This window comes from Pistacia vera, unplaced genomic scaffold (assembly GCF_008641045.1).
Source record: "Pistacia vera cultivar Batoury unplaced genomic scaffold, PisVer_v2 Contig605, whole genome shotgun sequence".
In the NCBI taxonomy this organism is placed as follows: Eukaryota; Viridiplantae; Streptophyta; class Magnoliopsida; order Sapindales; family Anacardiaceae; genus Pistacia; species Pistacia vera.
Window position 1 is genome coordinate 41688 of NW_022196452.1, and position 65035 is coordinate 106722.

The following is a 65035-nucleotide window of genomic DNA, read 5'->3' on the forward strand; positions in this document are numbered from 1 at the left end:
CAAAATTTAAATAAATTATTCTAAGATATGAAGGATTGTCTAACTGACAAATAAACCTTAAGTACCTGATTTTCCAAAGTTTTATAGTATATTATCATTATTATATATTTCATACCCAAAAATCACCCTATTTTTCTTAAATGTTCACCAAGTTCTAAAATTAGGGCCTACTTTTTTCGTGTTAGTTTTTTAAACTATGGTTCTGGAAAATTCATCCCTGGAAATACTACTGCACAATGTTCTTGTCCTTGGAATAGGTATAAGTATTTTGCGGCTCAAGAAATGATCAGCAATGTCTTGATAAGACAATGCATAGTTTTGGATCAATTGTTTTTTTGGTACATGTCGTGACTCGTGAGATGGTTTGTGTGGTAGAAGTTAAATGTTTAAACCTATGCTGAGTTTTTTCCTCCAAATTGACGTATGATAATCCTTGTTCTTGGAAGGTACATTTTTTTGAACTTGTTGCTGCTCTTTGATTTCATAGGAAGTTGTGGTGAAGAGGTTCCTAGACCAAGATATTTCTGGTGAATCACTTGTAGAATTCAAAAAAGAGGTATAAGCTCTCTCTTTCTCTTGCTGTCTTAGACATCAACTGATCTCATGCCATCTATAGCAAAATCTGAATAGATACTTCTTTCACACATGTCACAAAATATGCCTGAACTTTGTGATCTGCTTATTGTCTTGTGCCTGATTCAAAACTTTGCAAGCCATTATTAACAAGGCCACAATGGCAGCAAGCATAAAGGAGAGCAGAAAAGTAGATTCATCAGGTTTTAATCCTTCAGCTATTATCTCCTCAAACATTTTGAAGGCCCGTAATTACTGTATTGTAATTAACAATATTCCTTTCCGGCATAGTCTCAAAAACATAAATCCCCAAGTCCACAAACCCACATTTTGAATACATATCTGTGACAGCAGAAGAAACCACAATACTCAATTCGAAACCACACTGAATAACATAACCATGCACCACACTACCAGACCACACATTTGTTGATTAAGCAGCAGCAACCAGCACACTGGCAATCGAAACAGGATCTACCTTTTGCCTTCAATATGCATTTTCCTGAAATAGTACAATGCCTTTTCATAATCTCCATATTGAGAATAATCGGTAATCAAAGCAGACCATGTTTGCAAACTGCAGTCTGCATTTTTGCAAGCTACAGTTTGCAAACTGCAGTCTGCATTTTTGCAAGCTACAAGACTGCAGTTTGCAGTCTACAGTTTGCAAACTGCAGTCTGCATTTTTGCAAGCTGCAGTTTGTAATCTGTAGCTTGCAAAAATGTGGACTGCAGTTGACAAAAATTACATACAGCAATTTGCAAAAAGCGAAGTCTCAAACATTTTGCATGTACATATTTGAATATGAATTTGTTGTATTTGTCAAATTGTAATAGTGTTTCCGTTTGTGCAGATCAAAATTTGTCTCATATCAAGAGGGAATTAAAGATTATTGCGACAAGAAGGATTGGAGTTAATAAGCTACAACCATTAAGTATTCGGACAGTAAGCATTATTTTGTTGTTCAATGGAATTTGCATATTATGTTGGTTACATTCAACTTATGTTTTGTTGTTTTCATAATATTCTGCCATGTTTAACAGATGTACATTATGCATTTCTTTTCTTGTGGGTTTGGCATTTTCTCTCATTCAACATAATCATATAGGGTTCGATACCAGTTTAGTTGTTGATTAAAAAATTGAAAAGCAAGATTAGAGGTGGAATAATATTGATTAGGTGACTGTCATTTCAATAACTTAATCATAAAGATGATTCATAAAACTCTGTTTCATATGATTAGTAATGGATGAGCAAATAATCATGTTATAATTGTTGCAATGAGATTAGAGGTGGAATACAATTTTGCATACTGCAGTCTGCAATTCTCTTGCCACAATAATCTTTATGTTTCCTTGTATGTTTCTAACTTTGGTCATCTTGTAGTATGTAGTGAAGTAACCACAGTTTCCAAAGATGGAAAAGTTTTTTGCTTTATACTCTTTCATTGGCTAGGAATGATTTTGTGAAGACTTATTCTTTAGAACTAAAATTTGATGAGCCTTTGAATCTGGGGTTTGATAAATGAGACTTTGCTGGTGGAGAAACGTGATTAACTTTGTAATTTGTACCATTGTTTGTGCCAATGATGACAGTATATCATTAATGAGGCTTTAGGTTTGTTTCTTGTTTAATACAGTAAAATATGTATTTCTCATGACCATTTTTTGTGCCTATGTTGACAATATTTCATTAAAAGGCTTTAGGTTTTTCTGCTGGAACTATTATCATGGTATGTTTTGTTATCATAGTATGCTTGTGAAGTTGGAGATTTAAGCATGTTCTTTTCCTCTTTGTTTTGCATTAAATATTTGGGGTTCTTTTGTCTTGATCTTTTCTTGAATTTACAATATATATGTGTTGTTATCTTTGAGAATATACATGGGATTTGAAATTTTTTTTTGTATTAATGCTTTTGTAGGTTGTGAAAATGCAAGAGTACTTTTTTGGTAAAGCAAAATTTGGAATGGAAGATGGTTTGCATGATGGTTTTTGTTGTTAGAATTTTTTGAATGATTGGAAGGTATTAAGTATTAACTATTGCTCATAGTTAATTTTCCAATCATCTAGGTATTATAATGTAAAAATGATAGGTGCATATTTGTTAGGCATATATAAAACTTTTTGTATATGAAGGTTTATATGTTACAAAATGTGATATGATATATGATGCATATTAGATTTTATGGATGTAAGGATGTTAGGTGCCTATTTATTAGGCATATATGCAAACTTTTTGTATATGAAGGTTCACCATCAATGAAATGTTCTTTGGAAAATTAGTGTATTATTGTTTATAATTAGTATTATTTAAATTACAACTATAACAATTTTATATATGTTATAACAGACACATTGATAACACTTTCAAAATATTATGGAAAATAATTTTGTAACATTTACTAAATGCAATGAATGATACTTTGGTAGCACTTTTAACATGTTATTAAAAACTCTTCTGTAGCATTTTAACAATGTTACAGAAAACTAAACTGTAACCGGTTAAGAATGTTACAAAAAACTTATTTATAGCAATTTGAGATGTTACAGAAAACTAAACTGTAACATGTTAAGAAAGTTACAGAAAACTTATTATAGCATTTTGAGAATGTTATAGAAAACTAAACTGTAACAGGTTAAGAATGTTACAGAAAACTTATTTATAGCATTTTGAGAATATTACAGAAAACTGAACTGTAATAGGTTAAGAATGTTACAGAAAAAAAACTTATTTATAGCATTTTGAGAATGTTACAGAAAACTTATTTATAGCATTTTGAGAATGCTATAGAAAACTTATTTATAGCATTTATGTAGTATTACCAAAAATATTTGTAACTACGAATAAGTGCTACAATATACTTAACAACAACATTTTATGACAATTACTGAAATGATTAGTAACATGTAAAAAGTGTTACCAATGTCTGCTTTTTAGTAACATGGGTTGTCATAGCATCCTTATAAATGCTACGAATCACCTACGGTAACACTTTTTGCATGTTACCGTAAGCCATTTTTGTTGTAGTGTGTATGCAACATTTCATCCTCTCTGCAATTTCGGCCACTCTTGTTTTATTTTCCCCACCGTTTGCTATAAAAGGAAAGTGTAGATATCAAACAATTATAATAATGCACCAACGTAGGTATATATAAGGACATGAGAACATTAAGAAGATAGCAAATAACTTAAGAACACCATGTCTTTAAGATGTTCAGTAAGTTGATGCTGAAATTCTTCAAATGGATGGGTTTAAGGGGCCTGCACATTTGTTGCTTGTGAAGGTTGTAAAGTTAACGATCGGTAAACCTCCATTGGTCACCCTTATTAGAGGTCGAAATGAATTGAACTCAAGATCTTTTAAGTAATATACTCAAAAGTCTTAGTTAATCATTTGACCACGTAGTCGTGGTTTTTCTACGGCTGTTTCTATCTCCTTTCTACTTTTACAACACGCCTTTTAACTAAAGTTAACCAACTAATTAGACAAGTTAAAAATTTACTAGAGTTGCAATAAACTAAAGTAAAAATTAACAACACATTGACAGCATCATGTCCATCTGGGTGAGCTTTAGGAAGTCTTTAATTTATCAAATCTAAAGAGTTAACAGAGAAGGGAACATACAGTTGTAGAGTAGTGGTTGGGCGTGGCAAGACGAGAAATTAATAGATATAAAGCGAGGATATGAGACCTCTTCAAATGGTCATGTATACTCACTAGACGGGTGTTATTGAAATGACACGAAAAAGAGAATTATTCTATTTCTTCTAAGTTTGAAATGTTGTGTGCTCCATTAGAGAAACAGTTGTACAGTTTTCTATCCAGATATTTTGATTGTGCTGTTAAATTTCAATTCCATAATCACATGTATATATTCACATTTATCAATCATACACATGTTATAAACACTCATGGAATATTGCAAAAGTAAGTTTAACTTTAATACTAACCTCCCGCCATAACAACTTTGTTGTAGATCTTCACAAATCGGTCTGCTAATCAAGCCTTACAGATTCTTTCAATTAACTGTAATCTAGGAGCGATGGTTTGGGTATATCAGAAATGGAATTCCGTCAATGGGGGATCTGTAACCTCTCCCTTTTTAAATATGCATAAATCTTTCTATCAAAGACTACTATCTATTTACTAAAACTACAATTTAATAAAAGTGCATGACCAATTAACAAATAATGAATAATGAATTTGAATCAATGAAAATTCTAACACGTGCAAATACAGAAAGTAAAATCGAATGAATTTTCCTAATCAAAAGGATAAAAATGCTGACATGTTCACCAAGCATACATATTGGCATATCAGGTTTATTGATACAATATATTACTTTATTATAAAGTTAATATTACTGCCCTCTCTATACAGAATAAAAAAAAAATGACATTTGTACTTCATTCATTTCACCTCTATAATTTTAATAAAGTAAGCTTAAGTGAATCTATCAATCACTGGTATGTTTTCCCAAACTCTCTCATGTTAACATGAATAGTACATATATAGGTATCTATAAACGATAAATGATCAATTGATAGGTTTTACATTATTAATATAAATAATGTAAAACCTTTCCACACCAAACAATTATTTAGATAGAAAGATGCATCTATGTTTTGTGTATTCATATAATTAATTCTGTTGATGCTAGATTTTGGGCACCAACTAACCGATACATGTGCAGCGTTGATTGATCAAAAAGCACACGTGAAAATGAATATCAAAAGCGAAATAAATGCTATGAGAGTTTTTAAAGTGGTTTGGATGCTTAGGTAGCAAATCCTATGTCCACTGATTTGTATTGATATTGATAGTGTGGGTCAGGTCGCGACAGCGGACTGACTTACAAAAGGTTTGGGAAATAGATACAAAAGCGTGAGAGAGAGAGAGAGAGTTTTTTTGTGTAAAATTCTCGAATCCCCTTAATGAAGGGGTCTTCCTCTTCTTATACCCAGTTGTATGTCTGTAATCATCACTAAATCCTTGGGTTGGTGTGATTGTCAGGACCTAACCTGATTTTACGTCCCATTACCCATTTTTCAAGCCGATTTCACGCGATTTGGAGCAGGCTAGTGGACACGTGGGAGCACCAGGGCATTTGGCAGGCCTAACGTGCGCTTACCGTTCTAACGGGAGCAGCCACGTTTTGTCACGCAACTCCACGTCAGCCTTTGATCTTCTTAGTCATAACAGAAGCCCCCTAGTTTGTAAGGTTTGAGGGTCGAACCTTGGAAACTAAGTCATGCCATGATTGGAGGTTTTGTCGTTCCGACCTGAATAGAAGAAGCTCGGGACATGACCTTCGGCGAACACGACCTCGCACAGTTCTTGCCCAAGCGACCTGAGAATCGTCATTTTAACGACCTGGATTCGTTGGATGTTCCTTTCTATGCTGTGGAGAGATTCAATGAACCTGCATCCGCGCTGTCGGGCACTCTGCTCACACTGTAATGTGTCAGGTGCATTAAATGTGTGGTGTGCTGACTCGACGTCGTATTGACAGCTTTTGACTGCTCAACGCATTTGAAACGTCAGCCCTTATTATGGCATTTAATGTGACGTGGGGTGCATTAAATGTGGGGAGGAGAGAGAAGGCGGTCGCTTCGGTTCCGAGGGGCTGCAACCGTCGGTTCGTTGCCCATATAAGAACTGACATTTTTCAGATGAGGTCACGAAAATCCCTTTTGCTTCAAGTGACAAGCCTTTGCAAATCAGAAACCATTCTTTCCCGATCGGCGCTTCTCAGGCTACTGAAACGAGTTTCGGCCTCGGTTACTTATCCTAGAAGGTAAGATTCTCTTCTTCCTCTTTTTTTTTTTTTTTTTTGCATTTGTTTGGTTGGTGGGCAACGGCATTGAGTCTCTCGGTGTTCCACCAGAGACGCGCCACGGTTGCCGAACTCGAGCCGTGGGTGGCGGCCCAAGTTACTATTAGGGTTTTGGGAATTTCTCCCCTGTCGCCGCACGGGACAAAACACGAAGGCCTAAATGACCGTGTCTGTCGATGTTACAGACTCGAATGGATCCGTCAACGTCTAGACCCGAGGAAGGAACCAGCTCGTCCACGCGGGAAGTTCCCGCGGACGCGTCCCTTGAAGTCTTCTCGGTTCTCACCCGAGAAGAATTTGATAGGATTAAAAGACAGTATAACGTCCGAGCAGAGGTGTTCCTCGACCACACCAGGTCGTCGCGACATCCTGCCGACGGTCTTGCTGCGATCTCCGAAGAGATCTTCAAGGGTGGAGGGATGATTCCCTTCCATCCTTTCATCAGGTCGGTCCTGGATCACTTCGGGATCGCACCGATGCAGCTCACACCGAACGCGTATGTCATCGCCGTCGCGATGTACATCGCGTGCTGCAAGAGCAGCTTGGGCAAGCCAACGGCGGTGGAGCTCGGCGTCGCCTATTATCTCAAAAAGAGTAGGGACAAGGATTCGTATTACTTGTCCCGGTGACCTACCATTGTCGAGGGGATACATAGCTATCCCATCAACGCGGGAGCCTATGAGACCAAATTCTTCTTTTTCTGCTATGACGGCTACTGTCACTTTCAGACGCCAAGTAGGTTTTTCTTTGTTAGGTATATTATCTGTTCGCATGCTTTATGATAACGACCTGTTTCTTCCTTTGCAGTCAATAGAACGACCAGCCAAGACTTGCTCGACGACCCGGACAGACTTGTATCTTTCGGAGTGCTGCCCGAGGAAAGCCGAGACGCGAGGAAGCTAGTGACTACCGCGAACCTACGGAAGTACGGTCTTATCAATAGCAACGCGTCTTTAGAACCCCTTGAAGAAGGTAAGCTACATTAGTTTTCTTTCTGGTCGCCGAATAGTTTTGTTTACTAACGCACTTTCCTACAAAAGTTATGCCTCTGAAGGAGTCCGGGCAATCTCGTGGAGCACCGTTCGTCTTCCCTCGATCGAGGAGTGAGAGGGCGACCGAAGCTGCTCGTCCTATCCCGGCACAGCCGGTGCAAACTATCGCGCCCTCACAGTCCCAACCTGTGCAAGGAACGACCAGGGCGGAGCAGGTTGCTCAGGCACCACCGACTCCCCCAAAACGGAAGGCTCCGGCTCAAAAGTCGAAGAAGAGGAAACAGGTTCAGGTCGACGAATCTGAGACTGAATCCGAGGAGGAACCCTTGAGGTCGCGATAGGACTCAAAGAGGTCGGGCAAGGAGCCCGTGGGCGAGGCGATAGCAAAGGACGCACCAGTGCTCCACTCACTGGGGAGCCTGCCCGAGTATCTGCAACCGATAGTCTATTCTTTGCTCGAGTGTGGACTATCGAAATCGTATGATGAGTTCGCTGACACGGGCGACGACCTGATGACCACGTCGTTCCAGCATCTAAGCAAGGTAAGCGAGCTGCATCTAAGTAGGGTAAGCGAGCTACTCTTAAAACTTCATCTTGGTTAATTTCTAATCACTTTCTTGCTCGCAGGCTTTGCTTGAGATGAGGATGTCTATGGAGAAGACCCGGCTGGGGCCCGCGAAGGAGTCCAGCGAGCAAGAGGAGATCGCGCAGCTTAAGAAAAGCCTGGAGTCCGTCGAAGCTGAAAGAACAGAGGCATTCGATGCGGCGAACAGGTACCTGGTCCAAAAGGATGCCGCTTTGCGAACTATAGACTTCCAGAAGGTGGAGCTCGAGCGACGTGCAGAGGAAGTGAAGGAGCTTCAAAGGACAACCGCCAAGCTCACCAAGGAGGTCGGGAAGAAGGACCAGGAGATCCAAACGACCTCCATATGGGCTCAGAAGGCTGAACAGGAAAAGGAGACCTCCGAACAGGAGAAGCGAGCTCTTGAGGCTGAACTTCAGGAGAGTCGAGAAAAGGTCACTTCACTGACTGAGGAAATACGGATTCAGTCAGAGGAGACGGAGGAAAAGGCCGTCGACTAGGCGATCGGGGCTATTTACACGCTGCGATCAAAGAACCCGGATCTCGATGTGTCCGTCCTCCCACCGGGTTGGCAAGAGACTTTGCGGCTCTTGGCAGAGGAAGACGACGAAGCAGCAGCAGCAACAGCAGCCGCCAGGGGGCCCGACCAGGCAGAGGGTTCGGGTGCTGCTTCGAAGGATCCCCTCGACCAGCCGTAGTGTAACGAGCTTTGGCTCCATTGATAGTGGATCTAATTTTCACTTGTACATCAATGAAATACATTTTGTTTTTAATTACAATTCGTTTTTTCATACATGCGTGCTTGTTCGCAATTTTAGTTCAATTACATAGGCAATGTTATTCATGAATTACAAGCGAACAGGATAAACTTGACCCATTAAGCGAACAGGATAATACTTTACAATTACAGAACAAAATCGAACTAACTTAACAAGGATTGAGTTCGGGATTACTGATAGTATGGTCGAAGGTGCTCGACATTCCAAGCTCGGGGTACTTTGGAACCATTCAGCCTTTTGAGGTGGTAAGTCCCCGGTCTGATCACCTTATCGACCCGATATGGACCTTCCCAGTTAGGTCCTAATACCCCTGCACTTGGTTCCCTAGTTCCGAGGAGAACTTCCTTCAACACAAGGTCACCGACCTGGAAGTCTCTTCGCTTGACCTTTGAATCAAAAACCTCTTCGCTCACTGCTGGTAGGCTACTATCCTTAGCGAAGCCTTGCTGCGATGTTCTTCAACGAGGTCCAAACTTACCCTCATAAGTGCTTCGTTTTCAACCTCATCGTACAAGTCCCTCCGAAGTAAACCGGTTCCCACCTCCACAGGAATCATCGCTTCGCAGCCATATGCTAGCGAAAAAGGGGTCTCTGAGATGGAAGTTCTTAGAGTTATCCTGTACGCCTATAAGACTTCAGGGAGGTCGTCAACCCAATTCCCCTTGGCTGCCCCAAGTTTGACCTTTAGAGTGTGCTTGATGGTCTTGTTGACTGCTTCAACTTGGCCATTTGCTTGCGGTCTGGCGACTAAGGCGAATTTTTTATGGATGCCCAGCTCGTCGCAGAACTGTTTGAACTCCTCGTTGTCGAACTGCTTTCCGTTGTCCGAGATGAGGGTGTGGCGAATTCCGTAGCGGCACACTATGTTCTTGAAAACGAAGTCTTTAAGCTTTCTGGTAGTGATCGAGGCCAGAGGTTCAGCTTCAACCCATTTTGTGAAATAATCGACCGCGACCACGACATACTTGACCCCTCCCTTTCCAACTGGCATGGGACCGATAAGGTCGATCCCCCACATGGAAAATGGCCAGGGGCTAGACATTGTTGTCAGCTCGTGCGAGGGGGCTCGCGGAATGTTCGTCAACCGCTGGCACTTATCACATTTTTTAACGAAGTTGTGCGTATCTTCCTGAATCCGGGGCCAATAATATCCCTGACGAATAACCTTGTTCGCAAGAGATCGAGCAGCTGTGTGGTTACCGCAGATCCCTTCATGGATTTCCCTCATGATGTAGTCTGCTTCTTCACTGGTTACACATCGGAGGAGAGGGGCACTGAATCCTCTTCTGTACAGCTGGTCCCCGATGAGTGTGAAACGAGCAGATCTTACTCGCAGGACCCTTGCCTCGACCTTGTCACTTGGCAAGGTCCCATCCTTGAGGTACTGGGTAATGGGAGTCATCCAGGAATCTGGTTGAGCCATATTTACGGCCTGTTCGGTCGAGCTGATTGTTGGAGCACCGACGAAATGAACAGGAATATTGTCTGGAGCCTCTGAATCTAGCGAGGAGGCTATCTTTGCCAAGGCGTCCGCTATAGAATTGCTCTCTCTGGGGATCTGAGCGATTTCAAAGTGCTTAAACGACCATAGCGCGGTCTTAGCCTCTTTCAGGTAGTGGACCATGTTCTCTTCCTTGGCTTGGTATTCCCTTAGAATTTGGTTGACGACCAGCATAGAGTCGCTATAAATGTTGATCGTGGTTGCACCCATTTCTTTGGCAAGTCGCAACCCGGAGAGCAGGGCTTCGTACTCGGCCTCATTGTTGGTCGCTTTAAACCCGAACCGAAGAATACCATGAATTCGAGCCCTCTCGGGGCTCACAAGGAGAAGACCCGCACCGGCTCTTTTCCTGTTTGATGACTCGTCGACGTAGAGGTTCCAAGTCGACAGGTTCTGGACACTTTCTTGCACGGCTTCGCTAGGCTGTTGCTCGCTTGGGAGATAGGAAAATTCCGAGATGAAGTCGGCAACAGCCTGCCCTTTAATGGTCGACCTAGGCTTGTACTTTAGGTTGAACTGGCTCAATTCCATGGCCTATTTGAGCAGTTTGCCTGAGGCTTCTGGTTTCTGAAGAACCTGCCTGAGGGGGTAATTTGTCATCACATTGATTGTATGGGCATGGAAGTAAGGTCGCAGCTTTCTGGACGCGACCAGCAGAGCAAAAGCTAGTAGCTCAATTTATGGATACCACATCTCGACATACGATAGACGCTTACTTGCATAATATACTGGCCACTGAGCCTTTTCCTCTTCCCGTATTAAAGCTGCGCTGACCGCGAACTGGGAGACGGACAGGTAGATGAGCAGGATTTCCTGTGGAAGAGGTTTAGAGAGGAGAGGTGACTTCCCAAGGTGTTCTTTTATACTCTGGAATGCCTGCTCGCATTCGGGAGTCCATTCGAATTTCTTATTGGCCTTCAGAACATTGAAGAATGGTAAACAGCGGTCTGTTAGCCTTGATATGAAGCGACTAAGTGCCGCTACCCGCCCGTTCAGACTCATGACCTGATTTTTGCTGGTCGGGCTCTCCATATCGAGCAGAGCTTGAATCTTCTCAGGGTTCATTTCTATGCCCCGCTGATTGACCATATATCCCAGGAACTTTCCTGATGATACCCCGAATGAACATTTAAGAGGGTTCAGCTTCATTCTGTAGAGTCGGAGTATGTCAAACATCTTTGCAAGATGCGCAATATGTTTTGAGGCGACCTGGGATTTGACCAGCATGTCGTCCACATAGACCTCCATTGTCCTCCCGATCTGGTGGGAGAACATTCGATTGACCAACCTCTGATAGGTCGCACCTGCATTCTTGAGGCCGAAGGGCATGACTTTGTAACAGTATAGCCCTCGGTCCGTAATGAAGGTCGTATGCTCCTCATCTGGTCTATACATCGGGATTTGATTGTATCCCGAGTACGCATCCATGAAGCTCAACAGCTCGTACCCCGAGGTGGCATCAATGAGCTGGTCGATTCTCGGCAGGGGGAAGCTGTTTTTCGGGCAAGCTTTGTTGAGGTCGCTGAAGTCTACGCAGGTCCGCCACTTGCCATTCGGCTTCTTTACCAGGACCGGGTTGACAACCCAGGTCGGGTAGAGAGCCTCACGAATGGATCCACTTCGGAGAAGGCTCTCCACTTCTAATTTTAGTGCAGTGTACCGCTCCGGATCCATCGTCCTTCTTTTTTGGCGAACTGGCTTGGCTTCACTGCTGACATTCAATGAATGGCAAATAATGTTTGGGCTGATCCCGACCATATCTGCGTGCGACCAGGCAAACACGTCAATGTTCTCCTTTAAGAAGCTTACCAGCTTGGAAGCGAGCTGTGGGTTGAGACAGCTTCCAATCCTTAACACTCGGCTCGGCTCTTTCGGATCGACCGAAACCTCAGACAGATCCTTAACCGGGCCGCTGGGGGGGATTTCTTGGATTCACGGATCTATGTTATCCTCCGCTGGACCAGGCTGTGGCTCGATCCGGCTGATCGCCATAGCCTGGCGGGGCAAGCATTCTGCAGACATTATGACACCCTATCAGGGGCGTGATCACCAAAGCATCCTCATGAGGATGGTGCAAGCGTGCTGCCTCCTTCTCGCAAAAGGTGATTGGTTCCTCCTTTTTGGCTTTTTGAGGTCGCTGCGAAGTGTTCATTACCCTGATCGGGTCGTGATGCGCTTCGCGAGCATACCTTTCCTGCGCTCCTCGCGTGTTTCCAGCGAGATGCGGACCTCCGAAAATTATGTTCACATTGCTGTACCCGCTGCGATCACGACGCTTTTTCTTTTGCTCCCCTTGGTTTTCTTTTGGGGAGTCATCAATGTACTCCTTGAAGTGCCCCTTCTTGATGAGCTCTTCGATAGCCTGCTTTAGAGCTCGGCATTCATCAGTGTGATGCCCGTTATCTGTAAAACCTTTCACACCAAACAATTATTAGATAGAAGATGCATCTATGTTTGGGTATTTCATATAATTAATTCTGTTGATGCTAGATTTTGGGCACAACAACCGATACATGTGCAGCGTTGATTGATCAAAAAGCACACGTGAAAATGAATATCAAAGCGAAATAAATGCTATGGAGATTTTAAAGTGTTTGGAGCTTAGGTAGCAAATCCTATGTCCACTGATTTGTATTGTATTGATAGTGTGGGTCAGGTCGCGACAGCGGACTGACTTACAAAAGGTTTGGGAAATAGATACAAAAGCGTGAGAGAGAGAGAGAGAGTTTTTTGTGTAAAATTCTCGATCCCCTTAATGAAGGGGTCTTCCTCTTCTTATACCCAGTGTTATGTCTGTAATCATCACTAAATCCTTGGGTTGGTGTGATTGTCAGGACACTAACCTGATTTAAGCCCCTTACCCATTTTTCAAGCCGATTTCACGCGATTTGGAGCAGGTAGGACACGGGGGAGCCACAGGGCATTTGGCAGGCCTAACGTGCGCTTACCGTTCTAACGGGAGCAGCCACGTTTTGTCACGCAACTCCACGTCAGCCTTTGATCTTCTTAGTCATAACAGAAGCCCCCTAGTTTGTAAGGTTTGAGGGTCGAACCTGGAAACTAAGTCATGCCATGATTGGAGGGTTTTGTCGTTCCGACCTGAATGAAGAAGCTCGGGCATGACCTTCGGCGAACACGACCTCGCACAGTTCTTGCCCAGCGACTGAGAATCGTCATTTTAACGACCTGGATTCGTTGGATGTTCCTTTCTATGCTGTGGAGAGATTCAATGAACCTGCATCCGCGCTGTCGGGCACTCTGCTCACACTGTAATGTGTCAGGTGCATTAAATGTGTGGTGTGCTGACTCGACGTCGTATTGACAGCTTTTGACGCTCAACGCATTTGAAACGTCAGCCCATTATGGCATTTAATGTGACGTGGGGTGATTAAATGTGGGGAGGAGAGAGAAGGCGGTCGCTTCGGTTCCGAGGGGCTGCAACCGTCGGTTCGTTGCCCATATAAGAAATGACATTTTTCAGATGAGGTCACGAAATCCCTTTTGCTTCAAGTGACAAGCCTTTGCAAATCAGAAACCATTTTTCCCGATCGGCGCTTCTCAGGCTATGAACGAGTTTGGCCTCGGTTACTTATCCTAGAAGGTAAGATTCTCTTCTTCCTCTTTTTTTTTTTTTTTTTTTGCATTTGTTTGGTTGGTGGGCAAAGGCATTGAGTCTCTCGGTGTTCCACAGAGACGCGCACGGTTGCCGAACTCGAGCCGTGGGTGGCGGCCCAAGTTACTATTAGGGTTTTGGGAATTTCTCCCCTGTCGCGCACGGGACAAAACACGAAGGCCAAATGACCGTGTTGTCGATGTTACAGACTCGAATGGATCGTCAACGTCTAGACCGAGGAAGGAACCAGCTCGTCCAGCGGGAAGTTCCGCGGGACGCGTCCCTTGAAGTCTTCTCGGTTCTCACCCGAGAAGAATTGATAGGAAAAAGCAGTATAAACGTCCGAGCAGAGGTGTTCCTCGACCACACCAGGTCGTCGCGACATCCTGCCGACGGTCTTGCTGCGATCTCCGAAGAGATCTTCAAGGGTGGAGGGATGATTCCCTTCCTCCTTTCATCAGGTCGGTCCTGGATCATCGGGATCGACCGATGCAGCTCACACGACGAACGCGTATGTCATCGCCGTCGCGATGACTAGCGTGCTGCGAGAGCAGCTTGGGCAAGCCAACGGCGGTGGAGCTCGGCGTCGCCTTTATCTCAAAAAGATAGGGACAGGATTCGTTACTTGTCCCGGTGACCTACCATTGCGAGGGGATACATAGCTATCCCATAACGCGGGAGCCTATGAGACCAAATTCTTCTTTTCTGCTATGACGGCTACTGTCACTTTCAGACGCCAAGTAGGTTTTTCTTTGTTAGGTATATATCTGTTGCATGCTTTATGATAACGACCTGTTTCTTCCTTTGCAGTCAATAGAACGACCAGCCAAGACTTGCTCGACGACCCGGCAGACTTGTATCTTTCGGAGTGCTGCGAGGAAAGCCGGACGCGAGGAAGCTAGTGACTACCGCGAACCTACGGAAAGTACGGTCTATCAATAGCAACGCGTCTTTAGAACCCTTGAAGAAGGTAAGCTACATTAGTTTTCTTTCTGGTCGCCGAATAGTTTTGTTCTAACGCACTTTCCTACAAAAGTTATGTCTGAAGGAGTCCGGGCAATTCGTGGAGCACGTTCGTCTTCCTCGATCGAGGAGGTGAGAGGGACCGAAGCTGCTCGTCTATCCCGGCACAGCCGTGCAACGTGCAACTATCGCGCCCCACAGTCCCAACTGTGCAAGGAACGACCAGGGCGGAGCAGGTTGCTCAGGCACCACGACTCCCCCAAAACGGAAGGCTCCGCTCAAAAGTCGAAGAAGAGGAAACAGGTTCAGGTCGACGAATCTGAGACTGAATCCGAGGAGGAACCCTTGAGGTCGCGATAGGACTCAAGAGGTCGGGCAAGGAGCCCGTGGGCGGAGGCGATAGCAAAGGACGCACCAGTGCACTCACTGGGGAGCCTGCCGAGTATTGCAACGTGAGTCTATTCTTTGCTCGAGTGTGGACTATCGAAATCGTATGATGAGTTCGCTGACACGGGCGACGACCTGATGACCACGTCGTTTAGCATCTAAGCAAGGTAAGCGAGTGCATCTAAGTAGGGTAAGCGGTAGCTACTTTAAAACTTCATCTTGGTTAATTTCTAATCACTTTCTTGCTCGCAGGCTTTGCTTGAGATGAGGATGTCTATGGAGAAGACCGGCTGGGGCCCGCGAAGGAGTCCAGCGAGCAAGAGGAGATCGCGCAGCTTAAGAAAAGCCTGGAGTCGTCGAAGCTGAAAGAACAGAGGCTCGATGCGGGAACAGGTACCTGGTCAAAAGATGCCGCTTTGCGAACTATAGACTTCAGAAGGTGGAGCTCGAGCGACGTGCAGAGGAAGTGAAGGAGCTTCAAAGGACAACCGCCAAGCTCACCAAGGAGGTCGGGAAGAAGGACAGGAGATCCAAACGACCTCCATATGGGCTCAGAAGGCTGAACAGGAAAAGGAGACCTCCGAACAGGAGAAGCGAGCTCTTGGGCTGAACTTCAGGAGAGTCGAGAAAAGGTCACTTCACTGACTGAGGAAATACGGATTCAGTCGAGGAGACGGAGGAAAAGGCCGTCGACTAGGCGATCGGGGCTATTTACACGCTGGATCAAAGAACCCGGATCTCGATGTGTCCGTCCTCCCACCGGTTGGCAAGAGAACTTTGCGGCTCTTGGCGAGGAAGACGAAGAAGCAGCAGCCGCAACAGCAGCCGCCAGGGGGCCCGACCAGGCAGAGGGTTCGGGTGCTTGCTTCGAAGGATCCCCTCGACAGCCGTAGTGAACGAGCTTTGGCCTCATTGATGTGGATCTAATTTTCACTTGTACATCAATGAAAACATTTTGTTTTTATTACAATCTTCTTTTTTCATATAGCGTGCTTGTTCGAATTTAGTTCAATTACATAGGCAATGTATTCATGAATTACAAGCGAACAGGATAAACTTGACCATTAAGCGAACAGGATAATACTTTACAATTACAGAACAAAATCGAACTAACTTAACAAGGATTGAGTTCGGGATTACTGATAGTATGGTCGAAGGTGCTCGACATTCCAAGCTCGGGGTACTTTGGAACATTCAGCCTTTTGAGTGGTAAGTCCCCGGTCTGATCATTATCGACCCGATATGGACCTTCCAGTTAGGTCCTAATACCCCTGCACTTGGTTCCCTAGTTCCGAGGAGAACTTCCTTCAACACAAGGTCACCGACCTGGAAGTCTCTTCGCTTGACCTTTGAATCAAAAACCTCTTCGCTCCTGCTGGTAGGCTACTATCCTTAGCGAGCACTTGCTGCGATGTTCTCAACGGGTCCAAACTTACCCTCATAAGTGCTTCGTTTTCAACCTCATCGTACAAGTCCCTCCGAAGTAAACCGGTTCCCACCTCCACAGGAATCATCGCTTCGCAGCACATAGCTAGCGAAAAAGGGGTCTCTGAGATGGAAGTTCTTAGAGTTATCCGTAGCCTATAAGACTTCAGGGAGGTCGTCAACCACATTCCCCTGGCTGCCCCAAGGACCTTTAGAGTGTGCTTGATGGTCTTGTTGACTGCTTCAACTTGGCCATTTGCTTGCGGTCTGGCGACTAAGGCGAATTTTTTATGGATGCCCAGCTCGTCGCAGAACTGTTTGAACTCCTCGTTGTCGAACGCTTTCCGTTGTCGGATGAGGGTGTGGCGAATCCGTAGCGGCACACTATGTTCTTGAAAACGAAGTCTTTAAGCTTTCTGGTCGTGATCGCGGCCAGAGGTTCTGCTTCACCCATTTTGTGAAATAATCGACCGCGGCCACGACATACTGACCCCTCCCTTTCAAATGGCATGGACCGATAAGGTCGATCCCCCACAGGAAAATGGCCAGGGGCTAGACATTGTTGTCAGCTCGGCGAGGGGGGCTCGCGGAATGTTCGTCAACCGTGGCACTTATCACATTTTTTAACGAAGTTGTGCGTATCTTCCTGAATCCGGGCCATAATATCCCTGACATAACCTTGTTCGCAAGAGATCGAGCAGCTGTGTGGTTACCGCAGATCCTTCATGGATTTCCTCATGATGTAGTGCTTCTCACTGGTTACACATCGGAGGAGAGGGGCACTGAATCCCTTCTGTACGCGTGGTCCCCGATGAGTGTGTGAAACGAGCAGATCTTACTCGCAGGAATTGCCTGACCTTGTCACTTGGCAAGGTCCATCCTTGAGGTACTGGGTAATGGGAGTCATCCAGGAAAATCTTTCTATCAAAGACTACTATCTATTTACTAAAACTACAATTTAATAAAAGTGCATGACCAATTAACAAATAATGAATAATGAATTTGAATCAATGAAAATTCTAACACGTGCAAATACAGAAAGTAAAATCGAATGAATTTTCCTAATCAAAAGGATAAAAATGCTGACATGTTCACCAAGCATACATATTGGCATATCAGGTTTATTGATACAATATATTACTTTATTATAAAGTTAATATTACTGCCCTCTCTATACAGAATAAAAAAAAAAAAAATGACATTTGTACTTCATTCATTTCACCTCTATAATTTTAATAAAGTAAGCTTAAGTGAATCTATCAATCATTGGTATGTTTTCCCAAACTCTCTCATGTTAACATAAATAGTACATATATAGGTATCTATAAACGATAAATGATCAATTTATAGGTTTTACATTATTAATATAAATAAGACATAGGTAAATCATAACTATATAAATAATAAATGATCAATTGTCACATTTCTATTAAAAGAAGCATATATAGATCCTAATATAAATATAAACAATAACGGTTAAAGATTAAAGATTAAAGATTAAAGATTAAAGATTAAAGATTAAAGGTCAATTATTAGCTGTTATAATATAGTTATGCTAGATTATATAAATGAAGTTAGAACAAATAAACCAAGTTAATCACTATATCTCATAACGTCATACAAAACTTAAAAGTAATTAATTTGCTTTATGATAACTATTATATATTTGGAGCATGTAATCCATATGTAATGGATAGCAACGATATACGACAAAATGATCAACTGTCATATTTACGTCATTTAGATTAACAGTAAATAACAATAATCATTCATCTATTATATTTGTGTGTCCAATTGTATAAATATATACCTATAATGAATAAGCAACTATAAACAATAAATGGTACTCAACTAACAAATCTTAGATTTTATAGATTAACCCTAAACAACAATAATCAAACAATTGAATCATACAGATTAACCCTCTCTTCTTTTCATCATATCCTTTCAACAAACAATTATTGAGATAGAAAGATGCATCTATGTTTTGTGTATTCATATAATTAATTCTATTATCTTTTGTATCTTTTAGTTAATTTTATCCTATAGCATTACGGATGTAAAAACTTGAAACATAGGAGATATTAAGGTAGATGAATGATCATTATTATTTATTGCTAAACTACATTATGTAGAATATGACAAACCAAATTACTTTTAAATTTAAATTTTGTATGACGTTATGAGATAAGATGGTTAATTTGGTTTAATTGTTCTAAGTTAATGCATTTACATAATATAGAATATAGTTGTTCAAGAGTTGATAGTTGACTGTTAACCGCTAATCGTTATTATTAATAATTGTATTATGATCTATATATATGCTTCTTGAATATGCATTTAATTAACTCATAAACATTATAAAGAACTTTTCCTATACCATTGAAGCCGTACGTAGGGAAAAAGATATGCATTCATGTTGATTATATTTAGATAAAGCAAAATATATACTGTATCATCATTCCTCACGAATGCCCGATGTGTTCCTAAGCATTCCTGAAGCTCTTGTATTGATGGAAATGGAAAGACATGTGAACCTATCTTTGGTTGTTGGAAAATCATACGATATATATCTGTGACAGACACAAATTAATGCTGTTATTTAAGTGCAAAAATTAAAGAAATATGCAGTAAAAGTTCATAAATAAAATAACAACACTGAAGAAAGAACTTGAAATAAACAATCAATTAAGATTAAACTCAATCCTAATATCAACTATCTGTTGTAATGTTCACTAAGATTACACAAGGATTTAAACATGCTATATATATGGAAGGGGAAAAACTCATAGCCAACGTCGTCATTTAACTTCTATCATTCTGAAGTTTCTTTAATTTACTTGAAACCTGGTTGTCTAGGGTTTTATTTATTTTTCATTAAGCTTTTTTTTGCTAAGTATTTTCATTAAGCTTCTTTTCTTCTTATCAATATAAACATACACTAAATTTTTTTTGTAGATCTTTAAAATTCTAAGATCTACAAATTGTTTTTGTATAAACATTTTTTGCATATATATATAATGTCGGAATACCAGTAGATGAAATCAAAAGGAGATATCAGTAAGAGTAAAATAAGGATCAAAACTAGTTAGCCTCTTTAGAACAAAAACAAATACCCATTAGATTAATTCAATTAAATAAAACACCAGATTTATGGCCTCGACCCACCAACTCCTTGATGGATTGAGATCGAAGATTTGAAATTTAACCTAGGAGAAACTAAAATTTTACCCCCATCCATTTGCTGATATATGTGACAGACATAAGGTTGCTGCAAACAATTGCTGAGTCTATTACATGCACATTTGGCAAGAAAAGGTGGTGAACTATTAGTGGTTATTGAGTTAGAGAAAGTTCAAAACAATTATTTTTTAACTTATTTTAAGTTTCATTTTTTTTTTTTTTTATGGATTTAAAAATTACCATTCATGTTTAAATAAAAATATCGCATCCTTATTCCTTAGTGATCAAGTACGGAATGTAGATGTAGGTGATTTTTTATCGTATAATTTTCAGTACAATTAGAAATTAGAAGACAGGTGATTTTCTGATGACTTTATATTTTTAACAACACGAAGGTCCCATTTATATTATGATAAATTTCAAAGATATCTTTAAAAATAATAATAATAATCTAGGTATATCTATCTTAGATATATAAGAGATTATATTATATATAGGATCTATATACGCTTTCATTAATTGATCATATACTACCCAAAAAAATAAAAAATCAAACATTAAGCAAAGCAACAATGTCATTATATTGACGGATTAATTATAAGTTTATAACAATGGGACCCCATCAGGTTTCAAATTATTTGTTCTCTGAATCAGATGAGGGTATCATTATTTTATCCTTTGAGGCTTATTGGGATAAAGATTTAATAGATTATTGTAAGCATCTTTTAAAAATGCTTTGACTTCTTCCTCCAGTTGCGATTTTGTCTTTATCCCCTCCTCAGGGATAGGGTCGCCGCAGGAAATTTCAAAAGTCGATTGATTTCTCTTCAGGTTTTTTGTTCCCTGTGACCAATAGTATAGTAATATGCAAAGTTATATGTAATCTCATGGAATAATTAATTAACTACCTTTCATATTTTCTCTTCTGATAAAAAGAAATATTTTTGTTTACTGGATGTATAAAATATTACTCACCGAAGAATCTTCCATTGCTGTTCCCTTGGTTATCTTCTGCAAATGGCGCGGGCAGATTGCATACAGCATATAGTTGACTACTTCAACCACGGATCGGAAAAGCTCCTCCGATGGCTCGTGCTGATAGTACTGCATGAAACCTTTCATCATCTCTAACATGAACACAATGACTTGAATGTATATAATCACAATTTCCGGCGTATTCAGGAACGAAAATCTTTGTTGCTCTATTCTTCAATTTTTACTAAAAGTAATACTATACATACAAAGATCTCTTATATATATATATACAAAGTATAAAAAATCAAACTTAATAATGAAAGATGAATGATCATATTAATTTTGAACCGTTAGATTTCATGGCCAAAGTAGGTAAATAATGATTTCTCTAAATCTAAGGGAAAGTTATGATGATTTCTCATACCTTGGGGTTTTTGCTGATATTTTCTAAAACTTCAGGAGGTAAGGATAAGAACTCAAATTTTTTATATGTTGACAGTTTCTACAAGGGAACTCTTCTAAATTGAACATACAAAACCTAAAGCAGACTTTAGTTAAGGAGATCCCTTTCAGTAGATGCCTACCTCACAGTAACGAAATACTTACAGTATCAAATTTTCCATTGACGCGTTGTTTGCACAGAAGCTTCCAGTTTTCTAGTCTCTCAAAGAAAGTAAACTGCTTCTTGTTTTCGACATCTGGTTTGAGTGGCTTCATTTGCTCTAACAATGGTGGAGGCACAGGTAACTGTAGTAATGACCACAAAATTGTAAGAATAAGACGATTAATAATCTTTTTGACTATACATATTTACCAAGGTTATAATGATATTCTTTATCGTGTATAATACAACTAATCAAAGAACAAAACTAATTACCTTATCTAGGTCCACACCATGACCAGCAAAAAGTTGCGAAGGAAGCATAAAAGATTTTTTGATTTCCGCTACTAAGTTTGCCTTGCTTCGTTGTTTCTGCTGCAAAAGAATAAGTTAGACTAGGTTAATTTTGCTGGTTCTTGCCCCGCGGTAAAAAAAACAAAAAAAAGCTCAAGATATTGTGGCACAGAGAGAGAGAGAGAGAGAGAGGGAAAAATAGTTTTAGTGTTAGAATACCAGATCATTTTCTCCAGGCACCCTAAAGGATATTGGCATTGCATCGGTAATTACTCCATTTGTGTTCTGAGTTTTTGTTTGCACTTGGCTCTCTTGTTTTAATTCCCCCACCGCTTGCTATAAGAAAAATATGTAGATATCAAACAATTATAAGAATGCAAAAACGTGGCTATAAGGACATGGAAGAGATCAAATAACTTACGAACACCATGTCTTTAAGATGTTGCGTAAGTCGACGCTGAAATTCTTCAAATGGAAGGGGTTGGGGACTCTCCACTCTTGGGGTTTGTGGAGCATTCTGCATCATATCCATCACAGTCAACTTTAAGAAGTATAAATCAAACAATACTGACGTGGGACCAGAAACAGTGTATATGGCAAGACGAGAGAAATTAACAGATAGATATATTGAATGGGATACCTCTTCAAATGTTCATGTATACTCACCAGACGGGTGCCTTGGAAAAGACAAGAAAGAGAATTATTATTATTCCTTCTATGTGAAAAGTTGTGTGCTCCATTTAGAGAAACAGTTCTATACTATAATCCAATGAATTTACCTAATCAAAAGGATCAAAACGCTGCCTTCTACACTCAAGCGTGTTGGCATATCTATCTGCTGATGTATACAAGCTTTCCTATTTCAGGTTTATTGATACAATATATGACTCTTTATAGGTTAATATTACTCTGCTCTAAAATAAAAATTACTCACTATAATTTTAATATACTAAGGGGTAGTGAATCTATCAAACAACTCTTGTTTTTCCAAGACAGGCTTTTTCTTACGAGGTTTTATTTATTTTCATTAAGCTTTTTTTTGCTAAGTATTTTCATTAAGCTTCTTTTCTCTTATCAATATAAACATACACTAAATTTTTTTTGTAGATCTTTAAAATTCTAAATCTACAAATTGTTTTTGTATAACATTTTGCATATATATATAATGTCGGAATACCAGTAGATGAAATCAAAAGGAATTCAGTAAGAGTAAAATAAGGATCAAACTAGTTAGCCTCTTTAGAACAAAAACAAATACCCATTAGATTAATTCAATTAAATAAACACCAGATTTATGGCCTCGACCCACCAACTCCTTGATGGATTGGATCGAAGATTGAATTTAACCTAGGAGAAACTAAAATTTTACCCCATCCATTTGCTGATATATGTGACAGACATAAGGTTGCTGCAAACAATTCTGGTCTATTACATGCACATTTGCAAGAAAGGTGGTGAACTATTAGTGGTTATTGAGTTAGAGAAAGTTCAAAACAATATTTTTTAACTTATTTTAATTTTCATTTTTTTTTTTTTATGGATTTAAATTACCATTCTGTTAAATAAAAATATCCATCCTTATTCCTTAGTGATCAAGTACGGAATGTAGATGTAGGTGATTTTTATCGTATAATTTTCAGTACAATTAGAAATTAGAAGACAGGTGATTTTCTGATGACTTTATATTGTTAACGACCTTAACCACCGCTTGGCCTGAGAAGTCAGCGTCACGGCCAAACAACGGCATTTTGCAAGGTCCGAAACCTGGTGGAGCTCCATCAGGTCGTTGAACTCATATAAGTGATCCTAAGGATCATAGTTCCCATCAAACGGCCGCATATCTGGCATTCTGAACCCTGGTGGAAGTGGAGCAGCTAGCACTTCGGGAGAAAAAGGGGATGCAGAGGTGACCTGCGCCTGTTCGTTTTGCTGCTCCCTCAACCTATCTAGAGCTCGCTGTAACTCCTCAATTTGTGGTAACGGAGCCAATTGGGGATTGCTTTCACCCGTGCGAGTCCAGCCTTCTCAATTACGGTTCAGGAAGGTCCGGAGGTCGGATTCCTCCTCGCCTCGGTCGGCATTTCCGACCGCACTCGACACACGCTGACTAGAGGCGTGTGAAGGCGGTGGATTGTGCGGGGCATTTTCACGACCCTCGCGGTGGTATGAACCACCCCGCGAGGTATGGGGGCCACCCGCATGATAACGATTGGGGTCGTTCTACTGGTGGTGATAGGAATCATCGCGCCTAGCATTTTCGCTTGGGTTTGCCTGCGACGTGGCATGGGACAGCTTGGGATTCACTCTTTCGCCGAGTCTCAGCTTTGCCGATACCCTGCTCGGGGCACCTTTTGTGTTTGCTGGTCCTTGGGAGCCCGTAGGCTTACTTTTTGTCACTTGTTTACCCTTGCGCCTACGCGCTGCTGTGCTCGCGGCACAGGCTATTGCCCTTTGTAGCGCTTTCGCGCGACCTGCAGGCGTCTTTGGCTGTTGCACCGCCCTAGCTGTGGTAGATGACATGCCTTGGTCCAAACGGTCCAACCTTTGGTTGACCGTCTGGAGAGTATTGTTGAACCTCTCCAGGTAGTTTCTGATGGCAGGGTCAAGTTGTGGAGCTGCCGGGACATCCGCCGCAGCATTTTGAGAAACTGGAACTTCTTCAGTATGCTGATTAGCTTGCTCTGGCTCAGATTGGCGGGCCATTTGCTGTTGTAGGACCAGTAGGTCAAAGATTCTCCTGATGAAGGGTAGACGCTAAATCAGCCTTCCTTCTAGCGCCAAACTGTTGATGCTAGATTTTGGGCACCAACTAACCGATACGTGTGCAGCGTTGATTGATCAAAAAGCACACGTGAAAATGAATATCAAAAGCGAAATAAATGCTATGAGAGTTTTTAAAGTGGTTCGGATGCTCAGGTAGCAAATCCTACGTCCACTGATTTGTATTGATATTGATAATGTGGGTCAGGTCGCGACAGCGGACTGACTTACAAAAGGTTTGGGAAATAGATACAAAAGCGTGAGAGAGAGAGAGAGAGTTTTTTTGTGTAAAATTCTCGAATCCCCTTAATGAAGGGGTCTTCCTCTTCTTATACCCAGTTGTATGTCCGTAATCATCACTAAATCCTTGGGTTGGTGTGATTGTCAGGACCTAACCTGATTTTACGTCCCATTACCCATTTTTCAAGCCGATTTCACGCGATTTGGAGCAGGCTAGTGGACACGTGGGAGCACCAGGGCGTTTGGCAGGCCTGACGTGCGCTTACCGTTCTGACGGGAGCAGGCCACGTTTCGTCACGCAACTCCACGTCAGCCTTTGATCTTCTTAGTCATAACAAATTCCATTATCTTTTATATCTTTTAGTTAATTTTATCCTATAGCATTACGGATGTACAAACTTGAAACATAGGAGATATTAAGGTAGATGAATGATCATTATTATTTATTGCTAAACTACATTTTGTAGAATATGACAAAACAAATTACTTTTAAATTTAAGTTTTGTATGACGTTAGGAGATAAGATGATTAATTTGGTTTATTTGTTCTAAGTTAATGCATTTACATATTATAGAATATAGTTGTTTAAGAGTTGATAGTTGACCGTTAACCGCTAATCGTTATCATTAATAATTGTATTATGATCTATATATATGCTTCTTGAATATGCATTTAATTAACTCATAAACATTATAAAGAACTTTTCCTATACCATTGAAGCCGTACGTAGGGAAAAAGATATGCATTCATGTTGATTATATTTAGATAAAGCAAAATATATACTGTATCATCATTCCTCACGAATGCCCGATGTGTACCTAAGCATTCCTTAAGCTCTTGTATTGATGGAAATGGAAAGACATGTGAACCTATCTTTGGTTGTTGGAAAATCATACGATATATATCTGTGACAGACACAAATTAATGCTGTTATTTAAGTGCAAAAATTAAAGAAATATGCAGTAAAAGTTCATAAATAAAATAACAACACTGAAGAAAGAACTTGAAATAAACAATCAATTAAGATTAAACTCAATCCTAATATCAACTATCTGTTGTAATGTTCACTAAGATTACACAAGGATTTAAACATGCTATATATATGGAAGGGGAAAAACTCATAGCCAACGTCGTCATTTAACTTCTATCATTCTGAAGTTTCTTTAATTTACTTGAAACCTGGTTGTCTAGGGTTTTATTTATTTTTCATTAAGCTTTTTTTTGCTAAGTATTTTCATTAAGCTTCTTTTCTTCTTATCAATATAAACATAGACTAAATTTTTTTTGTAGATCTTTGAAATTCTAAGATCTACAAATTGTTTTTGTATAAATATTTTTTGCATATACATATAACGTCAGAGTAACAGTAGATGAAATCAAAAGGAGATATCAGTAAGAGTAAAATAAGGATCAAAACTAGTTAGCCTCTTTAGAACAAAAACAAATACCCATTAGATTAATTCAATTAAATAAAACACCAGATTTATGGCCTCGACCCACCAACTCCTTGATGGATTGAGATCGAAGATTTGAAATTTAACCTAGGAGAAACTAAAATTTTACCCCCATCCATTTGCTGATATATGTGACAGACATAAGGTTGCTGCAAACAATTGCTGAGTCTATTACATGCACATTTGGCAAGAAAAGGTGGTGAACTATTAGTGGTTATTGAGTTAGAGAAAGTTCAAAACAATTATTTTTTAACTTATTTTAAGTTTCATTTTTTTTTTTTTTTATGGATTTAAAAATTACCATTCATATTTAAATAAAAATATCGCATCCTTATTCCGTAGTGATCAAGTACGGAATGTAGATGTAGGTGATTTTTTATCATATAATTTTCAGTACAATTAGAAATTAGAAGACAGGTGATTTTCTGATGACTTTATATTTTTAACAACACGAAGGTCCCATTTATATATGATAAATTCAAAGATATCTTAAAAAAAAAAAGATAAAAAAAGAGGTATATTATCTTAGATATATAAGAGATTATATTATATATAGGATCTATTATGCTTTCATTAATTGATCATATACTACCGAAAAAAAAAAAATCAAACATTAAGCAAGCAACAATGTCATTATATTGACGGATTAATTATAAGTTATAACAATGGGACCCCATCAGTTTCAAATTATTTGTTCTCTGAATCAGATGAGGGTATCATTATTTATCCTTTGAGGTATTGGATAAAGATTTAATAGATTATTGTAAGCATCTTTTAGAAATGCTTGACTTCTTCCTCCAGTTGCGATTTGCTTATCCCTCCCAGGGACAGGGTCGCCGCAGGAAATTTCAAAAGTCGATTGATTCTCTTCAGGTTTTTGTTCCCTGTGACCAATAGTATAGTAATATGCAAAGTTATATGTAATCCATGGAATAATAACTACTTTCATATTTTTCTCTTGATAAAAGAAATATTTTTGTTTACGGATGTATAAAATATACTCACCGAAGAATATTCCATTGCTGTTCCCTTGGTTATCTTCTGCAAATGGCGCGGACAGATTGCAACAGCATATAGTTGACTACTTCAACCACTGATCGGAAAAGCTCCTCCGATGGCTCGTGCTGATAGTACTGCATGAAACCTTTCATCATCTCTAACATGAACACAATGACTTGAATGTATATAATCACATTTCCGGCGTCGTACGGAACGAAAATCTTTGTGCTCTATTCTTCAATTTTTACTAAAAGTAATGCTATACATACAGAAATCTTATTATATATAATATAAAAATCAAACTAATAATGAAAGATGAATGAATCATATTAATTTTGAACCGTTAGATTTCATGGCCAAAGGAGGTAAATAGTGATTTCTCTAAATCTAAGGGAAGTTATGATGATTTCTCATACCTTAGGGTTTGCTGATATTTTCTAAAACTTCAGGAGGTAAGGATAAGAACTCAAATTTTTTATATGTTGACAGTTTCTACAAGGGAATCTTCTAAATTGAACATACAAAACTAAAGCAGATTTAGTTAAGGAGATCCCTTCAGGAGTGCCTACCTCACAGTAACGAAATACTTACAGTATCAAATTTTCCATTGACGCGTTGTTTGCACAGAAGCTTCCAGTTTTCTAGTCTCTCAAAGAAAGTAACTGCTTCTTGTTTTCGACATCTGGTTTGAGTGGCTTCATTTGCTCTAACAATGGTGGAGGCACAGGTAACCGTAGTAATGACCACAAAATTGTAAGTAAGACGATTAATAATTTTTTGACTATACATATTTACCAAGGTTATAATGATATTCTTTGTCGTGTATAATACAACTAATCAAAGAACAAAACTAATTACCTTATCTAGGTCCACACCATGACCAGCAAAAAGTTGCGAAGGAAGCTTAAAAGATTTTTGATTTCCGCTACTAAGTTTGCCTTGCTTCGTTGTTTCTGCTGCAAAAGAATAAGTTAGAATAGGTTAATTTTGCTGGTTCTTGCCCCGCGGTTAAAAAAAACAAAAAAAAACTCAAGATATTTTGGCACAGAGAGAGAGAGAGAGAGAGGAAAAATAGTTTTAGTGTTAGAATACCAGATCATTTTCTCCAGGCACCCAAAGGATATTGGCATTGCATCGGTAATTACTCCATTTGTGTTCTGAGCTTTGTGTTGCACTTGGGTTCTTGTTTTAATTCCCCCACCAGCTTGCTATAAGAAAAAAAATGTAGATATCAAACATTTATAAGAATGCAAAAACGTGGCTATAAGGACATGGAAGAGATCAAATAACTTACGAACACCATGTCTTTAAGATGTTGCGTAAGTCGACGCTGAAATCTTCAAATGGAAGGGGTTGGGGACTCCACTCTTGGGGTGTGGAGCATCTGCATTATCATCACAGTCAACTTTAAGAAGTATAAATCAAACAATACTGACGTGGGACAGAAACAGTGTATATGGCAAGACGAGAGAAATTAACAATAGATATATGAAGGGATACCTCTTCAAATGTTCATGTATACTCACCAGACGGGTGCCTTGGAAAAGACAAGAAAGAGAATTATTATATTCCTTCTAGTGAAAAGTTGTGTGCTCCATTTAGAGAAACAGTTATACTATATCAATGAATTACTAATCAAAAGGATCAAAACGCCCTCTACACTCAAGCGTGTTGGCATATCTATCTGCTGATGTATACAAGCTTTCCTATTTCAGGTTTGTTGATACAATATATGACTCTTATAGGTTAATATTACCTGCTCTAAAATAAAAATTACTCACTATAATTTTAATATACTAAGGGTAGTGATCTATCAAACAACTCTTGTTTTTCCAAGACAGGCTTTTTCTTACGAGAATCTGGTTGGAAAAACATGTGACCCTATCTCTGGTTGTTGGAAAACATTACGAGATATCTGCGACAAACACAAATTAATGTAGTGTTAATGAAGCACAAAAAACTAAAGAAATATGCACTAAAAGATCATAAAGACAAGAAGAACAAACTGAAGAAAGAACATGAATAACAAAGATTAAAGTCAATCCGAATATCAACTATCTGTAGTGATGTTCACTACGATTACACAAGGATCTAAACATGCACGGAAGAGGAGAAACTCATAGTCAATGTCGCCATTTCTATCATCTGAAGTTCTATTATTTATAAGAAACCTCTAACCTGTTGGTTGTCAAGGGTTTCTTTGAAGCATAAGGAAAGCAGATGGCAACCAAAGGAGCAAATATGTATGTTCCACCATGACCATCGTCTGAGATATAATTATAAGTTCCCTTTTGATAACAGATCTTGAAACTCGACGATCTACAAATTTATTTATTTATTTTTACTACTAGATGTTATATATTTCAACGGAACTCATATATATCTATAAAGCTTTACTGGGTAGTAAGGGTATTTGAAGAGGGTATAAAATCCCTTTCGTCTATCCTCATTGACCAGATTTCAAATGTAATTATATATATGAACCTTATTTTGAGTGAAAATTAACTCTATATGTTTTGTAATTGAATTTTGGATTAGTAACAGTAGATAAATTTAAAGGGAGACATCAGTAAGAGTAATATATAGTCTGTTTACTAAGAATCAAAACTATAGCTAGCCCCTGTAGAACAAAAACAAACAGTCAGTGAGATATTCAGTTAAACAAACACCAGATCTATGGCCTCAAGCCACCAACTCTCTGATGGTTCGAGACGATCTGAAATTTAAACAAGGAGAAACTAAAATATACCCCATCCATTTGATCGTGCCACTGGTCATTATTAACGAATGGAACTAAGGCCTGAGCCATGCTCGAATCAGAGCTGTTTCCATAGTCGTTACAATCGAACTCAGTGATGATAACCATTGTTTTTTGCTAACCCTAGACACAGAAAGAGAGAGAGGGAGAGAGAGGAGAGAGAGAAAAGTGAAACAGCACAATGAGAGACTGGTGTCTTTATTGCATGCACAGGCTTCCAACCCACATGCACATTTGGCAAGGAAAGGTGGTGGTGACTGGTGGCGGACTAACCTACATGAGAAAAAAAAACCAAGGCCCCCTGAAATTTAAATACTCTCAATTAAACCCTTTAGTTTCTTAATTAATTATATTGTATCCCTTTTGAAAAATAACTACCTTAATATTTTTCTTTGTTTCATGTTTCAATATTTTCAAACTGTCACTTATTTATTTTTATATCATACACTAAATATTTTTTATTTTTCTATTTTGTTTTATTAAACTATTATCATAATTTCAATAAAATCTTGTTAAACAGTTTTAATCGACTAATTTACAATTACAATTTATTTTTCACTATTTGTTTTTTAACTCTGCACTTGGAATTAATTATTGATATGTCAAAAATTACATAGAATTCGTGTTTTTAGTATAAAATTTTGAACATTATATTTTTAATAGCATTATAAAGAAGTAATTATGTTACATGTAATATTTATATATATATGGTTTCATATAATTAGTCTAATAATAATTAACAGGATATATAAACATGTCTTTACATTTTTTTAAATATCGCATACACCCCATTTTAGAAATTTTTGTATCCTATAATTTTAAATATTAGAACTTAGAAGACAGTGGGTTTGATAAATTACAGAATATAAGAGATGTGTTTGATAAAATTTATATTATGATAATCTAAGGTTATATTTATCTTAGATATAGAATTTATAAATATATTAATTAATCTACCATATATAAGAAATTGAAACATAAATAGTTAACCATAATAAGGGGATATGGATTGAATCTATACTTATTGTTTAAAGTAGGTGTGTTAATCCACAATAAAAACCCACTGGACACCAACATTACATACCATAAAAGATTGCCTCCCTTACTTGGTTGTTGGTACTACGTATCAGTTCCAGCTTTATACAAATTAATGTGGTTAATTACCAGCCCACCAAGCAATGTTACCTTGTATATAAATAAAATTATTTATTAATACCAATGTTCTAAAAATCAGACCGGACCGACCGCTTGGATCGGGATCCGATAGTTTGTCCGGTCCGGTTCAGGTTATAGGAGTTTTTGTTAGATTTTAAACTTGTAGCAGTTAATTCGTCATTTTCTAGGGGTTTGTTTGCAGTATTTCAAACATTTAGGGGCTGATGAGTTTTTTTGGATTTTTTGGAAATATATTTAATTTTTAGGGACTAATTTCAATTTTTTAGGGATATTTTTACAATATACTAAATTTAAAGAACTAATTTGCAATTTTTTTTTTAAAAAAATTTGTTTTGTTACTACATCATCGATCGGACCAATCAAACTGTGAATTGGACCCTTGATCGGATCAACGTCTGGTCCAATTTTCTAAACATTGATTAATACATATTAATGTAACACCATTACAAAATTAGGTTAACTTGTTTAATTTTCACCATTTAAATCATTTCATGTCACATTATTAATTTAATTTGTATGAGTTTAGAAATATTAAAGATGATAGATTTACATAAAAACAAAAACATATTTGATATATTTGTTTTAAAATGAAATCAAATTTGACAACAAAGTATACTCAAAATGGGTTTCAATTTAATTTACTTAAAGAAAATCATTTGTAAGATAACAATAGATTTAAATTTCATGTAAATTTTGTTTAAGATAAGAAGGATGTTTGTAGAAAGAATAATACTATACTTATAACTAAGTCATACAATCAGACAATATGCTTATAACTAAGTTATACAATCAGACAAAATACATAGGATAGTATAATTATTTTATACGAATTTTGTGAATTTTTTTTTAATTGTATGACTCGGTTATAAGTATAGTATTACTCTTAAAAAAAAAAATTGTTTTTTAATTTTAAAAAACTGTTTTTTAATTTAAAAAAAAATTGATGAATTTTCTTTGTTTTATAAAATAAAAAAATGAAAACATAAACTCAATTTTTCTTTGTTTTATTTAGAAAAAGAACAGTCTAAAACGATATGGAAACACTGTTATTACTTTCGAGAATTCCTTTCGATCCTTGGCAGCGACGCAGGAGGAGGTTACTGCAAAGTGTGACAACAGTGATAAAGGGCCTAACCATTTGGACTTGGAGCATGATCAAGTCTATGATGGGCTTTGTCAAAGAGGGAGCTGGCTCAATGGAACCGATGGAATAAACTGCCCCGGGAGGAGGTTTGGGGAATCCTCCTATTGCTGTCCCTTCTCATGATTAATATAGCCTCTTGGATTATTAGGTAGGGGTGTTAAAAAGAGATTAACTGTTTTTTTTGAACCAAACTTATAATCGAACCGGTTAACCGTTTTAAAAAAAGATACTCATATAAAGTAATATGGTAAAAAATGAATAAAAGAATTAAAACACAAATCAACTGAGTTTGTTCCTTTAGGTTGAAGGAGAGTTCGAAGTCCCCTCTTTTAGGCTGTATTTTTTCATTCTTTCTATACAATTACGGTTTACCCAAAACAACTAGAATAATACTACGCTTACAAAAGAATTTTACAAAGATCTCCATATAAAGTGATGTGATAAAAAATGAATGAAAAAATAAATTTAATAAGTTTAACTTTTTGTTTCACTTTTACATTCATTTTTTGTCATCTTATTTTATATAAAAAATTTTATAAAATTTATTTGTAAGTATATTATTATTGAAATAACTACTACACACGTTAGAACGAAGAAATGAATATAGAGAATCGTGCTTGATTGAAAAACAAAAGCCTTTTTTTGTTTTTTTACAGTTTGGGCCTTAGCTGGGCCGGTCTAATATCTTTTATTCGCACGTGACAATTGATGCCAAGTCGCCGTGCAGGGGAACTCTAGAAAGGCAGTGTAAAACTTAAACAACCAAGTAAAGAAGCTATTTCAATTATCATCAGTCCAAACGCATGACTTAAACACCAATTATCAGTTATTAATTTCTAAAAAATTAAACAAACAAACGACAGATAAGCTATCTACAGATCATTCGCGACATAACGTGAACCGCCTTGCTGAATAGGAACTCCGATAGTATACAAAAATAAAAATTAGTTGTTGTTGTTGTTGATGTTGTTTTTTTGTTCATGTTGTGAAATGATATGATGAGTAGAGATTAAAAAAAAAAAATTCAAAATTAGGGTTTTGAAGGGAGTGAATTACCTTTTCAATTTGGAGCAAACTGGGGAGTAAAACCTCCCGATTGAGGCAGTGTTTCGGTTTCTGTACAGATTGGCTGGTGCGGTACTGGCAGTCTGCTTCGGATATTGACATTATGGAAGTTGATTCCGCTTCTGATTCAACTCCGCTTAGGCCTCGTGATCGAATCGTACGGGTAAGATTTTATTTTCAGTACTTTAGTTGTCTGATTTTCTTCTCGAGCGTTCATCTGGAATGATGTACGGATTCTTATGTTTTCATTTTTGGGCCTTGTTTCTATTGGAGGCTCAATTGTGTTTGAAATATTGAATTATTGGCATTGCCACTGTGTTTGGTTGTTTTATGATTTTATTTTGTTGTGTTATGAGTTTGGTTATCTTGAATTTAAAATGGAAGCGGAAAGGAGGACCGGATATAGATGTGTTTTTGTTATATAAGCTTTCTTTATTTGAATATACTGTATGAATCTTGATAAATTTATTATGTTGAAGCAGAGGCTGGTTAATGTTGGAGTTCCAGAGGAGTTCCTTGATTACTCTGGTTTAGTTACTTTTGCAAAGGATAATGTGTCTCGGATACCGGATATATTGTCTACTATCTTACCTCCGGATGAGGAAGTGGCAGAAGTTATACGAGAAGGTAAGCCAAAGAATAAAAGGGTCTCAGTGGGGCCAACCATGAAACACAGATATCGTGAGAGCATGTTGTGGTTGCAGTGGTTAATGTTTGAGGGTGAACCAGAGAAAGTTTTGAAGAAGTTATCCAAGATTGGGCAGCGTGGTGTTTGTGGGGCTGTTTGGGGAAATAATGATATAGCATATAGGTGCCGAACATGCGAACATGATCCGACTTGTGCAATTTGTGTTCCTTGTTTCCAGAATGGGAACCACAAGGACCATGATTATTCAATTATTTACACTGGTGGTGGATGCTGTGATTGTGGGGATGTAACCGCATGGAAGCGTGAGGGCTTTTGCTCAAAGCATAAAGGTGCAGAGCAGATACAGCCCCTTCCTGAGAAGTTTGCAAACTCAGTTGGGCCCATTCTGGATGCCCTTTTCATTTGTTGGAAAAACAAACTAGCATCTGCAGAAACATGTGGTCAGGAAAATTCTAGAGTGATTGATCGTGTTTCAGAACTTAGGAAGGTTGCAAATGAGTTAACTTTTGCACTGGTTGAGATGCTTTTAGAGTTCTGCAAAAACAGTGAGAGTCTGCTTTGTTTTGTTTCCAAGAGGGTGATCTCTTTGGCTGGTTTATTGGAGATTCTGGTAAAGGCTGAGAGGTTCTTGAGTGAGACGGTTGTGAGGAAACTCCATGAGTTGCTCTTAAAACTGTTGGGAGAACCTGTCTTCAAATATGAGTTTGCTAAAGTATTTTTAAACTATTACCCAGATTGTGTGAATGAAGCCATTAGAGAGCGCAATGATGATGCTATAAAGAAGTATCCACTACAGTCTACTTTCTCTGTGCAGATCTTCACGGTGCCAACTCTGACACCACGTCTTGTTAAAGAGATGAACCTACTGGAAATGCTATTGGGGTGTTTGGTAGACATTTTCATTTCCTGTGCTGGAGAAGATGGGTGTTTACAGGTAACTTTCCTTTTCATTTATGATTACAAAAAATAATTATATTTCATATGTATGTCCAATCATAGAGAAAACTTTTTGGACTTCATTAGCTATGTATTTGAAAGTGTAGGTTTGTCTGCATTTAGATATGCATTTGGATGGATGCATTTCAAGGGCTGAAAACTTGAGGTAGAGGAAAAAAAAATCACCAGCTGCAGTTATATGCATATAAGATGGGAAAACTGTTGATTGCTGCATTTTTCTTTGCTCTTTGTTAATGAATTATGGTCCATTATCTTCTCATTTCTTGGGTGTTGTCGGGCGATACTTGATTATTGTCATCGATTAAAGGTAGGAGAGTTGAGAGGAAAGGCAAAAATAGAGTAACTTGGAGTGCTATTCTTGACATTTGGTTTTGGTTCATTAGATTAGAATCAAATAACTAGAGTGCTGCTTCTTTTCTCTCATTTCATTCTTTTTAGATGAATAAAATATTATGGTTTAGCTTCTATGGTGATTCTTTTGTATACTATATTGCTTCTACTTAGGTGGTGACATTTCTTTTGGCTTTTTTCGTTAACATTTACTTATGATAATACAATTTATGTGTACAAGAAAATTCCTTGGTACGTGACCAGGCCTTAATTTGCTTCAACTTGATTTTAGACCCATAATCGACTTCATATGGATTTCAACTTCTTAAAATTTTGTTCCACATGCATGAATTATATTTATTTGAAATGTATGTTTATGTAAGGGAGGTTCTTTTATCTTTTTTGGTTTGCTCTGTTTCTTGTGCTGATTTCACTCATAGAAATGTTGTAATTTACTATGTGCAAAAGCTACCATAGGTACAGGATTATACCTCCTTAAGTTCCATGATACATGGAAGAATTTGGAATCCAACTGAGCCCCTCTAGTTTGGATATAGATATGAAAAAAAGAATGAAGGGGTTGGTGTGTGTGTGTTAGGGGGGTGGGGGAAGGTGGGCTTGGGGCACTTCTAGTAATCATCTTGTATAATGATTTTGAATTTGATATCTTATTTTATTTTCTAATATGTTTTGTTATCAGGTTATTATTTACCTATTTATCTTTATTCTTGTTAATGCTTTTTGGCAGCCTTTGTTTTACTTTGCATTCTTCTTCTTCTCATTATTTTTTACTTAATTATTTTATTTATCATTGCAGGTTACAAAGTGGGCCAATTTGTATGATACCACTAATCGTGTGATTGGAGATATTCGATTTGTTATGAGCCATGCTGCAGTTTCAAAATATGCAACCCATTGCCAACCAGATATCTCAAGAATTTGGATGAAAATCTTGGCTTTTGTGCAAGGGATGAATCCTCACAAGAGGGAAACTGGCATCCATATAAAAGAAGAAAATGAATTTGTGCACTTTCCTTTAGTTTTAGATCATTCTATTGCAAACATTCAACCACTTTGGGTGGATGGAGCATTTTCTTTTGCTGGTAGTGAAGAGGCAAATGATGATTTTAACATGAAGGATGCTGGTTATGGAGATAGCTTAAGACATGCAAAAGTAGGACGCCTTTCCCAGGAAAGCTCTGTATGTGGTGCAATGGGGAGGAGTAGTTCATCTGATTGTACATCAAAGGCCACTGATGTTATATCTGAAACTGTTTATGATGTTTTAGTCCCTCCACCTGTCACTTCACTGACACACCAGTGCTTGAGGGCTATGGAAAATTGGTTGGGTGTTGATGATAATGCATCTGCTTCTCTTCAAGACGTACTATCTCCAAATACCAACAGCGTTTCTGGTAACAACTTCTTTGCATTGAAGAAAACATTATCTAAGATTCGAAAAGGTAAACATATTTTTAGTAGACTTACCGGCTCGGGTGAAGTTCCAGCTACATGTATCACTAACAGTAGAGCAATGATTACCAATGAAAGTGACATAGTTGCATCCTGTTCTGCTGGTTCTAATGAGAGTGGAATGGAAGGAGAAGACCTACGTGTTCTAAATCTGTCTTATTGGCCAGACATAATTTATGATGTCAGTCTGCAAGATGTATCAGTTCACATACCTTTACATCGATTACTTTCATTGACTCTACAAAAAGCATTAAGAAGGTGTTATGGTGAATCTGCAGCTCCAAAACTTACTGGCACTGATTCTGAAAATTCATTATCAGCAGTCCCCATGGACTTCTTTGGGCATGTCCTTGGGGGATGCCACCCTTACGGGTTTTCTGCCTTCGTTATGGAGCATCCTTTGCGAATTAGGGTATTCTGTGCCCAGGTTCATGCTGGAATGTGGCGTAAGAATGGGGATAGTGCTCTGTCATCTTTTGAGTGGTATCATTCACTTCGTTGGTAGGTAATTTATGCTTTATATGATCATGTATTTAATGAGAAACATCTAACATAGTTTGTATTTCTTTTCTTTTGGTTTTTTTTTTTCCTTTCCTTTTGCAGGGTTGTGACTAGTAGTTTGCTTATGGTTTTTCTGATGGTTCTCTGTTTCAGGTCTGAACAGGGTTTAGAGCTTGATCTGTTTCTGTTGCAGTGCTGTGCTGCATTGGCTCCACCTAAGCTTTTTGTCAATAGAATTATAGAACGCTTTGGGCTGTTAAGCTACCTTTCTCTTCTTCCTGAACGTTCAAGCGAGTATGTAATCATCCTCCTTACTATCATTGAATGTTGTGGATTAATTGTGTTTATCATATTGTGTCTAATGGAATAGTATTATGCGTGGCTGTAAGCATGGGACTAAATTGCTTTGTCAACACTTTGCCCATCAAGGCAAACTCTTCGTTCTACACAATTTTTTAGAGTTTGTCATGTTATGAAGGCTAGATATGGGTTTCTTATCTCCCTTGCCTTGTAGTGGCCTGCCTGCTTCTTGTTCTCCTCCTACAACCTTGAAAAATTAGGCTATCCTACAACCTTGAAAAATTAGGCTATCCTACAACCTTGAAAAATTAGGCTAACTTTTAAAGAGTGGAGTGTGTGAGAAGCCTTTTAGGTTTTGGAGCAGAGCAACTAGAGACAAGATCTCTTGGATGTAATTTAGGTGTTCGTCTCTGTTCAAAAACTTCCATGTTATGCATGGATATGTAATATGTTTTTATTGAAGGTTTCTTCTTTTATATATTCAGTGTCATGAAGGCTTTCTAGAGGAAGCATACTCTCTTGTTGTCTTGTACTTGTTTATTTATCTGTTTTTTGTGTTAGGGTGCTGGCTTCTTTGTTATTATTAGTGATTGTGGATAGGAGTCTGATTTGATGTTTAATTGGTTATGTTTAAGTTATTTAAAATCTCTTATCTTTTCAGGTATGAACCTGTTCTGGTACAGGAGATGCTCACTTTTGTGATACAGATAATCCAAGAAAGGCGATTTTGTGGGCTAACAACTGCTGAAAGTTTGAAAAGAGAGTTGGTTCATAAATTAGCTATTGGAGATGCCACTCATAGTCAACTGGTTAAATCTCTGCCACGTGACCTCTCCAAGTTTGACCAACTCCAGGAAATTTTGGATACAGTCGCTATGTACTCGAATCCATCTGGTTTTAATCAGGTTTCTTTTTATTTTGTCTGTTAATGTTCTAGAGTTGACATTTTTTCAAGAAGTTGGCCTGATTTTTCTTTTTATCTCAGGGAATGTATTCACTGCGATGGCCATATTGGAAAGAACTGGATTTGTATCACCCTCGTTGGAGCTCTCGAGATTTTCAAGTTGCAGAAGAGAGATACTTGCGATACTGTAGTGTCTCTGCATTGACCACTCAGCTGCCCAGGTGGACAAAGATATATCATCCTCTTGAGGGCATAGCTAGTGTTGCTACATGTGAAGTCATCCTTAAATTAATCCGTGCAGTGCTATTTTATGCTGTTTTCTCTGATAAAATGACAGAGCCTCGTACTCCTTATAGTGTTCTTCTAACTGCATTGCACTTACTCGCATTAGCATTAGACATCTGTTTTCAGAAAAGGAAGTCTGGAGATCAGTCATTTGGAGAATCAATTCCCCTATTAGCTTTGGCAGCTGAAGAAATTCCTGAGGGGTTACATTATGGTGCTGGTAACCAGAGCTTGTTATCGCTTCTTGTTTTCTTGATGGGGATGCACAAGAAAGAAAATTTTGACAACTTACTGGAAGCAGGCCATTGCAATATTTCTTCTTTGATTGAAAGCTTACTTAAGAAGTTTGCTGAGATTGATTCTAGATGCATGACCAAACTGCAACAACTTGCACCTGAAGTTGTTAGTCATTTAACATTATCTCATCCAAGTAGAGATACAGTAGTATCACGGTCAGATTCTGATGGTGAGAAACGCAAGGCAAAAGCGAGAGAGAGACAGGCTGCCATATTGGTGAGATGTTGTTCTGTGTATATACCTATACTGTTGTTACTGACAGTTTTGCTGTAAATGGAGATAAAAAAAATGGTATTTAGTTTTAGAAAATTCAGCTAGAATTAAAATTTTCACTGGAAATTCCTTTCCATATTTTTCTAATTTGGATGGTCAGAATTAGAAGGGCTTGGGCTGAACCCCAAATATCAATGAAAGAAGACCAGGAATTTTATTCTAACACTACGGCCCAGGTGGTTAGTGATACCTCACTTTTGCCCATGCCAGACCAAGGTTCTGGTAGAAATCAAATCCAAATGAACCTTACTTTAGCCTGATCAATTAATGCATGCTTCCTCCAAATATGAATTACCTTTCTTAAACTTGGCGTGTTATGCAGGAAAAAATGAAAGCTGAGCAGTTCAAATTTTTGTCAAGCATTAGTTCAGATGCTGACGATGATTCCAAATCTAAGCCAGAAGTAAGTAACTCTGATTTGGATCATGATTCTGAAGAGTCTGTACAAGATGTCTGCTCTCTCTGCCATGATCCGAATTCCACAACTCCTGTTTCTTACCTGATTCTGCTCCAGGTTAGTAGCACTTTGTGTGTCTGTTGCCAGTTGGGGTCATCGATTAACCCTTTTTAGTTGAATGAGTCTGATATTATTGTATGACTCCTGCCACTGTATAAACTGATCTCTTATCTTTTTTTTGGAAAATAGAAATCTAGGCTTTTGAGCTTTGTCAATAGAGGGCCCCCCTCATGGGATCAAGTTCACCGATTAGGCAAGGGGCATGACTCTATGACCGCAGATAAGATGACTGATCAATTAGGAACTAACACTTCTTCAAGTGCACAGATGACTGAGAATGCAGTCAATCAATATTATAATGGAAAACCTGGGGAAGTAAATGCACTTCTTGAATTTATTAAGGCTCAGTTCCCTTCAGTGAGAAATATACATGTACCTTCTGCATCCAGTAATGGAAGAAAAAGTACTGCATCCACCTTGGAGATGTTTGAGCAAGATATGTATTTCTCTATTTGCAAAGAAATGCATGATAATGTGCCAAGTGAAAATCTTATGGAGGAGGATGGACACTCAGCTGCTGTAGGTGGTCTTGAAAGTAGTCGGCGTGCTGAATCTGTCTTGCTTGCAAAATATGTAGCCGCTCTTTCAATAGAGATGGGAGAAAATCCTTCGGCTTCTGAAACTTCTCGTGGTGATAGAGCAGGAACAGAATCTACTTCGCAACCTATAGCTTATGATGGATTTGGTCCCATAGATTGTGATGGAATTCATCTTTCGTCTTGTGGGCATGCTGTGCATCAGGGGTGTCTTGAACGTTATTTATCATCATTGAAAGAAAGGCAAGTTCTCTTCACCAAAATAGAATCCTTGAATTCCTAGTTAGTAAATATGGGTACGGCAAAAAAAGGGTACGAGAATTTTACGGGTATGATACGGCCAATGGTGAAAAATACGTTTGTAAAAATTCAGGAATAATTCGGATACAGGAAAAATACGGGAATAATTCGTGAATAAAATGTCTGAGGCATATAGTTTGCAAATAATACGGATGTGCTGATAACATACGGAAATTCCCGAATGATACGCAAATTTACTAACTAGGCTTGAATTTAATCTATATCTCTATCAGGGATGTCTTGGTTGCTTTCCCCAGCCCCCTTTATTTTCTTCTTATGCTGTGTTTGTGGCAGTCATCTGATGCAAGCATTTTATCTTATGTGTATTAGTAATGTTGCATCTTATCAATGAGAAAATGTCAACAAATTATATTTGTATAAGTTTGCACAAAAAGAAGAAAAAGGGTTTAAGATATTTTCTGGTACTGTTTATTCAGATATAATAGAAGAATTATTTTTGAAGGAGGGCATATTGTGGATCCAGATCAGGTACGTATTATATACATTAATTATTTATTATCCCGTACTTCATTTTAAGTGTTTGACAAAGGGTTTTATTTATTTATTTTTCACAATCTTGATCTTTTGCATGCTTCTTTATGTTAGGGGGAGTTTCTTTGCCCTGTATGTCGACAGTTAGCAAACTCTGTCTTGCCTGTGCTGCCTGGGGATTTCCAGAAGGTTTACAAGCAACCTATGATTTCGGGTAGTGGTTCATCACTTGTTGGCAACTCATTTCCACCAGGGGCAGAATTTAATTCTCTCTGGCTTCAGCAAGCTTTGTCTCTCTTGCAATCTGCTGCCAATGTGGTTGGAAAAGGTGTTTTGATTGAAGCTTTTCCTTTACAGAGAAATGAAAAAATGGCATCAAATCTTGACCTTGTCTCCCATGTGATTGGTAAAATGTATTTCCAAAACAAACAGAATAGTTTTTCTGGATCTGCAAGGGTTAGCCACTCAATGATCATGTGGGACACTCTGAAATACACTCTCATGTCAATGGAAATTGCTGCTCGTTGTGAAAGGACTTCTTTGACTCCAAAATATGATGTTAATGCATTGTATAAAGAACTTAAATCTTCTAGTGGATTTGTATTGTCTTTACTGCTAAAGGTTGTTCAGAGTATGCGAAGTAAGAATTCTCTTCATGTGCTTCAAAGATTTAGAGGTGTTCAGCTTTTTGCAGAGTCTATTTGCTCTGGGGTTTCCAGAGATTATTCCAACAGAGCATGTGAGGGAGGAGGTATGATTGTTGTTACTTCTTCTACCTTTGTATATGGTTTGAAAAACATTGTTGTTCTATATTTATTTAAGCTTTGTTTTTCTATCTCAAATAGTATCATTTATGCCATTTGCACTCATGTGCAGCATCCACTCAAGTTGATGCTTAACTTTTGAGATGTAGATTATCAATTTTTGTGACTTTGAACCTATTTAAGTTCACGAAAAAAAATTTGAAGACTTTGTTAGGGAACTTTAATGAATTCTTGCTTAGTATGAGCAAAGTTTCCATTCTCCCACTGGAACATGTTATTGGTAAAGATAAGGATCCAAAATTGGGTCAACTACTTTTGAAGTGGCATGATGACTGAAAGTAAGTTTGATGATGCTGAAGTTAGTATAACTTAAGTGCTTTATGTTGTTCCATCTTGGGTTGTAATGCATCGGACAAATTTCATCAGCTGAATGACATATATATGTTGCATAAATGAAATCTGTCGATAGTTGTTACTGTTTAATTGAGCATTTTCAAATTGTTATCATATTACTTGAGGGGCACATATCCTTATATGCCTGTGCAGCAATCATGTGTGGAAAGTGATGCATTTTCATGTTTATTATGATTGTTTTTGAAATGTTTTATTCTTTCTAAAAGTTATATTTAATTAAAATTGGTCTTATCAATTCTGTGCTTCTCAGGTAATATTTTAAATATTGTGAAGGATGGTGATACAGAAGTGTCATATCCTGATATTAAATTTTGGAATCGGGCATCTGACCCAGTCCTTGCTCGCGATCCATTTTCATCATTGATGTGGGTTCTCTTTTGTCTACCATGCCCATTTATATCATGTAAGGAGTCCATATTATCCCTTGTGCATATGTTCTACGCTGTGGCTATAGTTCAGGTCTGTTACTAGTACTTCATGCCCTTTATTGGTAATTTCAGTGTTCTATTACAAGCTGAGTTTTTCTAAATCCTGCATATTGAAATGCAGGCTGTTATTTCATATTGTGGGAGACCTGAATGCAAAATTAATGACTTAGGTTCTTCTGAATGCCTGATCACTGACGTCTCCAAACTGTTGGGAGGATTTGGATCTGCACGGGATTACTTTATTTCAAACTATGTTGACCCTTCTTGTGATGTTAAGGATATGATTCGTAAATTTAGTTTCCCTTACTTAAGGCGGTGTGCTTTGCTTTGGAAATTACTGAATTCTACTGCCTCAGCACCTTTCTCTGATAGAGATGATATGTTGGATCAATCATTTCATGATATAAATGACATGATGAACAGCTGTGATGGTGCTCTAGGTGACCTCGATGAAATTCAGGAACTTGAGAAATTGTTTAATATCCCCCCGTTGGATTTTGTTCTCAAGGATGAAGTATTACGCTCTTTAGTATTTAAGTGGTTCCATCATTTTTGCAAGGAGTTTGAAGTTCATGGTTTTCAAACAATTTTGTACTCCAACCCAGCTGTTCCATTTAAGTTAATGCAACTACCTCATCTTTACCAGGATCTATTGCAGAGGTTTGTTTTAAAAATTCCTCTTTATATGCTACTGGTCCTTATTTTTTAAGAAAACTCATTTCTGAATCTTTTTTGTTTCATCAGGTATATAAAACAGTGTTGCCCTGTTTGCAAATCTGTTCTTAATGAGCCTGCGTTGTGTCTGTTGTGTGGTAGATTATGCTCTCCAAGCTGGAAGCCATGCTGCAGGTTCATGTTCCATCCATATTTGTGTCAAAGTTCTTAAGATTATTTGGTGGCAATACATAGTTACATACAATTTTGCCTGCTCTGCATGGCCTGCATGTTGTATATTGTTGAGTTATATTATCATATTTTATATCAGTATTATTCAAATTTTAAATTTTCATTAGTACATCTTTTGAATATGAAGGGAAAGTGGATGTCAAACTCATGCACAGACTTGCGCTGCTGGTACTGGTGTATTCCTGTTGATCAGGGTATAGTCTATACTCTTTCCTGTCTTGGATAGGAATATGAATGTTATCTTGTGTTTTATTACTAGTTTCTTTTTTTTTTTTTCTTCCATTTCACTTGTTGCTGGCTTAGATTCATGACTAATAGCCTTTGTTGTTTATAGAGAACAACAACTCTGCTGCAACGGTGTGCTCGTCAGGCTCCTTGGCCATCTCCCTACTTGGATGCATTTGGTGAAGAGGTAATCCTTTTTTTTTTTTTTTTTTTTTTTTGAGATAGTAAAAAAACAATGTAACAATGTACATATCTGTACGCTTGTTAATTTTCATAAGCTGGCTTTTCCCTTTCCTGGAGAGTATAAGTTTTCCTACAGAAATTTAAACTGTACCAGGATACTATATTTCTTGTTTCATTTGAAGGATAACTCTTTTTGGTGAAAACTTTCTCACAATTGATTGACTGATTGATCAAAGGTCATTGTTAATTTTTCTTTGAATTATATGTAATCAAATTTTCACTGATATGAATGATAAATGTTTGGACTTGATTTACTGTCATTTCTAAAGTAAAATTAGAAAAAAGTTCATTTAAATCTTGGATCAGTATAATCAGAATTTTCTGGTTTTCAGTCTTTATCTATAAAGATGCTAGCTCCTGTTTGATTCTTTGTTATTTCTATGTTTTGTGTTTATGTTACATGTGTACATCAGATTTTTCAGTTTTTTTTTTCCAAGGTGCATTACATTTGGAATTAATCCTGTTGCAGGATGCTGAGATGCATAGAGGAAAACCACTGTTCTTAAATGAGGAACGTTATGCTGCGCTTACGTACATGGTGAGGAGATTTTTGCTTCGTTTTCGTTTTATCTTTCATATTATTTATTAATTTATTATGATGTATTACCTAATGAATAATAGCGCAGGGTGAGCATGGAGACCATAAGTGCTTATCTGGAACTTTATACAGGAGTTTTTATTTCTTTCTTTGTAATATAACAATATATTGTAAATGTTAATGGTAGGTTGCTACTCACGGCCTCGACCGGAGTTCTAAAGTTCTTGGCCAAACTACCATTGGAAATTTCTTCTTGGTTTAGTTTGGAGTATATCTGTAAGGTTCCTGTGAATGTAACTGCTCTCTTGTTGTTTCTTTCATATTTACTTTACCGTCAGTTTATTCAATAGTCTTGATGAATATTGCTTCATGATGTTTTGCAGGGGTAGAGTGGTTTTACAAAATGCTTAAAGATTGTCAAGTTACCCATTTTTAGTATTGTGGAGAAAATAAGTTGAGGATCTTCAGTTCAGGTGTAGTGTATTATGGTTAACTGTACTTACCATTTAGGTCTGTTAAAATTTTATTCTATGCATGAAGTTGTTGAAATTTGGTTTACATGGCAGATATCTCTACTGGCAAGTTATTATTCTTCTCAAAGTCCGTGGTTGTACAGTTTTCTTTAGGGCTTAAAGAACCCTTGATGCGCACGTGGTTCAACTTCAACCTGCTTGATTGGATTATAGTCCAGATATACATGAATTGGTGGCTGGCTGCTTTTGGGTAAAATTATTGTGGCAGATCTTTTGTTGGTTATTTGGCTATCCATTTTATCTGCCATTGAAATTGCCCCCTTTGGTTCACTCCCACCGCTGATGGAGCTGCAGTATCAATACTACATTAAATATTATGTATATAACTTAACCCTTCTGCTGTTAAGCAGCTTGTCAAGAAGTTGAGGTGATTACTCTGATTTTTAGTTTAATCCAATGGTGATCTTCCTTTATACTAGTGGTTGATTATGTTTAGTTAGTAAGAAATTTCATAAGCCAGATGACGGAATGGGAAGACCTAAGATGCAGAAACATGACTAATTCGGCAGGTTTGGATAGCAATAACTTGGCATTTTTTACACATCATATGAGATATACAATATTCATCTGTGTGGATATCATTGTAAATCGAAAAATTGGTATGTTTTGGATGAACATTGTATATGATTTGGGAAGGGAGTTTGATGATAAAAAGAAAAGAAAAAATATGCTGTTAGGCAGAGGCATACATAATGTAAAATCACACCAGGAAAGGATGTACAATTAGCCAGAGCATTGCAGAAAGAATGGTGAAGTGAAATCTGAGTAGAGAGTGAATATTTCTTTGCAAGTATATGTGAAGTATTTAGTTGAACTCTTCTCCCATGAATTTCTTTAAGTTTGTTGGTAGTAAAAGGAAAAGTACGGGTGATATATATTTGTGTCATCTAAACCTACTAGAGAGATGATGCATACTTACTGTCTGTAATTTTTGTAAATTGTTATTCGATTTTGAAGCCCTTTAAAATGCATTATACGAGTAAAGCCAATAATAATCCAGCAGTGTAAGTGATAGTGCGGTTTCTAAGCATAAGAAAGAAGTTTTTAACGTGGTTTACCTATTGAATATTTGTGAGTAGAATTCAGTTCTATCGATACAAAAAAAGTGCAAATTTATTAATTTAGAACACAAATAAATGTATCAAATTGGTTGAATCAGTTGTAATGATTTAGACATTAATACTATATATATATATATAAAATAACCGGGGTGACTAAACCAATTTACTTACACCTCAACTAATCATTCAGAACTCTAAAACTATTGATTGTGTAAGAATTCTATTAGCTACTCCTATTAACACCCGAAGAGGGACTTAAGCTCAAGACCTCTTGAGTAATACATCTAAAAATCTCTATCAAACAATTCGACCATTCAAAGGTAGTTTGTGTTGAACTTGTCGTTGATGAAAGTTTGATATGGGCTACATCCTTGATATCAGTAGTCAATTATGCATGAAATTTCTCATTTGATAGTGGATAACTATATATATCTGTGTCATTTTCTTGTATTATAACCCAACCATCATAAGGAACAGAATTTGATTTAATTTTTGCAAGTTAGTGAAAAAAGTATAATTGGTGAATAATTGTTTATGCGATCTTTGAAAGTGTGAACAAAAAATCAGCGTTTAGATCCTTTAGCCTTCTACCAGTATCGTCAATGACAACAACATTGTTATTTTATCCCTTAAGAGAGAAAGCAGAGGGGCTAAATGTTATCTCTGATAAGGCAAAAATGCAAAAGAATCATATCAGTACTTCTGTATTCAACTTCTGAAAAAGAGGTGAAAATAGATATTGTCCATAACAAACCGCAAAACCCTAGATTTCTTGAAATGAAGTCACATAAATAATGCTACATTATCTATTTGTCCATAGTGGTGGAACAACTTATGAGCACATTCTTGTCTTGAGGGGTGATTCTGTACACGAATTATTACCGTCAGTATTCTTCACAAATTATTGAGTCCCATAATTTCTTATTCTACAGAAATCAGATGCCTAATATCAGTGAAGCTGTAGAAGAAAAAACCGTGTATGGTTCTCTGCAATATGATGGAGCAGTGGCAGTGGAAGTGCAAAATTCTAAGCATATGAGCAAACTTTTGTGATCTTCATCACTATTGAACATTTGCAGAGTAAAATTCAGTTCTCATTTTGCAAATTTCAAGGGTATCTTCAATTATTCCTGTATCAACACAAAGATGTCAAATAAGTCAAAATCAATTGTCACACGATAAAATCAGTCACTAATACAACACGACGTTAAAATTCATACAACACTCTAGCAACAAATACAGATACTAATTCCAAATCCTCTAATACAGACCTCAATGATCTAACTATAATGTTTCTGTTACCACCAGAAGGCCTGAACTACATTGCATGTTCATTCATTTATTACTTCCTATGGAGTACAGCTTCTTTTTTCTTGTCTTCTATGAATTAATGCTGGATTTGAATTTATCTGGACTGAACCAAAAATAATATACTTTTACATGTTTCTGCATCAGAGAAAAAAATATTTTTCAAGTTCCCTCCACGTACATGTATTATGTTCACCAGCCTAATTGCAAATGAAGAAAATAATGGCTGTATGCAAACAGATGAAAAATATGATGAGGACATTGTAATCCAGAATATAAATAATTCTTTGATCTCCATAATTTATATTGATTTACCAAAAATTGCAAATTTTTTTCAGTGTTTGCACTCAGTTTCACAACCATTCACATGACCGAACATTAATCAAAGTAGAGAAGCCTGAGTCAGATAATGCCAGCAGTTTGGATAAAAGAATGCTAGAATCGAAGATAAAAGTTACTGGAACTATTACTTACAGTTTATGCCCTAGGTCACCCTGAGTTTTGTTGTGCGCAAATCTTCAGTAACAGGACAACTTGCATTCACAGACAAATCCCTAGATTTGGTATTATCATCATGCTTCTCCTTGTTGAAAGTGAATTCAAGTTGTCTCTCCACAGACTTGAAAACAGCAGAGCGTTTGGATCTTAACCGATATGGAGGAGATGCATTAAAAGCCTTTCCAGTAGGCTTAATAGGGCTACTAGTATCTGTTGTCTCCTCATCTACTTTTCCAATTATTTTAGTATCAAATGAAGCTTGAGCTTCTGACCTTCTCTTTCTTAAAATAGAAGGAGTATAGGGGAAGGTCTTAGCAGCAATTTTCAATATAGATTCAGGACTTCTTGCACTTAAACCACTGCCCTTCACACAAGGTGGAGTGAAGTAACTAATAGGTGAAGTAATGGGAGTAGAGTTGCATTCATGTTGCACAGGACAAGTGTTTAAAGGATCTGAATCTAATGGAACACTATGTTTTAACTGAGGTGGCACATAGTATAAAGAGCCATAGGTTGGAGTTCCAAACTGCTGTTGTGACCCAGTTACTCTGCTGTCAACAAGTTCAGAATTGATTGCACAATTCTCGAGCTTTGGCATTGACTCTGAGCAGCTAAGATCTATATTAGGTGACAGGGGCTTACATTCAACATCTTCAGAATCGAGAGAATCATTAGGACGAGCACTTGATGAAGCAGCCATATCTAGAACTAGAGTTGAGGACTCTAGTTGATCCTTGCCGTCTTCATCCACCTTGCCTAAGTCTGTAGTTCCTGATGAAGTTTGGGCAGTTGAATCTGAGTCTCTAGTTGAATAAATAAGGTAATGTTTAGTAGCAGGAGTAAATTGATTTGTATCTTTGGAGCCATTTTGGAGACCATTCTTTGCAACAGGAGGAAGTTTCCCAGTAGCCAAATAGAAATCCAACTTTTTCTTCAAGGAACTATTCCAGTGATTCTTTATCGAATTATCAGTCCTGAATAAAAAAATTAAGTCACATTTTTGTCATAATTAAATCACTACAATATTCTGAAAGTCCTACCACATAGGTACAGTTGTGTAAAGTTCACACTGGCATTGAAGATAAAAATTATTCGAACTTTCCACCTCCACAGACAAATCATACACTTGAAATCATGCATATTCCAGTGGCCACAATAACAGAGTACTGGTTTCGTAAATATGAATTTTCACAAGGACTTTTTTCCTGAATACCTCTTTTCATGAGAACTTATCTCATGAATATGTTTTTATAAGAAACTTGTTTCATGAAGATGTTTATGGAAAGTTCATGACTATGTGTAAATCTACAGGTGATAGTGTGCAGTTCAAATTAGCTAAATTTAGTATAATATTAAAATAATTTTGTCTTTCCATTGATGCCACAGCATAAAATTTATAATTTACTTGGACCGATTCTTCTGGCTCAGAGGGTCATCAACTGTATATAACTTAAATCATGACATGGAAGCTTCAAGGTGCACTACTATTAGTCCAAGACATGAACGTCGTTCTGCAGTCAATAATATATACCCTCCTATTACAAATTCCTTATGGTATAGCATCACAATTTTCTGCATATGAAAATTTTCATAAAATAAATCAATAAAAAAAATTTGGTACCTTCCAGGTAAAACCTTAGCAATTTCAGCCCATTTGTTCCCATATCTCCGGTGGGCATTCATTAGAGCCAATTCCTCCTCTAAAGTCCAGGCATCCTTCTTTATATCAGGATTCAAATGATTGTGCCACCTTCAGACATGGATTTCAGTAAGTATATCAGTTATTCAGCAGGAGACCAAAGTTAGAAAATCACATCAGTAAGAATGAATGATGACAAAGTAAAGAATCAATAAACTACAAAAACAAAAGAAAAAAAAAATTGCCCAAGGTGCAGTGGCGTCATGTCAAAATTTTATTCTGCAAAAGTTCCAGGGCCATATGGTAATGTTGAAAATTGTAGATGGAAAAACAATATAAACATTTGTACAACTCACCTCTCTCGGCATTGTTTCCCTATGCGACCAGGTAAAGACTTCGCAATGACAGACCATTTTGTGGGCCCATATCTGGACACCAGTTCAATTATTTTATCATCTTCCTATGAGCCAAACAAGTAACAAAACTTTAGTACTTGAATCCAGTTTGCTGGAACAGAAGGTTAAAAAAAAAGAAAAAAAGGAAGGAAGGAAGATGGCAGTTAGGTGCACACCTCTTGAGTCCAAGGTCCTTTAACAAGGTCTGGATTGAGAACTTTCTGCCATCTATGCAGACATTGCACTTCTGATCTATCAGGAAAATACTCAGCTGCAGATAAATTGTAAGCAAATGTAAGAGTAGTTTTATAAACTCAAACAGAATGTAGCTACCACAAAAACTAGATGTTGCAGCGGTCAAAATTGTGTGTGCGCTTGATATCTATGCTACTATATCACTTTATGATGGAGAGTTTATCACTAAATAACATTATAATAATACAAATTAAAAAAGACATGATTGAATTCCAAAGGGCTTAGGATATGGTGCTCAAGCAGCTGTAACCAGTAAAATATTTTCTATTCATACACTTCCTTCTAAATTATTTTGTAATCTAAATCTTTAGCCAACTCCAACTCCAGTCTTAGAATGTAACACAATGGCGAAGAATAGGTGCATGCTACAGTAGTAACTCCATACTCCAAAACTAATAAGTGGAAGAAAATACTAATGTGTCTAACATGGTACTATTTGTATTCCCAGTAAATAATTGAGTTTCTTTTCTAACTTGCACCAGATGTCAAGTTTTGCAGTCAAAAGGTTCAGGCTCCCAAACCCTTCTATTTTGGGTAGCCCAATAATAAGGTTTTCATATTATCTAATTTGAAATATAACTTCTTCAAGTAATTGGCTATAGCCATCACTGAAAGGAGAGACATAGCCCTTAGAATTTTGTTATACTGCAAAGTGTGGTCTGAAAAATGCATTCTAATAAAAAGAATTAACTACTCAAGAAGCACAATATATAAATAATATTTGAGAAACTTTGAGAAAAGAGACAAACCAATTTTCTTCCAACTCTTCCCTTTAAAAGTTGCCACAGCATTTCTTAATGTCTCATCCTGTAACAAATTATAGAGATTGTTGGTAACTACGATAATAAAACTAAAGAGAGTATTGAAAACACAAGCAGCGATTACCAAAGCAAAAAACTATGTATGTGTGGTAGCTATTGTTTATCCAAATCAGCCAAAAACCAGTAAACTAAATAAAGCTATAATTTTTCCCATATTAGATGAATTAACACTTGACCTCACTCTGTATAAGCATTTGAAGAAGCAAACATGTAGAAAACAACTTATAACTAGCAGCCACTTAAATATACAACTTTACATAATTTAAAGTAAAGAAAATGCCTAACCTCCTCCGGTGTCCAACCTCCTTTAGCTCGCCTAATTGGCCCCGTGGTCCTCCTGCGAGTTCCAAACCACCAATTAAGCTCAGTGATCAAAAAAACCATTTCATCAATCAAAATCAATGCAAATTGACCACTACTACTGTAAAACATTCAAGCTAACAAACCCTAGTCCAAAAGAAGCATAGTCCCAATATTACTCTGAACATGATATAAGCACCCCAGCTATGTTTATCAACTTAAAGAGCATTTGAAAAATCTAAATCAGCTTAATTATGAATACCTATGAGTTGGTGATGTAGTTGCAGGGCTAGATACTCCGGGGGACTTGAGAATAGCACTGCCACTACCTTCAGATACAGAAGAGCTTGAAGCGGCTGTTAATTGTTTGTTCTCAAGGCAACACTCCTCTGCTTTCAACTCTGCCATCTCCTTCTACACATCATCTCCAAAACCCAAAATCCTAATCAACAAAAACTAAGTAAAAATTCTCAAAAAATGAATCAAAATCACACCAAACCCTAAAAATCTTACTATTGAGCAAAATTCTCCAAACCCCACCACCGCCAATACACATATAGACAAACCCAGATCTTAAAATTCACTAATCAGATCAAAAACGAATTAAAAAAACAAAAATAAAATCATAAACAATTCTAGGGTTTTGAATAGAACAAGAACAAAATCAATCTTGAGCCAATCACGGCTACTTGTGGTTCAAAATATAACGGTAACATGATCAAAAACAGTAAAACAAAACGTAAAAAAATAATATTTCTGATTCCATAAGAGTTAAAAGCTTACCTCTTTAAGTGGCGGGAAGCAAACTAAAGCTCATCGAAAGAAAGAAAACCCTTTTGTGAAACAAACAAGAAAACTGGAAACAAAAACACAGCTTGCTTTTGTTTCGAAAAATCCTCGCCCGTTGAACCAAAAGACAGAGAGAGAAGGAAAACAAAAATATTTAATTAATTAAACAAAATGAAAAAACTATAACGAATATATTGGCACCGACGTCTCCGTTAATCGCCGTTATGGAAAGCTTGTATTTTTTGTGCTGTTTTAAACCCTACAGTTAACGGCGGTTAGTGAGTTAAGTTGCCGTTAGGGGACAAAGTTTGAAACTCAAACGGCACTCAACTAGGTATACGTTAAATCTCGAACACGTTTAAAGGAAAGGATGGATTCGCGGGTAATTTTCGACCGTTGGATGCAAATAAATCGTCGGGAGATTAAATGGCAGGATATTTCTGTTTTTTAATTAATTGAAGGAAGCTCCTGTATTAAAGTTGACCACGACTTCAGATGTGAGTTATCGACGGTTGTCGTAGAATTAATTTATCTCTTCAGTTTAACATGGAGTATTGGATTAATTTAAATTAAATTAAAAATGCTTTTGTCCGAAATTTTAAAAATTATTAAAAAGAGAAACAATTTTCTCTTTGGGAAGATAAACTTGAAGAGAGATTATGATAAATTTAAGAAATTTTAAATTAAGTTTTGATCCACATTCGTTTAAGTTTAAATTAAAAAAAAAAACAATAAGGTTTGAGATTTAATTCTAAATTTCGTGAAATTTCAATTTAATAAATAAAAATAAAAAATTTATTAAACTGATTCACAAGTTGACTTATTAAAATCATGGAATTTAATCAACTGGGTATCAATGAAATTTAATAGATTTTTAACAACTCTAATTATTTAAAAATATCCTTATAAGAGACAAAGACATAACACAATTAATACTAGTTTATGGCTCCAAAACTAAAATAAACTAATATCAATAAAGACAGGTTGATAGGTTCTTCTTATTAATTTTTTTCTTATAAATACGACGTGACAATTTATAATTGGTCAGACGAGATCAACTAGGATCCATTACGAACTGACCAATTACAAACTCTACGTCACATTTATAAGAGAAAGTTAGTGAGCGTAGTATTACCCATCCAATATTACTATATTTTAATTTAGATTTAGATAAATATTATTAATTAGTAGGATTTCATGCTACCAATTGTACTATATCAATAACGTAAAGTATGCACTCGGTTGCTAATAGAGATAGCTACTAGAACTTTTATCCCATTAATAATTCCAAGGCCTCGAAAGATTAACTGAGGTGTGTGTAAACTAACCTGAAAAAATCCAATCATAAAAAAATAAAAAAAAATAAAAAAAATAAAAATTAAGGTATGCCCACTTTATTTGCTCATGACTTTGGTTAAATCTTTATAAACATCACATGCATTGTGAAATTGGAGCAACTTGTAAATTCACATCACATCAGATGCATCCATGAACTTCACCATAACTAAACAAACTTCATTGATATTCCTTTTGGTAAAATGGGCTTTTTGATTTTAATAATAAAAGATAAGGACCTCCATCATACATGATGCCGCGCAATACTATGTAAAAGCAACTCCACGTGGACCCGAATGGACCAAAGTTCAACGGCAAGATAAATTCAAATCTAACATCTACTGAACTTCTCCCAACGGTCAAATCATTTTAAACATTTCTCTCCTCTTCTCCTTCCTGCTGATACGTTACACTTAAACCCACAACTCTGAAAATTTTCACACTCTCTCCTTCAACATGGAAACTCTAAGCGTCTCACTAAATACTCCTTCAAGACTCACGATCTCGAATTCCATCTCTAAGGTGAGGGTAGTCGTTAGAGTTCGCCCCTTCCTCTCTCAAGAAATTTCGGCAAAGAATGGAGACCCTAGGTCCTGTATTTCAGTTCTGGATAAAGAATCTGAGTCTTGTACTGAAGTCACTGTTCATCTCAAAGACCCTAATACTATGTGAGTGTTGTGTTTTTTTTTTTTTAACTTTCTTGTTTTGATTTCTGTATGGGATTTGGTCTTCGTTGCTAATTATGCACACGGCTGTGTTCATTTTACAGTCGGAACGAGACCTATCAGTTGGACTCGTTCTTTGACCAAACAGATGACACAGTGAGCAAGATATTCTACAGTGAAGTGAACCCTTTGATCCCAGGAGTCTTTTATGGCTGCAACGCTACGGTGTTCGCTTATGGAGCCACTGGTAGTGGAAAGACTTACACCATGCAGGTGACTTTGAATTTTTATATTATTTTATTTGATATTTTGGCTCGAAATGTGGAGAATCAACGTCTAAGTTACGGCATAAGTGCAAATAATCAGGGAAATCTAAATTTTAGGTTTTAATTTCATCTAATTATACATAATAGTTTTTGAATTTTCATCTTATGCTGTTAGATTGCTATAAGTTTGAAAATTCAACTATCGTTGAGTCAACCATAAATTGTAAATTTAGGGGGTTTAAGGTCTTAGTTTGTCTACTATACTATGTTTTTGTAAGCTAAAGTTTTTTCTATTAGAGATCATATCTTATTGTCAAGTGAACCAAATTATACCATTGAAGATAATGAGGGCATAGTTGATAAGGGAGTGTGAAGTGAGAGTATCGGTGCTCTTAAGGAAAATCTAATTTAGGTTTTAATTTCATCTTTCATGCTAAATTAAAAAAAAAAAAAATACATTTTTATAAGGGGTTCAAGGTCTTAGTTTCATCAATTAAGGGATTCAAAGGCTCAAGGTCTTATTTTCATCTATTAAGAGGTTCAAAGTCTTGGTTTCATCTACTACTCTACATGGTTTTGCAGTTATAGTTTTTCTCATAGTCTTCATGGTGTCAGCAAAATAAAATTATGCTAGTGAATAATGAAGGCATGATTGACAATGCAGGGTACTGATGAGAAACCAGGCCTAATGCCATTGGCCATGTCCACAATTCTATCTATGTGCCAGAGAACAGGAAGTACAGCAGAGATTTCATATTATGAAGTCTATATGGATAGATGTTATGATCTTTTAGAGCTAAAAGCAAAAGAAATTGCTATTTTAGATGACAAGGATGGGAAAATACATCTTAAGGGACTCTCTCGAGTCCCGGTTAGCTCAATGACAGAATTTCAAGAGGTGTTCTCCCGTGGAATCCATAGACGGAAAGTAGCACACACAGGATTGAATGATGTATCTAGTAGGAGCCATGGTGTGCTTGTGATATCTGTTTTCACTCCTAGGCTTGATAATTCTGGTGCCCCTTTCACTGGGAAGTTGAACCTCATAGATTTAGCAGGTTATTTTTGCATCTTTTAAGTAGCCCAACTTCTTTTGGAACTCCAGTTTTTTTGTTCACAATGTATAGGTTTGTAGGTGTTACCTTCTATTTATTATTTGGGTTTGTCATTCATATCAGGTAATGAAGATAATAGAAGGACCTGCAATGAAGGGATTCGTCTTCTAGAGAGTGGCAAGATCAACCAATCCTTGTTTGCATTGTCAAATGTGATATATGCACTGAATAACAACAAACCCCGAGTGCCTTATAGAGAGAGCAAATTGACTCGTATCTTGCAAGACTCTCTCGGAGGGACAAGTCGTGCCCTGATGGTTGCTTGTCTGGTAAGGAATTCTTAATAAAGATTATGTTCTCATCTTACTATCCATCTGTATTCTGCCATAATTGAAGTTTATAATCTACTTCGTTCATTAACAGAATCCAGGAGAGTACCATGAATCTGTTCATACAGTTAGCTTGGCAGCTAGATCACGCCACATTTCAAATTCTGTTCCATCGGCCCAAAAGGTTGAGACGCCAACAGTTAAAGTTGACATGGAAGCAAAATTGCGAGCTTGGCTTGAATCAAAAGGCAAGACTAAGAGTTCACAGAGAATGGCAGCTTTTGCTTCTCCCTTTAAAGGCAAAGCTCCTACAAGCTCAGCCAAGAAAACCATGAATTACAGCTCTACAAAAGTGAAGGCTTCTACCAACCAAGGCACCTCTATAGCTAAAGATAGGTATAGAGAATAAAAAAAAAAATAGTTAACTTTTTGTTCATTTAACCTGATATTCAGTTCACATTACTTACTTTGTTTACTTGTACGCAGGGATTTATGTGGTCCTTTCAGGAACTTATTTGTTTGTGAAGGTCTAAGTGATTCTTGTTCGGAGGTAAGTTCTAGAATCTAGTGGATGCATGTTTTGTTCATCACTAGTATACAAAATAACTCTAAACTCTGCAATGGAAGTAGGACCCCAAAATACTTTCTGCCAACATCATAAACAATTTGAATATTATATTGATTATTGATTTTATCATAAAACAAACCAATTTTTATTTATAGAAAATTTCGATTGCTGGCTATTACGAAGGACTGATATTAACAGAGTTTTATGTTTTCAAATCTATGAATCTTTGCAGAATCTCATCAGTTCAGTCGCGAACAATACAGAAGAAATGAGTGTTGGTACTGATAGAATTTCATCTGAATCAACTGGTATGTTCCTCTATTGCTTTATGCATTTTGTGGAAATAATGTTCAATTATTTGGAACATTTCTGGACATGTTATAGAGTTTCCTGAAGCTTTGAAATTGTTGTAGATGTGCCAGCAGAGGAGAAGGCAACAACAATCATAAACTCTTCACCAATTTGTGAGAGGATAGCTGCGTGGCAAAGTCCCTTAAGAAAAGCACTTTCCCCTGTCAATTTCAATGTAAACCCAAAACACCATGAGGAACTATCATCCGCTGACTATTTATGTCCAGTACTTGAACCAAAGACCCCCAGCACACCTTTGACTCTGACATGTGCAAACAACAAATTCCAACCAGTCACCCCACTTGAGAAATTTGGTGCACTAAGTACTAGTTTAAAGGTAAAGTAGATAAATCTTAAGCCATAATGTTTCATCTTTTATGCACTTTTTGTGGTTCTCACTTTAAATTTTACATACAGAGCTCGCTTATACAAGAATACATTGATTTCTTGAACACAGCCAGCAGGTAACTCCATTTCTCTGTTTCAGTGTTTCTTCATTTTTTACTATTATTATAAACAGCCATAAATTCATTATATTAATGAAGACTGAATTCGCAATTGTCTTTTACAATGCAGAGAAGAGCTACTTGAGTTAAAGGTATGCCACCGCTGATCAATAGCAACGATTCTGACAAATTTTAATCAAATAATCCAAGATGGTTTTTGTTGTCTAAATAATTTTTATTGACCCTCTTGAGTGTGATTCAGGGAATTGGACCAAAATTGGCAGATTATATCTGTGAACTAAGAGAAACAAACCCCTTAAAATCGGTAAGTAAAGTTTGTGAAGAAAAGAACGCCAATTTTTTTTTTTTTTTCACTTATACAAAGTAAAAACCTAAACAGTACAAATCGTTTTTTTGCAGCTGAGCGATTTAGAGAAGATAGGGCTTTCGTCCAAGCAGGTAATTATTAATCTTACGTTTAGAAACCACAGAATTTCAGCCATGAAACGATATGAATGCTGAACTAATATAATCCATCAAAATTACAGGTTTATAACTTGTTTAATAAAACTGCAAAAGGAATTTTCGATGGAGCAGAAGGTGCAACTCCCAGTTGTCAAGAAATCTTCTAACACTTTGGATTATGTAACCATTTTAATTGTGTTTTTTATATTCTTGTATGATATGTTCTAACGTAGTCCTTGATCTATGACAATGATTTAATGTAGCATCATGTGTAGCAGTGCAGGAATTTGTTATTTTCACTTCTTGTTAGTCTCATACTGCTTATGTAATCAACTCCCATACAAAGTGGATATGAGTAAATGCAAATCAAACATGGTGATCTTAGAACAGAATGAGGTTTCGATTCATTTTCTTCATACATTTACTATATATCTTGATATAATAATATTAATTTTCTCTCACAAATGCAACGTATCAACTCGTATTGGGTCTTATCTATCCAACAATAAAAAGTCTCATCTAATCAAATGCAAGTTGACCAATTACGACGTTTGTGCGTTTGTGAAATAAAGTTATAAGAAGTGTTTGTCAATCTATTTTTATTTTATCTCAGTATGCCAATAAAGCAGATGATGACACGTATTAATACGAAGACCAAGCAACCATAAGTCCATTAAGTACTCTATTCTAAACGTTCACAGTTAACCAGAAAGCCTTTAAAAAATCAAAAACTACTAATTAAGTGATTCGGGGATACATAATATAATATATAGATGCTAATATTCTTATTTAATCAAAGGAGCCATCAGTGCTTTGAAGAGGTCATAAGATGACGTCTCATTTATCATTGTTACAAGTGCAAGGATTGCAGTTGCAGTTGGCTCCACACTTGCAGCCGTTCTCACATCCACCGCCACTGGCTCCCTCACCTTGGCTACATTATTCACCCCCACAAAAACATCGATTAGAAAACAAATAAGAAAAGGGATATTAGAATAGGTGGGAAACTTACGGCTTCTGGGGTGCAACGGCAGGAACAGGAGTCTCGGCAGTCTTTTTGTCACTGCATATAAAAAGATAGAAGCAAATAAATCATATTATTTTTGACAAGATGTGTTCAGAAAATGAGCAACGAAAGGAGAACTTACTCTACACAGGCGCCGCTGCCACATTTGGAGGCAGCAGGAGCATTTCCATCACAGCAAGACATTTTCAGATTTTTAAAAAGAATTGACACTGAACTCGTAAACAAAAAATGGGAAGTGTAGATGTTGAAAGACTGATGCAAGGCGCCTCAAATTTATAGAGGCGGGAAAGAACTATATCAAGAATCAAGCGTCCATGTTTCATAGAAGAAGTCATTTTATCCCAACTTCTTTATCCGAAATTATCTTCCTTTAATCTCGAATCCTGAGAACCGAGTCTATATGCTTGGAACAATATTGTTCCACATTTTAAGAGAATAGTTGGCCTTTTGTTATAGCAGTTTTAACTGATCAAATCAAACGGTTCAGCTTTGAAATCTCAGACTCATTCATTCACAAGGCTTAAAAACAATCTGGCCCATTTCTGTCTTTCGTACTTCTGATTTAGCCTAGATGGTTGATCATTTCTTCTTTTTGAAGACCTTTTTATCTAAATTGTTTTGATATCTCAGTCGTCACATTTACCGGGTGGTGTCTCTTTATGATAAGCACAGGAATTGCAAAAAAAATAAAACAATACGCCCACCGTGGGGCTCGAACCCACGACCACAAGGTTAAGACCTTGCGCTCTACCAACTGAGCTAGACGGCACAGTTTGTTAAACTAAAATTATTAGTCTAAAATATTGATGAGATTATTATCCAACTCCTTAACTGAGAATTAAATGAAAGTAACCCAATATTTTGAAATTGCATAGTCCTTAATTATCATTTACCCCATTGAAAAAGTATCAAAACCCTCCCAAATAAAGGTATATACTAATAAAAAAATGTTAGTGCTATCTTTTGGGGTTCAGTTATAATACTCCATATATAATGAATTACTCTAATCTTCCGAGGTAAAGAGGCAAACACAAAGAGCATCCAAATATGCGTAATTCACATGTTGTATACTAATTACATGAAGGAAATAAGATAATCCAATTAAATCTTCATATGCCAATTTTCCCAGCAGGCATTTTGGATCATTAGTATCAACAGCTTGATGTATATGTTTTCATCAGTGCTAAAATTGCAATACATGTGCATTTGGTCTTGGATGATAGGCCGACTAAACTATCTTCAGCTGTTAACTGCAACATTAATTTTATCCTCTACTACTAAAAATTTGCATCTTCCTTTTTCTTTCCAGAAGAACAACTTTATGAATAAAAGGATATTACTTTTTCTAACTCTACAATATACAAAAGAATTATTTCCTCTTTCATCTTTTCGTATCCTATTCCTACCTATGGTGCTGAATGTTAATTACACAATCAAGGAATAGATGAAATTTTGTATAAGATCTTAGGAAGAAACCTGATCATCCTAAAGTTCTTCATGAAAAGATTGTTTCCTCATAAGTTCCTCCAAAATCAAGTCCTCCAGTTCAAGCCCGACGCACTCAGATCGAATTGGAGGTCCATCCACCTATCATTCTTTGATAGATCTTCGCTAGCGATATAGTTCAATGAATGGTCGAGTTCCAGTCTCAAGCTCAAGTATGAATTTATATTTGTCCAACCTCCTTGAGAACATTGTGTCCTGCTGGCATTGGATGAATGTGGCAAAGAGAAGACAGGCGCTTGGGATAGTAGCTGTATGACCTCTCATAATTCTATCAATATTTCTGATCATGTCAAATAATGCATTTGATTACAACTACCATCTTCGTTTCCTGAACAGTCAAGACAAGTGGTATGCAGCCCTCAATTTCATCTACAGAAGGACCAACTGGCTGGTAATCACAATGCCATATTCCAGGGACTCATTCCCACTGAATCCAGACGCTTCAGTACGTTTTCACATAATCAAACTTAGCTTTATCTTTACATCCACTTGAACAAGTGGAATGTCAATATGTACGGTTGCTTGGAACATTTGTTTCTCAATCACTGTAAGAGCCCGGTGTGGGTATACATGCTAACACTTGATGACCTGTAAAATCCTGTTCTCCTGAAAGGAGGTATCCTAGTTTTACTTCTGATCTGCATCATCGATCCAATTCCCACAAGCATCAATTTCACCCATTAGAAACACAAAAGTGCATCAAACTCAAAGACCACAAAATAAATTAGATAATTTACTTAGATAATCAAAATTGGTGCATCATCTTTCAGAAAATAATCTGTATTAAAACGGTAAATAGCTATGAAAACCAAGTTATCCTCTTGCTTACTTGTCTTAATCAATTAATCTTTATTAGGAATAACACTACTCGTTATGAAATCAAGTTATCTATGTATATTGTGTCTGATCAATTTATCTTTATCTCTTGGCAGTGAGTGAGAGAATATGTGTAGTTGGTGCAAATGATGATATGTAAGGTATATAATAAGTCACAAAGTAATATACCTTCGAAATGAAAAAATCTACAGTGCTATCTGCAACCTCTTGAAACTTAAGTCAAGCACTGAAGTGGACTTGGTTCGGCCACTTTAGTAGCTACAGGCTCAATTCTTGATCATCATTAGATGTACTGTCTTCTTTGACATCAAGTTGTTCAAATCATCAACAAGTCTACCCCCTCAGCATTTGCACTGATTGCATGCAACTGAATTTGTCCACTTGATCTCCAATAACTGGGTCTGTTTCAGTAACCTTTGTCAAGTTTTCTTGAATTTGACCTTCAACAAGATTATCTAACTGCGAACTAGTTCTGAAGCTACAAGCATATCGCATTATTTTGCTCTCCAAAACTACTTATGCTGGCAGTTTCCTCTAAAGGAGCCCTAACTAGCACCATGGAGAGGCATCAACGGATCCTCACCCGACAAATAAGATTTGAGCTCAGGTAAGGAAAAAATCCTTGTCAGAGATTTTGGAGTACTTCTAGAAAGCAAGTCGTCTCTTCTCTCTCTCTAATTTATCCCCCAGAGACACCCGTTTGGCTTCTCTGTTGAATTAGGCTCATACAATTGAGTGAATGTATGAGTGTTTCACTGAGAGAGCTCTTTTCGCGTGGTGAAGTCCACTCTTGCTACTAAGAGTAGTGCGAACGCTCTCATTACACTTGCGGACTGCTTTACCATCACTCTTGATAAAGAATCTTTAAACTGATCAAAATTTTCCATTTTCAAGTCTCTAGAGAATCCCTGGTCACAAGAATTTTGTGAAGAACTGCGTCCAAAGCAATACGATCCCCTCCTTTTTACTCTCTTTTATTGCATTTTTTTTTTTGTTTGAGATGCTTGAAAAGCTTAACCGCAGCTTGATTCCTAACACTGCTTTTTAGATGCTGGGATGAAGCTAAGAAGAACTCCTACCGTTTCATCCATTTCATTGTCTACTTTTTGAATTCCATCTGCCCTGTACTCAATAACTGTTGGTTGCATTGAGTGATTATAGACATCTTCTTCAGACCCACGCTCAATTGAATTTTGCACTTGACCACACTTGCCTCTTCCCTCCTATTTCATGAGATTCAATTACATCTTCTTCTGTTTGAGATTTCTTGGTCCGTACATTCTTTGGCCTGACAAGCTATGCAAAGGGAAAGTTTTAGACTTGGTTAATCCTGTTCTTGCACGGAGGTTTTGTTGACTGTGGAAGTGTTTAGCCAGGAGACTTGGGTCATGCATAAGTTTTATAAAGAACTCTTTGTTCAACTTGATTTATACTAAGAGTTCAGGAAATCCTCTGACCAGTAAAGTGAAGCATCTGTTGCGAGTTCCTTGGTATTTATCTCCAACAAGCTTCCTTTGAGTCATCCGAGGAGCATGTGATTTTCTTTGAGTTGAGTTTGACGTTTCATCAATCGATTATGCCCCAAGTCATTTTGGGCAGCATCAGTTGATGATCTTCGTATGTTTCCTTGGCAATTAACTCTCTCAAGACTTAGATAGTGGACCCTTTAAGCCAGTCATGGGAGTCACCATTGTTTTCATTAATAATTCCAGCACTTTCATCATCATTTATTTCGGCAGAAAATCCTCTTGCAAAGGGTCTAAACGATGGAAGGACAATGTTCTCGTCAATTGTGGTTTTTAGGGTAGGTTGAACTCCGATGAAGTTGGTCCTTCGTCTTAGACACTTTTCACCGAGCTGAATTTTATCCTAGCTTTAACAGATTTTTGTCTTCTGGGCTGCCTGTTTCGCCTTCTCGCCTGGGAAATTCAGATTAGATAAAACCTTCATTTGTTTATCATATTAATGTTGCTTGAAACATGAGATTGCTATATCGTTTAATGGATTTCACAACAATCAACAGATCAAAATCCTAATGAATAGGGTACAAACCAATAAGAGCTTACATTAGTCCCATTCTCAACAATTGTCCTATAGTTAGTAAAATTAATGCTTGATGAAGAAAATCATTATTAATAACTTACATTAGAGTTATTCACTTTGGCATTGCTGGTTTCTTGCAACTTATCAGCAGCTGATGCTTAATATTTACTGGATTTCCATCTCCTACAAGCAAAATTGGTAGTTAAAATAAATGTAATTAAGAACAGTTCTTCAATTGTTTGACCTAACTAAAATTATAGAGTTGTTCCAGCCAGGAGATCTTGCAGATCAAGGTCTACAACATAAAGAATAACACAGTCCACCAACTTCTTTAAACAAACTTAAAAACCAAAAAATGAGTCCCCATTAGATGGTACTGTAATTTTCCAAGATCAATCTATCTTTCGCGAATTAAACGATCAGTTCCTTCACTAGAATTCATAACATATCTACCAACCGCTACTAGTTAGTTAAAACTTATTACATTTGCCATTTGGCATTGTTATCAGCCAGAAACAGACAATTTCAAAGATAATTGATTTGTGAGTCTAGAGCACCAAGCGTACTACAACAAACTCATTAGCTATAGAAATCCAGAAATCAATCTCTTTTGCAATCAGTAAATTTTATGTTTCAATGCAGACATTGTGGTCTACAACAGTAGCTACATACGCTAGAAATTATTAAAACTTGAATGGAAATAGAACTTGATTTGCTCACCCTGCCTGTTTATTACCACCGTGCTTCCAGTGTGGAAGTCTTTTCTTGACATAACTCCAATCTTGAAACTCAAGCACGTTAGCATAATCCCCCACAAGCATCTCGGATGACTATTAAACAAAGATATGCAATGCGTTTCTGTGTTGTATGCTTCCCCATTGCTCACAATAATGTTCACCTTAATTTCCAACCACCAGCCTCACTGACAAATGACTTCAGCTATAACTACAAGCTTGTCAAACCTGATCCAAGTTACAAACATATATCAACCAACAAACACGAAGCAACAAATTTCAATTTGACGTCTCTAAATCCATGCATCATGGCAAAAGAACAAACCGCTATATTCTCAAGTGCACACATCGACAGCCTTGATTATCTCACACTGAAAGATTATTTAAAAATAGAACATTTCGGCAGAAATATATTCCAAGAAATCTCAGATTATCATTTAGCTCCATTGTCATTTTACATCAACCTTGACGTCAATTCAACATTTATCGCAAACTCTAAATCTTTAATGTAATTTCACTTACACATTTCGCTCTTTGTATTTCAATATGATTACAAGTGTCAATTAGAAAACTCACCTGAAAATAACAAAAATTCGGAAACTCCTGAATCTAGGTTAAAACATAAAGATGACGATCATGCATAACAAAATTAAGGTATCATCTTTCATCAACATAAATCAAAATCATACCTTTGGAAAGAAATCGTTTACGAATCAAAGCCGTTCATCCGTACGCTACCATGCAAGCAAGAAGCGATAGAGAGAATCCAATGAAGTATGAGACAATTAATTAAAACAAGTTCAAAAGAATATATGCTTGTTTTCCTTCAAATAAATCAGAGAAACAAAGATTCATAAACAAAAAATTAAAATAATAATAATAAATAAATAACCGTAGCTTTCGGATTTGGATTTGATTATCGTCTGTTTCTTGAATGTCATTCCATCTTTTATTAGAATCAGTTACTTCCCGCCATTTGCTCCTCCTCTTTGTTGCTATTTCCTGTTCGTTTCAACTAACTGGATGACATTAATTATAAATTAATCTTCGTTCAGTAAATTATAATTTACAACCAAATATATTTGGTAAAATATAATAGATTTTATTAATTTTTAAATAATTTTTTTTTTTTTGAATGCTGCTGCTCAAATCTTACCTAACATTTATTTCATA

The 65035-nt window shown here is 37.2% G+C and overlaps 3 protein-coding genes across 5 annotated transcripts; 2 read left to right on the forward strand and 1 right to left on the reverse strand.

Moving 5' to 3' along the window:
• Positions 1-33045: 33045 nt before the first annotated feature.
• Positions 33046-45582, forward strand: LOC116110542 (E3 ubiquitin-protein ligase PRT6). Its single transcript, XM_031396749.1, has 19 exons — positions 33046-33467; positions 33787-34887; positions 36058-37214; positions 37368-37508; positions 38176-38419; positions 38500-39216; positions 39596-39787; positions 39920-40569; positions 41064-41115; positions 41233-41869; positions 42547-42755; positions 42846-43384; positions 43469-43573; positions 43758-43824; positions 43965-44042; positions 44568-44636; positions 44824-44912; positions 45020-45109; positions 45203-45582. The coding sequence occupies exons 1-17, from the start codon at positions 33408-33410 to the stop codon at positions 44896-44898; spliced, it is 6093 nt and encodes a 2030-aa protein (XP_031252609.1). The 5' UTR covers positions 33046-33407; the 3' UTR covers positions 44899-44912; positions 45020-45109; positions 45203-45582.
• Positions 45583-46878: 1296 nt separating this feature from the next.
• Positions 46879-52373, reverse strand: LOC116110529 (transcription factor MYB3R-5). Of its 3 annotated transcripts, none has more exons than XM_031396735.1 (9): positions 52230-52373; positions 51709-51860; positions 51432-51483; positions 51075-51132; positions 50247-50341; positions 50032-50135; positions 49658-49786; positions 48013-49010; positions 46879-47360 (listed from the first exon to the last, which is right to left on the reverse strand). In XM_031396735.1, the coding sequence occupies exons 2-8, from the start codon at positions 51852-51854 to the stop codon at positions 48023-48025; spliced, it is 1572 nt and encodes a 523-aa protein (XP_031252595.1). In that variant the 5' UTR covers positions 51855-51860; positions 52230-52373; the 3' UTR covers positions 46879-47360; positions 48013-48022. The 3 variants fall into 3 exon arrangements, with proteins under 3 accessions (XP_031252595.1, XP_031252596.1, XP_031252594.1); XM_031396736.1 differs by having other exon boundaries at positions 51709-51871; XM_031396734.1 differs by having other exon boundaries at positions 46880-47360; positions 51709-51888.
• Positions 52374-53945: 1572 nt separating this feature from the next.
• LOC116110532 (kinesin-like protein KIN-10B) lies at positions 53946-58104 on the forward strand. The gene is given in 11 exon segments (XM_031396738.1): positions 53946-54238; positions 54340-54508; positions 55166-55559; positions 55680-55885; positions 55980-56305; positions 56850-57141; positions 57222-57268; positions 57381-57402; positions 57513-57575; positions 57671-57709; positions 57799-58104. Coding segments are annotated over 11 exon segments (1854 nt in total). The 5' UTR covers positions 53946-54026; the 3' UTR covers positions 57883-58104.
• The last annotated feature ends 6931 nt before the right edge of the window (positions 58105-65035 follow it).

Bases quoted from the DNA above. Each gene is read 5' to 3' on its own strand.
- LOC116110542 (XM_031396749.1), top strand. From the start codon at position 33,408: ATGGAAGTTGATTCCGCTTCTGATTCAACTCCGCTTAGGCCTCGTGAT. The intron at 37,215-37,367 runs GTAGGTAATTTA...TCTCTGTTTCAG, and splicing joins TGGTATCATTCACTTCGTTG to GTCTGAACAGGGTTTAGAGC. The intron at 41,116-41,232 runs GTACGTATTATA...TCTTTATGTTAG, and splicing joins ATATTGTGGATCCAGATCAG to GGGGAGTTTCTTTGCCCTGT.
- LOC116110529 (XM_031396735.1), bottom strand. From the start codon at position 51,854: ATGGCAGAGTTGAAAGCAGAGGAGTGTTGCCTTGAGAACAAACAATTA. The intron at 51,133-51,431 runs GTTAGGCATTTT...AATTTGTTACAG, and splicing joins GAGGTTGGACACCGGAGGAG to GATGAGACATTAAGAAATGC. The intron at 50,136-50,246 runs GTGTGCACCTAA...TTTGGCTCATAG, and splicing joins AAGGACCTTGGACTCAAGAG to GAAGATGATAAAATAATTGA.